The sequence below is a fragment of the Gossypium arboreum genome, chromosome 11 (assembly GCF_025698485.1).
Source record: "Gossypium arboreum isolate Shixiya-1 chromosome 11, ASM2569848v2, whole genome shotgun sequence".
Taxonomy (NCBI): Eukaryota; Viridiplantae; Streptophyta; class Magnoliopsida; order Malvales; family Malvaceae; genus Gossypium; species Gossypium arboreum.
Genome location: NC_069080.1, coordinates 18,854,665 through 18,926,753, shown reverse-complemented (window position 1 = coordinate 18,926,753; position 72,089 = coordinate 18,854,665). Strand labels below are relative to the sequence as shown.

Sequence of the window (72,089 nt, the reverse complement as noted above, 5' to 3'; positions counted from 1 at the left end):
ATATAAAAAAATAAAATAATACAAATAAATAAGTATAGAAAGGAAATGCAACTTTAATGGTAATAATAAGAAAAATAATAACAATAGTGCAGTAATAATAAAGTGATAACGAGAGTAAAAAGAAAAATAACTATAATAGTAGAGTATAATAATAAAATAAATTAATAAAATAAATTAATTTAATAATAAAGGAGTTAAATATTCAAACTAGAGACTAAATTGAACTTAAAAAAGGAATTCGGGGCCAATTTAAAAATAGACAAAGAGGAAAGGGACCGATTTGAAAGCACGAACAAAAAGGAGGGACCAAATCGGGCAATGATCCCTCTCTCTAAAACGCGCAGCACTGCCTAGGACCAAAATGAAAACCATGCACAAATTCGAGGCGAATTTAAAAAGAATCAAAACTTAATTGCAAAGTCACAAAAAAGGAAGGACTACGCGCGTAAATATCCCATTTGTAACGAAAACACGCGAATCCTCAGGTGTCGGGTCGGGTCTCGCACGGGTCACGTAAAACGGCATCGTTTTGGCCTTAATGAGGCCGACCAAAACGACATCGTTTTGATCGGCTATTTAAGGCAGATTTCTTTTAAAAAAATTCATTTTTTCTTTGCTTCAGAAAAAAAAGGAGGGGGATGGCTTCTCTATTCTCTCTGGCCAGAGCCAAAATCCGGCAAGGAGACCGCCGTGGGATCGCCACCGGCCATTGTCGCCGGCCACAAAGGGTGCCTTTTTTCTTTTTTAGTAATTTCTTTATTATTATTTTTTATATATAATATATATAATGTATAAGTGGACTTAAAAGTAAAAGAATATATAGACAAGAAGGAGCCTTAGCAACGAATCGATCCCCTCTTCAACTGCTGGCTGCTTTTTTTTAATTGTTTGGTATGCTTGAATGCTATGGCTATATTTCTATTTTGTTTTTTTGTGTTTGAAAAACCTATCGTTTGTATTGATGATTCTTTTTTCACTCAAAAACCAAAACTAAAAAAACCAACCCTCATTCGGTTTTGACATGGCTTCTTATAGTCATATTCCTTTACAACTTGCTTATTAATTAATTGCTTTGTCATCCTTGCAGAGAAATGGGCGGTGGACGTGATGTGTGGCGGTGGCACACTGCACGGGCTGACGATGAGTGATTAGGCTAGGGTTTTTAGTTCCTTTTTTTGTTTTGTGTTTGAGTTGGGCTGCTGTTGGGTTTTGGGGGTTATTTGAACCTGTTTTAGGTTGGGTTTTAGTTGGGTTAGTTGGGCTCGCAAATTGGGCTTATACAATTGATATTTAATCTTTATTTTTTAATACGTTTGGTACGAATATTATTATTTTACTCATGTTTTAGTATAAGAGTGAGCAATAAACTAATTCAATTGGTAATATGTAGCCATTCCATAACTTATTTTTATTAAAGAGAAGGAAAATTTCCACTTATTTTGAAGAGTTTTTACTCATCTATCTAATTTTAAGTTTAAAATTTTACAACTATTTTTTTTTGTTTAACAATTGTAATACATATGTAATGAATAAGTATTTTCCTCTTGTAGTAACCAAACGAGGCATAAATGTATAATTATATAATATACAAAAGGTGGAAATTTTAACTCCGTGAGAGGGTTAAAATTTTGCCACATGTCCTATTTATTTATTTTTCATTGCCAATATACTAGATAATTATCATTTTAAATATTAATTAAGGACAAGTGATGTTTTCTTAATCTTGTTTGTTGAGTTGAAAAACTCAATCACCTTTTATCAAATAATTACTCTTAATTTATTAACTGATTTTAATTTTAGTATAATATATAAAAATTATTAGTGAGTTTGGATATAAGTATTTTAAAAATTATATAAATATAAATTATATATATCAAAATCAAGTAATTAACTCGATTTTGGTTTTCAAAATTGAAACCAATTCGACTTAATTATTTTATCCTACCTTTTCACTTTAACCTACAACCGAGATTAAATAATTCAACCTATTAAAATCAAAATTAACTCATTCAACTGGTTTGCTCAGATTAACTTGATAATTCATAAGTTTTCATTTAAATTACTGAATTATTTAAAAGTTTTTAGTTAAGTCACTATTTGTTAAGGTTTTTTTTTTTTTTAAATCTGACTAGCGAGCTTCAAGCGACGGCTCGACAATCTGTACAGTGAATCAATACCTATTGGTGAGTAGGAGAATATACCTTAGATCTAATATAATTAATGGTCACTATCGAAAATCAAAGGAAAAAGTGATTTGGATTTTGATTCACAGATTCTTAACATTTAAATAAGTTCGATAAATAAAAATTGAACTACGGAAGAGAAGGGGAATGAGAGCTTTCTATTGGTATAGGCGGTGCAAAGAAAAAAAGCCATACAACATCAATTTTAATAGCTCGATGACTTAAATAAAATGTTGTAGTTAATAATCTAATCTTGGTCTGCATTTAAAAAAACATAAATCTTTCCTTTATCGTTGAATTAAGCTGAATACTACAGTTGAGGCATGAAAATTTGAGATTTTAAGTTAAAATATTATCTAAATATTGTAGTTTGAAGGCAATTAATTGAAAAATCCTTATGAATTGTGTGTTAGTGATTTTTAGTATATTATTTCAGTAAAATGATCTTCACTATCACCAATTCATTGGATTTATTTTATATAAATATATATATATATATATATATATATATATATTGGTCTGAGATTAAAAAATAATTTAAAATTTGAACTTAAATATTACACATTTTAATGATGATAAAATTAAGAAAAAGCACAGGTTGGGAATCCCATTGTATTTGCATATTAGTGCTATAAAAAGGTGAAGGTGCCTTTAAATTATGTATTACAAAACCACGGAGGACTTGTTCAAAGATTGCGTAGAAAGCAATTAGATTTTACTTGTAATAATTCCTCAAAAATTATTTGCTCTAACGCTCAATATTTATGCTTTTTTTTTTTTTTTAACTTCTCTCTCTAAATTTTCTTGTCGTACCTATGAGTTGTTTGTACTTTCACATTGCCATTATAAATATAAAAAAAAAAAAAAGGGAGTTAAGTGAGGGCAGCTCCAATATGGTAGTGTGGGCATGGCAACCCTCTAAAGGTAGTAAGAGGTTGAAGGAGTGAAGCAAACCCTTTTTATAGCACAAGTGACAGAAAGAAAGGGCTGATGCTGATGAAGTGATATAGGGTTAGAATTAGTCATAACTTTGAAACTAAAGTTGAGATTGGTTGAAATGGAAAATGGAGTGAGTTGCTAAGCCGGATTGAAGATGTTTTTAATGCTTAATGAGAAAGTAAAATTAAAAATGATATTAGAGTACAAGCATGTGTGGGGCCCAAATGCTGCCCGTTACTGTAGAATCTTCTATTTATGTTTTGAGGTGCCATGTTTAAGCTATTGGGCTTTTCTTATATTTTGATATGGCTCCGCTTTAGATGAGTTATTGAATGAATATTTTATTTGGGTACATGATTTGTATTTCACTTTTGAGGAGTGAAGGGACTAACTTTTTCTTTACGAGGGAGTTATACTATTTATTATATATATAATAGCGGTTTGATATTACTTTCTAATAAATATTTTTATTTTGGTATTCTTTATGTTTATTTTAAGATTTATGTTCGAGTTAATGATTATTCCTTCCAACAATGTCATCTCTAAAATTTGAATCTATATCTCCCTTTAAGAAAATATAATGTGCAACAGTTAATAATATAAACAATCTCTATTTAAAGAGACATGTATATAACAAAGAAAAATGGACTTTTACCAAATCATAAAGGAGAAAAAGTTTGACTCTCCTCAACTCTGAAAGTCTAATAAATCCTAGTTGTTTACTAAGTCATATATATGAATGGTAGTGCTAGGCAACTATTGAATTGAATCAGAGCTTACATAATTGATTGAATACTTGTCTCAGTATAAGCACACACCAAAGCTCAGAAACTACAACACTTGGAATAAAATAAAATCCCAACATCAGTTGATTTAGTATTAGTTTAATTGGCATTGGTTTTATTGTCAGTACAATAAGACATAGGTTCAAATGCACTGAAATACATTATACTCTTATTTAAGGGTTGATAAAGGATTATGGATAGTTCTACACTATATGATTTGAAATAAATCAAAAAATAAATCTCAACATCGGATATATATAGTTGTCCAAAAGAAAAAATTATTTTTATAATAAGTACAATAATAAAATGTAACACCACGAATATTTCTACAGTAATATATTATCTTTAATATAGTAAAATAAGGAAATAAAGTGACAAGAAGAGGAAAATTGAGTTAAAATAAGGAAATAAAGTGACAAGAAGAGGAAAATTGAGTTATGTCACTGGGAAGTATATTATGACATATTGATTCAAGAAAGGACTAAATTGTAAAAGTGAGAAAATTTTTATGGCCCAAGAGTAAATATTTTAAGGGTGGAATGATCTAGAAACCAAGAAAAATTGATGAATTAGGACCAAATTGAATAAGTAAAGAATTATAAGGGACTAAATTACAATTTTACCAAATTAAGTGATGACTCAAAAATGAAATTTTAAAAGATCTTAAAGGGCAAAATAGTCAATTAGAAGAGAGAGAAATTTAGAAAGTAATGATGATGTTGGTGATATTTTATAATTATTTAATTATATAATTATTATTTATTTAATATTTTAATAAGATATTTTATTATTTTATTATTTTATTTAGTCTATATATATGTGTATGTGTGTGTGTGGAAAAAAAGAAACAAAAAAAACACAACACACACCATCCATCATTGTCCATGCATCCTACGTTAGAAAGAAGAGAAGAGAAGAAAGAAACTTTTCATTCTTTACAATTTAGTCCTTCCACCAAAAATTCACTATTTTCACCTAGAAATCAAAAGAATTTTCATGATTACCAAGAGAGAAAACTAATAAGGAGACTATGGGAAGCTAGAATATCAAGTTAGATTCAAGTAATAGAAGCTGGAGGAGAGAGAAAATCAACTTAAAGATTGGAAACAATAAGACAAGGTAAGAACATCAAGATTTCCATGTATTTTTAAGTTTGATATTATTGAAAAAGCATGGAAATGAAGCTAAAGTAGAATTTTCTTATATATGATTCTATGTTCTTGATATATTAGTGAAGAGAAATAAGAGAAAGTGGTGGGAAATATTGTAGAGAAAGGAAATAAAAGTGTTATAAACTTAATAATTAACATTTTGTACTAAAACTGTTTTGGGCAGCAGCAGTAGTCTAACTTTCAAAAATCACCAAAAATTGTAGAAATTGAATTAGAGAATGAAATATGAAATTAAATCTTATTAAGTCTAGTTTCTTATAGAAGAAACCGTGTAAGCAATGGAATTGTGAATCATGAGATATAATAAATTTTGTGAGACAAGGTCAGAATGATTAGGGTTCCCCTATTCTGACTTTGGAAAATCATAAAAAATTGGAGAAATATAATTAGGTTCTTAAAGTTATATGTTTAAAATCCTAAATGAGTTTATTTTCAACAAAAACAAACGAGAACATCATCCGAATCCTGTACAATGAGATAATTAATTTTTAGTAAAGAATGGTCGGAACTATCAAACAGCAGAATAAGGGTGACTTTAAAGAATAAACTGTACTTATTGGTTAAACCAAAAATTCTAAAACTTTTATGGTAAGAAGATACATAAGTCTAGTTTCATTGAAAATTAGCAGATCTTAATTTCGAGTTCTATAGCTCAAGATATAAATAATTTAGTGACTATGACGCAAATAGACAATTTTGAATATACATATAAGTAAATAGTGAAATTATTGATAATGTTACTTGTAGCATGTTATATAAATTAAGGATGTGAAATGGAGAGGATTAGGAGGAAAACATGTATGAATATTCAGCTAGCATGGCTAATTTGCATGATTTTGGCTCAGGAACTAAATTGAATAAAACTACAACTTTATGGGCAATTTTGTAAAAATGTTAGAAATGACCAATTTGCATGAAATGGATTATTTTATTATTTAAAATTTCAAAATCGAATGAAATTATTAATTTAGTTCAAGATCGGGGAAAAACATGTTTTAAGGATCAAATTGAAAAGTGTTGAAATTATGGAAAATTCTGATATTTTATAGAATTCATGGGTTGTTAGCAATTTGTATAAGAATAACGGCTGGAAATAAGGATTAAATTGCAAGAATTTTATTTTTTGAGCCTAAGGATGAAATCGTCATTAATTAAAAGTTTAGGGGTAAAATGGTAATTTTATTTAGAGCATTAATTGAATGTATTAGACCATGAAATAAATGAAAACGACAATCAAATTTATTTATAAATATCCGGATAACTCGAATACGAGACTTGAACGTGGAAAAGAAAAGATATTGGATTAATGAAATTATAAACATGAACAAGTAACGAGGTAAGTTAATGTAATTTGAATTGTATTTTTAAATGCATGAAACATCAATATAATGAATTATTTGATTTATGTTTATGAACTGGCAAGAGAATGATATTTATCATGACATGTAAATATGTGATTATCTTTGATACGTTGATATAATGAAATTAAGTATATTGAGACAAGTAATAAATTCAAGTAAAACATGTCGAGAAAAATAAGTACGTTTAAGGGACAATATGTTTGATTTTAATTAGTTCCAAATATGAACGTTAGATGAAATAAAATATCTTATAAATAAATTGGTAACTTCGGTAATGCTCCGTAACTCTATTCCGGTGACGGATTCGAGTTAGGGGAGTTACAATAAACTTAAGGGTAACTTACACCAACAGTTACTCAATGTTGGGGTAGCTAACAGAACAATCACATTGGTTTTATTTCAGTCACTCAACTTTAAAAAAATTAAAAAACAATCATTTTTGTCGTTTTTCATTACAGACGTAACAACAAAGTGACGTGGTAGATGATGGCTTGCTTGGTGCCATTAACCTAACAACTGGCAAGTTAGCACCAATTTAAACAACCATATCAATAGCCATTTAGGGTTTATCAAAAGAGAAAAAAAAAGAAGAAAAAACAGAAGAAGAAGAAGAAAAGGGGATTTGGGATGGTTTTTGTCTAAGGCAAATGGGCTACCAAAAGGAAAGAAGGGATTATCAATGGCCAAAATCAGAAGAAACCAAAGTCGCCCAATTAGCTTGAACCACTTCCCCACTTGATTCCAAATTCTGAAGCGAATTATTAGTGGCCTAGTATTGAGATGAATTGAAAACTAGCCTTTTACTGTTCTGGAAGATGAATTTATCGTTATTTGAACGAATAGTCGTCCCATTTGTTTTCATTGTCTAGCTGGGTGAAATGGTATCGGTTGGAAAATCGAAACTCTACAAATTCCCATAAATGAGATTCCCCATCTTCCAATACCAGCCTCATCGAATTCTAATTACCAATCATTGATGGTTGTCCCGGTAACAAGTTTTGGCCCGAAGAGTTTATTAAACGAAGCTCACCATTGCCGCCGATGACAAGAGACAAATTTCGGGTCAGCGGAGAATCATCATTAGCCAACCAAACAAGGGTGTTATTTCTAGATAAGTTGTAATACCAAACAGAAAAAGTGTAAAGTTTTGTAGAAGAACCCATTGACTTAAACCCAACAATGAAGACTTTGTTTAGAGAGATAAGAAACTTGTTTTAAGATGGACTCTATCGGAAATCCGAGAAATTGAAGGATCAGTCTTGCTGGGAAAACAATGGCGGAATGTTACAGAAGAAAAGAGCTAAGGAGAAGAAGAAGAAGGAGAGCAAAGCATGGTGTTTCAATGGCAAAGAATTAGGCCCCGCCGAATTAGGCAAAGAAGACTTATTTTTTTTACAATCTCTTTTTCTCCTTTTTCTCTATTAGTAAGGGGTTTTTTTTTTCAATTTCTTCTTAAATTGGATGGGTTTACTGGCCCACGTCAACTAGTTAATTGGCCACGTCACATGCCACATTAGGTTTGTAACGGAAAATGTTAGTTGGTGACTGATTTGTCACTTTTTGAAAACGTTAATGACTATTTTGTTATTTTTCTAAAGTTGAGTGACTGAAAAAAGACCAATGTGATTGTTTTGTCAGCTACCCCAAAGTTGAGTAACTGTTGGTGTAATTTACCCTAAACTTAATCTCTAATGTTCATATATTTTTTCATTTTGATTTTAATTAATGTTGTTATTACTTGATTTTCAATCTTTCAAATTAATGAAATTGTCAATTATTTAATGAAAAATTTGACGGAATTGTGAAAATTTTAACAATATGAATGATTAAAAGGAAAGATGAATTGAATCATCTTTCTCAAATTTGACTTTTCATTCTTCTTCTAATTAATTTATATAAACATATATTTGAAACCAATCTTCTCAAAATTGACTAAACATATTAACCAACATCTCTCACAAATTAATTGACTTAAATGTCTCTTATCATTTTTTAACTCATGATTTCTCTGATATTATATATATTTGAAAGAAAACAGGTTGGGCTATTTTATTAAATAAGACAAAATAAAATAAGTCCACAATCAAAAGCAAACAGACTAAATAAATGGGCCAAACTAGAGGCCCAAAACAAAAAAGGAACAATCTAGAAATCCATTGATATGTTACCCAATCAGTTTGCGCCAGGCATCCATTCCAACATTTCAATCATTTTAGTCTTAAATGCTTCAATACACAGAGAGAAAACAACTTACATTTAATCCAAAAAATAATTTCTATCATTTTCTTCCTTTCCCTTCTCCGATCTACTTCATTTTGGCTCAAGCAACCTTTCCGCTACCATCAACCTTTCAACAAATATTGGAACTCCTCCCTCCAGGTAATATTCCTCATTTCTTTTCAATGATTCTGTCCTTAAGAGGTTCACTTGGCTATTTGCCGGTCTAGGTGTGTGAAGAATGTCAATATGCTGAAATCTAACTCTTAAGCTTTGAATATAATGAATGTAAGCACTTAATTGAGATTTATCTAAGGTTGATGACTGACATTATTTTATGATAACTAACCCATCCCCTTCTACTATTACTTCCAGCCAACCTCTCTCTAAACCCACTTGCACTATACGAAAACAAACAATCGCTTCGATGGTGAAGCTCGATGAAGTGTTTTCATGGAGCATTGAACAGGAAAATAACACCTACCCATCTATATTCCATGCTACTAACCCCATTCTTGATCTGAACATGCTGTTTTTAAAAGCACCATCAAAATTTATCTTTATAATTGATCCTGAAGATCTCCTCCAATTTGCTGCTATAAACTCTTGTGTGAGTTTCCTCTTTTCCATTACCTCTAACTCAATGCTATAACTATTGATGAAACGAGCAATATCATGACCAGTATTGACCTTACGTTCATGAACTATGACATTCCTGTCTCCCCAGATGGCCTAAAGAGCTATGCTATCTAGATGCCTCTACTAAGATGAACAAACATCGAAAACCCAAGTAAGCCAATGATCAAAATCCAACTTAGGTTTACTCAATATATGAAAAAAACCTAAGACTAACCATGTCTCAATTGATACAGGACAAACTCGAAAAATGTGATCCATTGACTCTACCTCTTGTGCATGTCGTGGACAGACTACATTACTCACCAATCTTTGTCGCTGCAAGGTAACAAGATTAAGAATAAAATGTCGTGATAACCTGCATAATGTAACTAGAAGTTTAAAGGATAGTTTAAGGCTCCACAATTGTTTATAGAAGTTTCGGAAATGGTTCTGTAAATCATAAGCGTTAAGGCTCATTGAAAGGTTTTGTAATAGTTTGCAGGTGCTGCGGACTGAAAATTCACTCAATGGGGGATGCCACACCAACATATCATCAAGGTTGAACAATGCTAGAGGTATTCAGAGAATCCAATTCGCATCCTCCTCCGAAAAGGTATTGAAAATTAACTCTCTTTTCCAATTTCTAGTAGCGACATCGATTAAATCGACAACTCTATGATTATACATGTGTTTATTGACATTATATAGACAATAATCAACTGTCCCAGGGATACATACATCCTTATTAATTGAAATATTTTCCCCGACCTCACTCTTCAACAAAATACCACACGCAATACCTCATTCGTTGCCCAAATGCTTTTCCACTTAGACGATGGCACATAACCCAAATTTGCATTAAGGAAATCAAAATTAGGGAAGTATTTAGCTTTAAGAATTCAAGCAACTAATAAATATGGGTAATTGATAAGTTTCCACCTTACTTTGCTAACAAAGCAACATTGAAAGTACTTATATTATGAAAGCCCAAACCCCATTCTTCTTTTATTAAACACATTTATTGCTAACTGCACCAATGTATACCTCTCTTACCTTGCCCTTTCTTCCACCAAAACCTACTTATCAAACTTTTCAATTCACCAAAAAAATATTTAGGTAATAAAAAGTATATCATGGCATAAGTAGGAATAGCCTTTAAGACGGACTTAATAAATACATTTTTATCGCCCTGTGATAAAAATCTTGTGCTCCAACCTTCAATCCATAATTTGATCTGAGCTTTAAGGTTTTGGAATGAAACTTTCTTCCCCTTTCCCACCATATTAGGAAGCCTTAAATATTTTTTCCAAATTTGACAAATACCTCATTCCTAACATTCCCGATACACGCATCCTATCTTCTAGAGATGTGTTTGTACTAAAAAAGATTGTAGCCTTATGATAATTTACACAATGACCTGAGAAGCTTTCGTACTCATTGAGGATATCTTTTAACAAAGTTGCCCTTATCAGTTGGATTCCCAAAAATAATACTATCATCTGTAAAGAGAATATGTGATATCTCCGGACCCCGCCTACTCACTTTAACACCTTTCATCAATCCTCCACTAATTGCCAATTGCTTTAAAGATGGTAGTCCTTCATTGCATACTAGAAAAAGAAAGGGACTAAGAGAGTCACCTTAACGAAGCCCTCGAGTTGGGTGGAAAATCCTCTGTCGCTTTCCATTGATGATTACCAAATAAGACATCGAAATAATGCATTGCATAATAAGACTCACCCATTTCTTTCTAAATCCCATACGTAGTATCACTTCTTTCAAAAAACCCCACTCAACCAGATTATAGGCATTGCTTGTAACACCCTAAATTTTGGGCCTAAAAGTAATGGGCCTTAAGTTTGGAATCAGTTAGAAGGCAGCTTAAATAACTTGAATGTGTTTAAATTGCATGTTTAGTTTAATTGTTAAGTGATTTAGGAAGGGTTGATAGTGTGGAAAAAGTTTTGGGTTCGATCTAGGGCTTTAGCAAAATTTTGCATATTTTTTTCTAAAGGACTCGAAGCATTAGGTGTAGGGCTTATTAATAAGGCCTGGTAAAATTTGACATAAGGAAACACTTGGCCTAATGGTAAAAGGTGTTGGTAGCAAGTAGGAAGTCCAGGGTTCAAGTCCTGGCCTTGGCGAGAATTTTTATTGCGCATATGATTAGTAGGGAAGCTAGCGTTTAGGCCTTATAAATCTGCTTGGTGGAAATTCGACACAAAGGATACGCTTGACCCAGTGGTATGGTGGCGTTAGGAGTAAGGAGAGGCATTGGGTTTAAGTTGCAGCATGAGCAAAAGTTGTGGTAGGTTTTTTTAAAACAACCTAGAGGTCGGCAGAAAGATTTTATAATTAATTGGGGAGGAGAAACGACACAAATAAGGTAGGTGCCGTGGTGGCAAGGGACGTATAGCGCAGCCAAGAGATTGGGGGTTCGAATCTAAATGGTAGCAAATATTTTTAGGATAACCTGGTTGCGGTTAATAGGCTTTAAAAATAGTTAGGGATGGAATATGGCACAAGAGCACCTGGGGGGTAGTGGCAAGAAGCGTGCTATAGATTTGAGAGGTTGCAGGTTTGAATCTCAGGCTTGGCAAAGTTTTAAAATTTTATTCTTTAAGGAAACTGAGGCTTAGGCATATAAGCCTTAAATTTAATTGTGATCGAATGGTAGCACAAGATGGGTGGCGGTGCAGTGGCCAGCAATATGTTAGGGAAGTTGGAGGGCTAGAGTTTGAGTGGTTTCATGCGCAAAAGGGAATTTAATTTTGCTGCTCAACACAAGGGAGGATTGTCATTCGGTGGAAGCAATTGAATGCAATTCAAATTGGAATTATTGGCTAAAATCAAGGTTATGGTGGAGATAAAGATCAGGATTAAGTGTAGATATGATGGTGATAAAATTTGAAAAATTGAAGGGAATTTAGCTTGATGAGTTTAAGTCGATTGGGGAGTGTAGGTTTGTATTTTATTTTTTTATTTTTTTAGTATATATATGTGTGTCGTATAGGCAAGTAAAGGCATTTGTTGTTTTGTGTGCTTCAGTTGCACATTCTTTGGGGAAATTTCTTCCAACCTCTTGACTCTTTTGTTTTATTTTTATTTTTTTTTTGCAAATACCTGAGTAATCTCAAACCCTTCACCTCTTCTTTTCTTTAAGCCAAACTCTTGATCTTTTCTTCCCTATTTTAATCGAATCAACCTCTTCTCCCTTTAACTTAGCCGATTGCTTCTTTTTCATTTAAAAGTCGATTCATACACTTTGTTGGCAAGCGATCCCGCGATCGGTAAGTGAATTAGATCTACTTCGGCTTTTGTTAAATATTTCTAAGTTCTTTCGTTTCTACACTCTTAAAAGTTGATGTTTCTTTATCCTTTCCAATACCATTACTTTTGTTAACCTATGGTTTCTCCATTTATTTCTTTTTCTCCCTCCATTTAAGAGTGTGATCGCTGGCTGAGTATTAGTTGATGGAAAAAGGGGATTCTAGCAGAGAGGTTGAGATAGAGGCTCATAAGTTTAAATGACGTAAGGTGTCAGCCGTTAGGGACTTTTCGTTTGGATGCAGAAGGGGGACTACATCAGATTTCGAGTTACGTAGGCAGATCGCAGCCAATCAATCTAGTCAAGGTAAGTATAGGTTATTATTCGGTAAGTAGTGGATTTATTTTGAATTAATGGGATGTGACTAATGGAGTATAGTGTTGAATATAGGTTCGGGCGATTATGAATACTTAGTACTCCAGGTGATAAGGTGTGTACTTCTACCCTATGATAGCTTGATATAAAGCCGAAGGTGTGTACATACACTGCACACACGTTAGATCGACAAATCTCGAAATGTCGAAAAGTCGAAATGTCGAAAAGCCGAAAGTCTGGCTACGATAGTCTTGTAAGTGCACGAACACTCGTAAGGGGAAAATCGATACGTTGACAGAGGCTCTATAAGCGATCTCATGGATCTGGGCCGTACTTAGGCCATCTGGGCCAGAATGGGCTAAATGGGCCCGACGCGCCGTGGGCTCAAAATAAGATATTTATTATAATAATTATTATTAAATTAATTTATTATAAATATCATATTATGAATTGAATTAAATTAAAGCCAAGTGTATGGTGATAAAAATATACAAATGTAATAATAGAATTTATATATTTGTAATATATTTATTTAATTAATTTTTAAGTAAATAAATACTTATTATATTATTATTATTATTATTATTATTATTATTATTATTATTATTATTGTTAACTAATATATATATAATAAAGTAAAAAAAAGAAACAAAACAAAACAAAGAAGAAAAGAAACAAAGAGCAATTCGAAACAGGGGGAAAGGAAAAAAAGAAAAGAAAATGAAAATGAAAAACTAGGGTTTTGAAGCTTAAAGCTTTAATTGGTAAGTCAATTAAGTCCTTTTTACTTAATTTTGATATTTTAGAAGCTTTAGAACAAAGTTTTGTTGAAATCAAGTTGAAGTTTTGGAAATTCTTAGGTTTTTGAATATAGTTCATGTTGAACAAATTGATGAATTAGGGGTCTAATTGATAGAAATTCTAGTTAGAATTGATTAAAGGATTAAATTTATAAAGTAAGCTATAAGTTTTGCATAGTAGAGGCTAAATTGCAAGAATTTTGAAATTAGGTATTATGAGGAAATTTAGATAGTTATGTCTAAGTTTGGTTGAAATTTGAGTAGAAATAAAGTATGAATTAAGATAGGAAATTAAGTGAATTTAATTAGGACAAAATTGAATTTAAGGTAGAAATTGAATAGAAATTGAATAGGAAAATTTAAATATTAAACATAAATTAATATTGTATTAATGATTATGAAAATTATCTTAATTTTTCGTAGCTAATATCGCACCCGAGGCATCCACGAAGAAAGGAAAAGAAAAAGTGGACGAGGAGTAGACACGAGGATCACGATTTGTATTTCTATAATTCAAATCTATTTAATATTAATTTTATATTTTAATTAAAATGCATGGTAAGTAAAATTAGCTAAGCAATTGAAATGATAATATTGATTTGAATGAAATTGATTCCAAAATGTTTATGGCTATTGAAATTGAATGTGAACAAATTGGAAATTAAAAGTGATTTGAATTAAGTAATTGAATTATGAATTATGTGAATATTTGAAAGTATTTTGATTAGAAACTAAAAGTGATTTGAATTGAATCAAATTGAATTGAATGAAGAAAATATGTGAGTATTTGAAATGTATATTGATTGAAAAGTAATTAGTGATTTGAATTTGATTCGAAAATGAATTAAAAATATGAATTGAATAAAATGAATTAAATTATGAATATGTGTGAATATGTGAATTGTGTATTGATTGAAAAGTGGTTTGAATTGAATCAAAGTATGATTATATGTGAATATCTGAAATATGTATTGGTATTGAATTGTATATTGATTAGAAAGTGGAAAGTGGAAAGTGAATTTGAATTGAATTGTGATTGAATTGAAAATGAATTTGAAATAGAAAAATGATTTGAATACCCTATTAACTAGTCGGGTTGAGTCGGATATAGTTGGCATACCATAGGATTGGAAGAGTACGGGAATTTATCGGCTTTGCCGATCAAGCACTATATGTGTCATATTACGCACCATGTGTTTCATTTCAGGCACTTTATGTGTCGTATACTGTTTTTGACATAATGATCAGGTATTGAGTACCGTTTTAGGCACAATGTGTCATGCTGGTGTGTTTGGTTGGAATTCGTGTATCCGCCAAGGTCTGAGTTTCTTAATAAGGTGAATAACTGAAATGAAAAAATTAAATAAATTTGATTGATAGTACTATTAAAATATGAGAAAAAAATTATGAGTTGAATGTGAATTGAATTGAGACATGAGATTTGAAGCATGAACTTAAGGTTAATGAATTTGTTAAAATATCGAAATAAGAAGTGAAAATAGAATGAATTGGAAATAATGAAATAGTGTATGAGTTAATTGAATATAATCATATGAATTAATTATAATTATTTTATTGAAAAATGTTGGTTTAAATAATTATTGAAAGACTAATGTTGTATGGTTTTAGATATGAAATAAAATAAGTTATTAATTGAGATATAGAAATGAAATATGTGAAATAATGATTTTATGAAATGGTTATTGATGAAATGCATGAAATGAATATTAATATAGTAGGAAGATATATAAATTAAAATGAAGAAAAGCTATTTAAGATACATATTACTAAGAAAATTTAAAGTTTTAAATGCATGAATGATTTATTGAAAGTAAAATAGTGGTAAGATTAATTGTGCATATTTATTGTTTTTACCTTAAGTATTTGAATTATAGTAATACCACTGGGTGTATACTTAGTGTACGGTTTGTTTTCGTGCACAAATTAGGTATATAAATTTTTGAAAGGTTGAATTTTGAGATTGCAAGCTTTCATCTCATCACATCTTCAAGCAACAACAGGGTATGTTTTAAAATTTTGAATAGAATGGCATGTACTTAGGAAAAATATTAAGTATGTTCCAAGTGTCCCTTTTTATGCTCAAATGTATTAGTAATTAGCTAGGAATTACTTTGGCACCAAATGTAATATTCCTATATCAGGTTCCTGTAACACCCTCTAACCCCAAACCGTCACCAAAATAGGGTTACGAGGCATTACCGGACTTATACACTAGAAATTATACAAAACCGAGTCATAAATCTGTAATTCAATTAAAAATTTCTCAAATTCCATCTTTAAGTCCCTAATATTAACCTACGAGGCCCAAAATATGTTTAGGGAGTGATTTGGGGCTAGACCGGGAACACCGGGAACTTTGGAAACTTTTCCTTGAAAATAGGGGCACACGCCCGTGTGGCTTGGGACATGCCCGTGTGGCCTGCCCGTGGGGCTCAACATGGCCGTGGTGCTAGCCCGTGGGCAGATCTGTTTTTCTCACACGGCCGTGAGACTAATCTGTGGGCAAATCTGACTTTGCCACACGGCCTGGGCACACGCCCATGTGACTTGGCCATGTGAAAACATGATTTTTGACCATTTTTAAGCTATTTTCACATACTAAACACACCTAATTCATGCCCAATACATTTACTTATAAATCTTGATCAAGTAACATTCATCTAACCTTTCAAACTTAGCAAATATTTATTCATTCATTTCATTACCTCTTAAAGATTATGCACCACATTTACATTCAAAATATAAAACATTTGCAAGTGACAAACACCAAACCTAGTAGATGCCACATTTCTAAAAGATAGATACATCACCAAAATTGAGCTGAGGTCGGGATTGACTCGGATGCTTGACTGAACTTCAACTTTACTTAACCTGCGCACGAGAAACAACCGTATGCTGAGTATTGGAAATACTCAGTGGTATTATTATAATTCAAATTATAACAACAATAAAATATCATAACATACATAGATAATTAGCAAATCATGCATACAAATCATATATATAAATTCATACCAAACTATCATATTTCCATTATATCATTTCCAATGATAGATCCAATAAATCATCAGTGATATTTCAAATAACTCATGAACCTTTAATTCATCTTTCAACCACATATAATAATTCAATTCACATTTCAAATATGAACGCTTCATGAACCTTTGGTTCATACCTTCAATCTCTTTACAAGTTTTATCTGGACATCCTATCTTACAATATCACTTTCTCATTTCATTCAACCACTCAATTAATCAAATTCATTTGATTTTATTATTTTACTTATTTCCCCTATTAACATGACTCGGACTTTGGTGGATACACGGATCCAACCAAACACACCAGAATGGCGACCAACGCCTCATCGGGAAGTAAATAAGTGACGACCAACGTCTCATCGGCTAAGCCGAAGCAAAGTGGCGACCAACACCTCATCGAATCTATCCGAAGCAATAATGATACATCAAGTGTCTCATCGACTCAAAGTCGAAGTATCCCTGAACCTTTCCAATCCTATGGCATGCCAACTATACCCACTAAGCTCGACTAGTTAATAGGGTATCGGATTACTTCCTCTATTTCAAGAAATTCACATCAATTGCACTTTGACCACATTTTCTCACATATTTCTCAATTCACATTCATATGCATACCAACATTACTCAATTCAATCATACAATTCAATTTCACATACATATATTTGTTCATCAAATAAATCTAATTCACATTCAACTTAAGTATCAATATTTACCTCACATTCAAATTCCATACACATATATTAAAATTAAACATTTAATAAGAAATAACTTGAATTATAATAATACAAACCGATATTTTTCTCGAGCTATTCCTCAATCACCTTTTCTTTTCCCTTTGTATTCAACGTCTCGGTTTCCTTGTTTGCTACGAAAATTAGCATAAGTACAATTAATTAATAACACACATATTTTATATAAAATAATAACTTTTCATTCAACTTTTACCTAAATCCCAAATTTATCCTAATCATTTTCATCTTCTTCCTTTTTACAATTCACATCATTTTCTTATTCAATTTCCATCAAAACTTCAATATAACCATTAAATTTTTATTATTTTACCATAATTTCAAAATTCTTTCAATTTAGCCCATAAACTCAAAATTTATAGCCTAGTTTACAATTTAGTCCTCTAATCAATTCTAATCAACACTTTTATCAATTTGATCCCTAATTTCATCATTTATTCAACATATACTCAAAAGTCTATAAACTTTCAGTATTTCCACACAAATTCAAGAGTACTTTACTCTAAGACTCCAAAAACATCAAAATCACAAAGAAAGGGACTTAATTGACTTACCAATTTAACTTCCAAGCTTTCAAACCCTAATTTCTCCTTTTTCTTTTCTTTTCTTCTTTCTTTCTTTCTATTTCGTTTGTTTCCCTGTAACTTTTTCTTGTTTTTCTTTCTTTTATTCATTCTTTATTTTATTACCTTATTTACTTAATTAATATTTAATAAAATATCTAATTAATATCAATAAAAATATTACATGTGTATTCATACACATATGTACACATGTATTAATCCTACACCATACATTTGTCATTTTCTCAATTAATAGATAAAATATAATAATAATAATAAGTAAATATCTTTTACTTAATATATAAGTAAATATATATATATATATATAACATACATTTGTACTAGTAATTTAAATACACATGTATTTATTTTCTATCTTACACATGTCACTAATTTGGTTTAATTACTAATTTAATCATTTATCCTTTCTCTATTCTATGATTAAGTTTTATACTCTATTCAATTTAGTCATTTCTTACTAATTGCTTCTAATTAGAAATAAATTCACCTAATTAAAATCTAATTCAACCCATAACTAACTTCGGAAATATTTTTAATAAATATTTAAGGACTCGTTTTCCTAAGACGGAGGCCCTAAATTCACTTTTTCGGTGCCCGTGAAATATGGGTTGTTACATTCCTTGAGTCAAACATGGTATAGGGGTGTTACAAATTCCATGTAGCACTTGCCACTTCTTGTCAATCAAGAACGACTTATGAATTTGAGTACATCATGAACAAAAGCCCGAAGGCTGCACGAAAACACATAAGTGCTAAATTGAAACCCATAAAGGTTGAACGGAAGCTCATAAGAGCTGAACGGAAACCCAAAAGGGATAAAACTGAAACTCAAAAGAGCTAAATGGAAACCCATTAGGGTTAAACAAAAACTCATATGAGTTAACTGAAGCTCATGAGAGCTAAACGGAAAGAAAACATGAAAGTTCGCAAAAAATGCTGATCATCGATTTACTTGGGTAATTTGCGATCAATTCCTCTTTTGCACTAAACGATCGTACTCAATCCTACGTTCCGTTCATTTCGAATATTTGATTTAATTTCATAATTCTTACAATAGTTTTATTTTGAAAAAATAATATGAATAAATACATATTGCCATTCATTAATTTATCAAATGACATTAAATTTAGCCATATGAACTTACTTGGACTAAATTGTAAAATTCGTAGTAATTCGGGAACTATTCTTCTAATTTCTCTTTTTCTCGTTAATCTACAGATTCTTGATCTAAAATATAAAATTATTCATCCATTAGCACATATTTTAAGCCTCACTCCACTTTACAATTTATACCCTTAAATTTTCAAAATTACACATTTACCCCAACTTTTATAGTTATTACAATTTAGTCCCTCATCAATTATCCTTTCAATTGAGCTAATTTTTATCAATTGACAATTTATCTAATTATTTTAGGCTACCATATAGACTTTGTAATTCAGATTTTCAACACCAAACCCTAATTCTCAACCTTTTCACAATTTAGTCCTAAAATCAATATCTATCAAAATTACTTAATAAAATCATCATATAAAAAAATTAAAACTTCAAATCCATGATAATTTATCATAAACATTCAACACTCATTAATGGTAACTTTCAAAATTACCTATGAAATCAAAAACTAATGAATGAGATAATTGGACCTAGTTGTAAAAGTATCAAAAACACAAAAATTTCAAGAAAAGAGAAAGAATTGAACTCACATGTAGCAAAAATATAAAAAACCAGCATAGAGGGACTCTTCTATGGATTTTTTGGCTGAAGATTGATGATGAAATGTCTAGAAAATCTTTTAATTATTGTTTTATTTGTTTATTTTAAAAAATTTCCAATTTTGCCTTTATTTCATCAAATTTTCTTGATTTTTCTACACCCATGCAGTCCAAGCCTTCTATTTTGGGCTAATTTGCCCTTTTAGTCCTCCCTTATTAAACACTTAAGTTATTTAATCACTTTAGTAAATTTTACACCTTATTCAATTTAGTTCTTTTTAATTAATTAAATATCAAAACGTTAAAATTTTCTAACGAAACTTTAATACCAGCTTATTGACACTCCATAAATATTTATAAAAATATTTACAGCTTTGTTTATGAAATTGAGGTATCGATACCTCGTTTTCAAAACCATTTTTCTTAATAATTTTTTCTAAAACACAAACCACTAATTCAAAAATCTTTCTAAAATCACACTTGACTCATAAATAATAAAATTTTTGAAATCACTCGTCAGATTTAGTGATCTCGAATCACTGTTTTCGACACCACTGAAAATTAGATTGTTACAACTATGCCCCATTTGGGAAATTTCATCCTCGAAATTTGTTACCTGAGAATAAGTTCGGGTATGTAACCTCATTGATTCCTCAGTTTCCTACGCTGCCTCTTCCGAACCGTGACGACGCCATAATATTTTTACTAACGGTACCGTTTATTTCGCAATTCTTTAACTTTTCGAGCTAAAATCTTTACCGATTGTTCGGAATACGTCATGTATGGTTGTATTTCTATTTCGGTATGAGGAATTACATGTAAAGGATCAAATCTGTACCGTCTTAGCATAGACACATGGAATACATTATGAATCTTCTCAAGTTTTGGAGGCAAAGCTAACCAGTAAGCCACAGGGCCAATTCTTTCAATAACTTCATACGGTCCAATAAATCTTGGACTCAGTTTCCCTTTTTTGCCAAACCGTAATACTTTCTTCCGCGGTGAAACTTTTAAGAATACTCGATCGCCAACCGCAAATTTTATATCTCTTCTTTTCAAATCTGCATATGATTTCTGACAGCTTGAAACAGCTTTCAAACTATCACGGATGATTCGAACTTTTTCTTCGGTTTCCTGGATCAAATCGACTCCCATTAACTTGGATTCACTCAATTCAAACCAATACAATAGAGTCTTACATTTTCTACCATAAAGAGCTTCAAATGGTGCCATTTTTATGTTGGATTGATAACTATTATTGTAGGCAAATTGAGCCAAAGGTAAGTACCTTTCCCAGCTATCTCTAAACTTGAGTATACAACATCTCAACATGTCTTCTAGAATCTGAATCACTCGTTCAGAGTGCCCATCAGTCTGAGGATGAAATACTGTACTGAAATTTAACTTTGTACCCAGGGCTTCTTGTAGTTTACTCCAAAATCTCGATGTAAACCTCGAATCTTGATCCGACATAATAGATGTTTGAACTTCGTGTAGTCTTACAATCTCAAACATATATAATTCTGATAACTTCTCAAGTGAAAAGTTTGTTCTAACTGGGATAAAATGTACTGACTTAGTCAATCTATCAACAATCAATCGAATAGAATCTTTCTTTTTCAGAGTCACAGGTAATCCAGATACAAAATCCATCGTGACATGCTCCCATTTCCACTCAAAAATCATGACAGGTTGTAATAAACCCGTTTGTACTTGATGTTCCATTTTGACTTGCTGACAAATCAGTCACTTTGCCACAAATTCAAAGATTTCCTATTTCATACTCGACCACCAATACATCTTTTTCAAATCACAATACATCTTTTTCAAATCACAATACATTTTTGTATTACTCGGATGAATAGAATACATGCTACTATGAGCTTCAGAAAGAATATCATTTTTCAAGTCTGAATTATTCAGAACACAAATTCTATTGCGATAATGTAACATACCGCTATCATCAATGGTATACTCTGAACTCATATTGTCTTGTACCATTTGTCTTTTCAACACCAATTTTAGATCATCATCTTGCAACTCCCGAATCCGTTGAAGGAACAAAGTTTTCTTTCTCAATTTTGTTATTACAAAACCATCTTCATTAAGAGATAAATGAACGTTCATCGCCCGAAGTGCAAATAAAGATGACTTTCGACTAAGTGCATCTGCAATTACGTTAGCCTTTCCTGGGTGATAGTCAATAATCAGATCATAATTTTTTAGCAACTATAACCATCGTCTATGTCTCAAATTTAGCTCTTTTTGAGTAATCAAATACTTCAAGCTTTTATGATCTATGTACACATAACATTTTTCAGCATATAAATAATGTCTCTAGATTTTCAAAGCAAATACAATTGCAGCTAACTCCAGATCATGTGTAGGATAATTCCTCTCATGCGGTTTTAACTGCAGAGAAGCATAAGCTACTACTTTTCCTGACTGCATAAAGACACAACCCAATCCATTTAGAGATACATCACTATACACAACATACATAACTCCTGATTCTGGTTGGGTTAATACTGGAGCTTCAGTCAACACTTTCTTTAACTGATCAAATTAGACCAAACAAACTTAACATTCTTCTGTAGTAAACGGGTCAGAGGTGAAACAATCATCGAAAAATTCTTAAAAAATCGTCGGTAATAATCTGCTAAACCTAGATAACTTTGCACTTCTGAAATATTCTTTGGAATTTTCCAATTCACCACAGTAGAAACTTTACTCGGATCAACCCGAATCTCATCGGTAGATACAATGTGACCCAGAAATCCAACCATATGTAGTCAAAATTCACATTTTCTAAACTTTGCATACAACAACTTTTCTCTCAAAGTCTGTAACACAAGTCTCAGTTGTTATGCATGCTCGGATTCTGTCTTTGAATAGATCAATATATTATCTATAAACAAAACCACAAATCTATCCAAATAAAGCTGAAAAATTTGATTCATTAAATCCATGAAAGCAACAGGTGCATTAATCAAGCCGAATGACATTACTAAAAACTCATAATGACCATACTGAGTTCTGAAAGCAGTCTTTGACACATCACACTCTTTTACTTTCAACTGATAATACCCAGATCTGAGATCTATCTTTGAAAATACTGCAGCATCTTTCAGTTGGTCAAACAAGTCGTCAATACGAGGCAATGGATATTTATTTTTAATTGTGACCTTATTTAACTATCTGTAGTCTATACACATCTCAAAGAACTGTCTTTCTTTTTCACAAATAATAGAGGTGCACCGAATGAGATATGCCCGGTTTCATGAATCCTTTGTCTAACAACTCTTGCAACTATGTCTTTAATTCTTTTAACTCAACTGGTGCCATACGGTATGGTGTTATCGATATTGGAGCTGTTCCCGAAACCACATCAATTACAAACTCAACTTCACGATCAGGTGGTAAACCAAGTAATTTCTCAGGAAATACATAAGTAAACTCATTAAAAATTGGTAATTGTTTTAACTTTGATTCAGAACCTCGAGTATCAAGAATGTAGGCTAAAAATGCCTCATTACTTTTCTGCATTAATCTCTAGGCTGAAAAAGCTGAAATAATTCTGACAATTTCTTTTGGATTTACAGACTCAACAGTAATCACTTCCCCTATTTGACCTTTTAGATCAATCCGTTTCTCTCGACAATTTATTACAGCATCATGCTTTGTTAACCAATCCATCCTTAAAATAACATCAAATTCTAGAAAGGGTAGCAACATCAAATCAGTAGGGAATTCATAGCCTTTTACTTCCAGTGGACAATTTCGACACATTAAATTAACTATCACACTTTGGCCTAATGGATTAGTGACTTGAACATCACAATCAGTGGGTTCAATAGGCAATTTCTTTTCTGATGCTAATATAGTACAAACATAAGAATGTGTAGACCCAGGGTCGATCAATGCATATACAATAACATTAAAAGATAAAATGAACCAGCAATTACATCTGGAGTTGTATCTTCTTCTCTTGCTTGAATAGCATAAGTACGTGCTGGCACTTTAGTCTCTAACCGAGCAGCTTTATCTCTCATATTTGAATGGGTAGCCCTAGTAGTACTGTTTGGCCTTAATGTTTACTTCTTTGGGAAGTGGCTAATTGATTTTCTTTTTGTTCATCTTCTTCTTTTTACAATTGAAGACAGTCTCAAATGAAATGGTTAATGGCTCCGCATTTATAACAAGCTTCCACTTTGCCTCTGCATTCACCCAGATGATGCTTTCCACAATATTTGCATTTCGGCCTCGGGACATTCTGTACACTACCCACACTAGCTATAGGTTTAATAGTTACCCTGAATTCTTATTGAGTTGCTCTATTCTTATTTGATCACTCAGACATTGAAGTGGCTCGATTAGACTCCTCTCTAGGCTTTTTAACTGGAAATGTTAAAAATGATTTGGAGGAGCTTCTCTTGTAGGATTCTTTATTTCGTCTACCTCTTCCATTTTTTGAGCACGATCTGACAAAACAAAAAATTCTTGTATTTCTATACCCCCAATCATCATTCTAATTTCATCATTTAACCCTTTCTCAAATCGAATACACATTTCTTCTTCAGTTGGAGCAATTTCTCAGGTATATTTGCTGAGATATACAAATTTCCTCTTATATTCAGCTACTAACTGATTTTCTTGTCGCAGATCGAGGATTTCCCTATTCTTTTTATCCAGATACCTTTTGCCAACATATTTCTTTTTAAATTCATTCTGAAAAAATTCCCAAGTAATTTTCTCTTCTGGCATGACAGCCTCTATAATCATATACCAATTATATGCTTCATCTTTCAATAAGAAAATAGCACATCTCAAATAATTATCTAAGGAACAAACCATTTCTCTAAAAACTCTTACTATATTCTGAAGATAATATTCAGCTTTAACTGGATCATTATCTGATCTTCCCCGAAATCCTTCTGCCCCAAACTTTTTTTCTATAGGTGCACGTTTACTAGATTCAGTTACTAGGGGAGGTGGAGGTGCAACTAGGGTGCTACAAATGGTGCAGTAGGGGGAGGAGGTTGTTGAGCCTGATTTCTTTCTTGCATAAAGTCGTAAAACCATTTGTTCATAAACTCATAGAACATATATTTTAAGTTCTTGCTCCTGCATTGGAGAAATTAAAACACTACTACTTTCCCCATGTTCAAATGTTTGTATTCTGTTATTAGCTTCATCACATTCAGCATGTTCAGATTTATCTGACATCTTCACATTCTATAAGAAAAACAAGGATTAGATCGGATCATACATATCACACTATCACAGATTTATATGACATGTATTTCTAGACACTTTACACATCACATTCATTCCAAGAATTGGCTAAACCGTAGCTCTGATACCAATAAATGTAACACTCTTAACCTTATTTCGACGACGGATAAGGGTTAAGGGTGTTACAAAGTGACCCAAAACAAATACACGTTGCGTACAATCACTACATTTTTCAATAACGCCTTGAAGTGTAACAACCCATCTTTAAGTGAAATCGGAATAGTGGTTTCTGGACCACAAATCCGATCCGAAAATAAATTTATTTTAATTTTATTACGTGGTCCGTAATATGTTATAAATTTCATGTGAAAATTCTGATAATAAAATTTTATCGATTAAGTGCTTAAATACGGGATGGACTAAATCGCATAAAATGTAAAAATTGAATTCTAGTATCTAGAAAGATTAAATAGCTATGGAATTTAAAACTAGAGGTCCTTATATGGTAATTAGACCATTAAAGAAAAGTATGTATATATTTTAGTGACTCATCCATGAAAATTTAGAAAAAAAGGGTAAGGACTAAATTAGAAATTGAAATATATTTAATTAATTAAAAAGATGATAAAGATATCATTTTATTTTTCTCTTTTTCTTCCCCAAAATTCTATGGAAACCCTAAAAGAGAGAGAAGAAAGTTTCATGGCTTAATTGGATCTGGACAACACAAATTCGAGTTTAGATCGAGGAAAAGAAAATGTTTCGGATTAGTAAGATTTTATACACGAACCATTGTGGAGGTAAGTTCGTGTAACTTAATCGAGCATGTAAATATGTTAACTTGAATGTTATGATTGTATGTAATATGATTTATATTTATGTGAATATTTTAAATGTGTGAAATGATTACATGTTCGGAAATGTTGGAAAAAAAAAGGGTAAAGTCTTGTTTGAATATTAAATTTCGATGGATAAATGTGATTGCCTTATAAAATAAGGTCCTGCATTTGTTACTGACAAGATTTAGCTTAGACGAGTAATCCTATTGATCTCATTGTGAAAAGGATTTAGCCCAGATGAGTAATTCTAATATAATCCCTCTCGAGCATATGTTACAAGTAGGATTTAGCCTAAACTGGTAATCCTGTAATACGATAGGTGGCTTAAGAGTGTGTTTTTTGATTAAATGCCCTAATTGGTACTCTTGAATAAAAATTGACGGGTTATTGAATTGTACACCTTGAGTGTACTACTTGAATATCCATCGAAATTTCAATGTTTCAACGGAAAAAACTCTTGGCATGATAAGTGAATTATGAGATGAAAATGATAATGTCTTCAAAGAATATTGCATGATGAGCTCATCTATGTTTACTTGATGTATATGAAAATTTTGTAACTAACAAGTTTGATTGAATGCATGTGTTTAGGCAATTTTGCCAAGTTGATGAAAACCATGATATTGTATGCTTCGATTTAATAAACGAGATTGGTAAGTTTAGTTTTTGTTATACGAACTTACTAAGCATGTAATGCTTACTCCATTTTATTTTCCCCTATTTTATAGTGCTTGGAAGCTCGCGAAGGTTGGAGATCATTAGAGCATCATCACACTATCCGCTAGCTTATTTTGGGTATATATAGAGTAAAATCATTTTGATATAATGACATGTATAGGCTAACTTGGCCATAGATGGCTTAAATATGTGGTTTGTAATCTAGCCATTGGAATGGCTAGAAATGGTTGTTTTTTATATACTTGTAATGTCATACTATGGTAGCTACATACATGTTAAATGGTTGTTCAAATTATGCCTAACATATGGAATATACCAAGGTAAAATTATAAACATGTATGCATGTAATTATATGCCATGTTGAATGATAGGATTTGCTTAATTTGAATGTTTGAAATGGTTGGTATTTGGATGTGAGTTTAAGTGCAGGTTATTGGTGTGATTTTGGGTGAGAAATGAAGCTAGAAATGGCTCTATTTTGTCCACACGGGTAGACATATGGGCGTGTGTTTAGACCATGTGTAACACACAGCCTAGTACATAGGCGTGTTGTTAGACCGTATGTCCCTTGCACCTTCGAGAAAATAGAATGCTCAGAATTGAGCACACGGGCAGATACACAGGTGTGTGTCTCAGGTGTGTGTGCTACATGGCCTAGAACACGGGCATGTGTCTTCGCCATGTGAAACCTGTACCTAATTTCGAAAGAATTTAATTAACCACACGGCCTAGCACATGGACGTGTGGCATGACCGTGTGCACAAGTCAGAGAGTTACACGGGGTCGAACATGGCCTATAGCACGGACGTATCCCAGTTTCACACGTTCGTGTCTATTGGACCACACGGGCGTGTGAGCCCTGTAACTTAGAATTTTTTTTGAAAATTCATGAAAAATTTTTAGAGTTCCCGATTTAGTCCCGACTCGATCTCAATGCTCATATTGGGCCACGAGGGTCCATTTAAAGGACATTTTGAATAATATCAGAAAATGAACAGTGATTGACATGATTTATCTTAAATGTTTTGAAGTTTCAGTAATGCCCCGTAACCCTGTTTCAGCGATGGATACGGATTAAGGGTGTTACATGAAACCTGTTTGCCACTACGTTAGCCACAAGCTTGTAAATGACGGTGCAAAGGTGGGTTTCAAGCTCATCAAATTTGTTGGGTTTGAAATTTTGGGAAGTAATATTATATCAGTAACAATAACAAACTCCAACAATTTACTTTCATTCAGTATGCCCAAACAAAACCCGATAACATCACTTCCAACTAGAGGTGATCATGGGCTGGGCCGGGACGGGTTCGGGTCTGGCCCAGACAAAATTTTAGGCCCGTCTACTAGGCCGGGCCCTACCCACCTGAAATATGGGCCTAAAATTTGTCCAAGCCCGCCTGAAATAAAATTGCTAAGCTGAGCTCGGCTACCGATCCATATTAATTTTTTTGCTTATTTCATTAAATAAAAAATTTAAAAATATAATAAATCAAATATAATTAAAAACATAAAAACAAATATTAAAACAAATAAAAATGATACTAAAACAATTATTAAAATAATACACAAATTGACAATATAATAAAAATAGTTATATTAAAATTTTAAAATAATTAAAATAAAATAAAAATATATTAATATATTATTCGGTAGGGCCAGCAAAAAAAACTCTTACCGAGGCGGCTCATTTTCTAAACGGCCTCGTTTTTTGCCTAAACCCATTTTTCTAGGCGGCTCTTGGTAGGCCAGTCGCCAAACCATGATCAGCTCTACTTCCAACTATATACCAATATAGTTGGAAAAATATAGCCAAAAAACCATCAATCTCAGGCATTTTTGTTGGACCCATTTCCTTCAAAGCTGTAAAAACCTCATCTATCATATATATAGACAAAAGGATCACAGTAATATCAGATTTAATACTAACTTCAATTCCAGATAAAATATTAGAAATATCCCCCATCCTGCTCGATGTGAACAGACTTTGAAAATAATCAACTGTTGCTTCCCCAATCCCCTCATCGTCAAACACTTCATGTCCACCCTCCCACTCTAATCAAGAAATTGTGTTCATACATCTACGAGCAATAGCAAATTTATGGAAAAAAGGTATTTTTATCCCCTAAGTGAAGCTAGTTTGCCCTAGCTCGATGCTCTCAAAATACTTCATCTTTATCAATCTCCCAATTTAACTGAATTTTATGATCAATAAATTCAAATAATGTCTCATCATTACATTCTATTTTCACCAAACCTTCAAGTTTCCTTATAAGAGCCCTCTTCAACCCTGCCCTTCTATCTTTGATTAACTTAGACCAAACTGTCAAAGCATGTTGTAAGTTGTCCAACTTAGTTATTATTGACCTCAAAGAAGCCTCCTATAACCTTTCAATTTCCCGTTCTAATGACTCGTCTTTTGTCCAACAAGCCTCGAACCTAAACCTTTCTACCCCTATCGTTTCTCTCATTTGATCCAAATTTATCAAAAATGGACAATGACCTGAGAAAAAGTGTGGTAAGTGCCAAATATGTGCATGAGGAAAATTTGTCAGTCGTTGATCATTCGCAACCCCTTTATCAAGTCTCTCTCTTATGTTTATTTCCACCAGATTGCCTCTCTCCTAAGTGAACCATGCCCCAGAGAAATTGACATTCATTAACCGATATTCTTCCAAAACTTCCCTAAAAACCTCCATCTACCTTTCCTCCCACAGGATGCCACCTACCTTTCCAAAAGAAAACAATATTTTGTTGAAATAACCACTAACGAGCCAAGGATAATTATGGTCTTGTCTAAGCCGTCGTAATAAATTCCAAGTATCATTCCTATCTATAATACTAGATGCTCCGTAAAAATCAGTGAATCTCCATTCCTTGTTGTTATGATCATCCTTGACCAATACATCGATATGATTCTTAAAAAAACTCCTTAAGTTAATCGAAACATCATCTTTCCAAACTAAATAAAGACCTTCTCTAGAACCTTCTGCATTTACTTTGATCCCACACAAAAATCTACGCCGCTCATTATTTTTTCCATTCTTTTATTATCCAATTTTGTCTCCATAAAGAAGACTATACGGGGATTATATAACCTCAACGTAAGCCGAAGTCTCCACATTGTCCGTGGGTTCACCAGCCCACTAACATTTCAACATATTGTTTTCATTGTGCTTGGTCAGTTGACTTCTTGTCAGCTGTTGATCAAAATTGAGAAAATGCAAGAATTTGCATCATGGTCTTCATCATCACGTCATCTAACATTGAACATTCTAAGGCATTAAATTCGTCCTAGCCTTCTTTTTTTCGGTTTTCTCATGATCAAAATTTTGAAATTCCTCATTCATTTTTGAATCTAATTTCCTCTTCCCAACCAAGAAATTTAATTTTTTTTAGCAATCAAACTTCCTGTTACCTTCCTTTTCCAACTTCCTTTTTTGGACTTTGGAAACTTTCCTTTAATAGGGTTATTTAATCTGCATATTGATTTCTTATCCACGGGATTAAGTTCTGACCCTTCCCTTACCTGGAGAGGCATAATAAGTGCTAGGGGATTATTGGAAATGGGCTTAGGCTGCTACATTGATGATGGGGAGTTTGTGAATATATGTAATGATCCTTGGATTCTGGGACCTGGAGATGGTCGAATTAGATGTCAAAAAATTGATATAAGGTATACAAAGGTGTTTCATCTAATTAATTAGGAAAGTGGTACCTGGAATGAAGCGACCTTCCGTGATATTACAGACGAGGATCAAGTGCAAGCCATTCTGTCTATTCCTTTAGCCAGGATCGACTATCCGATTCTAATATTTGGAGGCTGGACGAATCGAGGGTGTATATAGTGAAGATTGGTTACAAGCTACTTGTACATGGAAACTCTAAACTACAAAAAAATTTGCCTACTCATATGACTACCTTTGCAAATAATTTCTTCTCGAATTTATGGGCATTACAACTTCCAGATAAGATTAAAATTACAACGTGGAAAATATACAATGATTTTATACCTATGTATGCTAATCTAAACAAACGTCATATTACTATTCATGTTCTTTGTCTATTATGTCAAATAGATTTGGAATCTATTGATCACCTGCTAGGTTTCTGCTCAGTAACAAGCCAGATTTTGACATTTTTGCAAATTATAGTGCCCCCTATGTCGAATCATCTAGATTACAAATCTTGGTTAGTAGAGGTTTTCCAAACAACAGATGACAGAAATAGAAAATTGGTGACTCTAATTGTTTGGTCTATTTGGTTGGCACGAAATAAAATAATCCATGGGGTATAAGACAAACAATGAATGATTTAGTAGTGTTCATTTTAGGCTACCTTACTAAATCGAAGCCCTAGAAATAGCTCGATACCGTAGTTACCCCACTACACAAATTTATTAAAGACCACCTAGTCCGGACTTTATTAAATTTAACTTTAATTCATCTTTTAATCTTCAAGAGAAAACATCTATCTCAGGAATTATTGCAAGAAATGGAAAATGGCTGATTTTGGGGGCTTGTACTTACCCTTATACTAATATTGCAGATGCCTTTTTGTGGAAGCCTGGGCATGCGAGTAGGCAATTCGGTTTGCGCAGGAGATTGGTTTCCACTACGTCTAGATTGAGGGGGATCCATTGATGATTATAAAGAAATTACATACAAACACGAATGATAGATCAGTTCTCAGTCCAATTATAGTTGATATCAAACACATGTTGGGTTTTCTTGAGCAGATTACTTTCCATCATGTTAAGAGAGAAGCAAATACTGCGACTCACACCTTGGCTAAGGAGGGGTGTCGCTATCCTAAGGAACGATTCTGGATTGAGGAAGCAGTAGAGATGGTGGAGTGAGTCGCGGAGATAGATACGTCAAACTGTTCCTTTTTGCCCTAGGTTGTTTTGGCTTTGGTTCATGGGAAATTTTATACTTCACTCCGATGATGACACTGAAGCTCCACTCTCTATTGGGTTTTGTTGATGGCTTCATGCATTCTTGGTTTCTAGAGATTGGAGAGTTTTAGTTGGTTCTTTATGTTGAGTTTTTTGGGAGAAAGTGGTTCTAATGGTTGGCATTTTTTTTTTGTTCTTTCTTTACTTTTCTTCTCTGCTTTGCATTTACTTTGAATTCGATTTGCACTTTTCTTTATGACTTTTTGAGTCCCGATGTATATGCGTATGGGACACATTTTGTGTTTTTCCCTTATTTTTTTTTAATGCTAGCTAGTTTCCATTTTAAAAGAAAAAAGGAAAAGAGAAATGATAAGAGCAAAAATCATTCAAATATTTTAATAGAAAATATTATTTTCAAATTTTAGAAAACATAAAAATAAAATATTATTCTTTAATATGAAATTGATGTGAAAAATACATTTATTAGTATTGTTTTGTTAATTATGTATTCAAAATACTATTTTATTATATTTATAGATATTATTTCTTAATTATATTTATCGATATTAAAATTTTATTATTTTGTTTTGAATTTTAATACATATAATTGATTATTTTTGTAATGTATACAAAAATAAAATATTATTAACTTTGGTTAAGGGTAAATATTTTATATTACATAATTTAATTTATTAAAAGGTGTAATAGGTAAATTTTTGCGTGGGCCCCCAAAAAATAATAACCGAAGTCAAATGATGCAATCAGTCGGAAACAAGTTAAAAAAGGGCCAAATTGAAAGACAATCATTAAATTGTGGCCAAATAAAAAAGATTGAGAAAGCCAAGGAGTTATCAAAATTTGTTGACTTGGTAAAAGGCTAAAAATAGGAAGATATGATTTTTATTTTATTTTATTTTATTATTAAATTATTTAGGCTATTTTTAGTAAACCTCATGTATATAAATAGGGGTATTTTGTTCTTTGGAAAAAACCAATTACTTTTGGAAGACTTTTGGTATTCCTACTTCAATTTGGAATTGGATTATTCTCTCTTTTCCTATTTCTATTGGAATTGAATTATTTTCTTTTCTCTTTCAATTACGTAGGAATTTTGCCCGTTTCATTTCAATTTCTTTGTTTTTTTCTAAATTCGTCTGATTGCTTTCAACCCTTTTGTTTTTTTATTTGTTTTGCAATTAAGTTTTCATGATTCTTAATTTTGGCCCTAAAATTTGTTTTGACTACATTTTGGTCTTTCTTGAAGCTGTGTGTTTTGGAGGGTAGGGATTATTTTTCTTTTGGTCCCTCCTTGTTATTCGCATGTTCAAATTGGTCCATTTTCTTTTATTTATTTCTGATTTGCCCCAGAATTTTGCTTTAAAGTTCGATTTAATCCTTTTTTATTTTTGTTATTTTATTATCAAATTAACTAATTTAATATATTATTGCTATTATTTTTATGTTTCTATTTATATTTATTTTGTTATTCTAATACTATTATTATTTATCTAATTTTTATTTATCTATTTATATTTCTACTATTATTATATTTCTATTTCTATTTATATACTAATATTATTTTCATTATTGTTTTTCTCATATATGTTTTTCACTCTTGTTATTAACATTCTATTTATTTATCTATTTTTTACTTTTTTTGTTATTATCTATTTTAACTTCTTATATAACGCTCATTTCAAATTTTTATACATTATTTACTTTAATATTTTCATATATTATATATTTCAAACTTTTTTTACACATTATATATTTTGAATTGTTTATATATTATTTTTAAAGAGTTTTATATATTATTTTATCTTGAATGGATACTATTTTTTAAAATTATTTTATATACTTTAGATCGCTTTTATAATCATCCTCATTTTAAAAAACCTCTCAAAATAAGGAAATATTTCATGTTTGGAAATTCGAGAAATCGTGCCCTACCGTGCTGGGTTTCGATTTTTCGTTCAACCGAATAACTGAATATCCTTTTGAAATTTCATCTATGTTTTCTTAGATTAAAATGAGGCAATATTTTGTGTTTAGAAATTCAAGAAATCTTCTCCAATCGTGTTGGGTTTCGACTTACCGTTTGACCAGATAGCCAAATATCCTTTTGAAATTTCAAATGCATGAGTTTTGGAAATTATAAGATGATCTTGTATCGAGGGTTTGAAATGTTGTGTCCTATCGTGCTGGATATGATATTCTATTCCTTCTAAGCGAGAGAATCTCAATATCCAATTCTAGTTATCCAAACATTTTAAAGGAACTGTATTTTAAAATCTTTTTCAAATTTTTTACAGTTGTTAATTGATCAATACGGTACCAATTTTGGGTGTTGTGAGGGTGCTAATCCTTCCTCACGCGTAACTGACTCCTGAATCCGTTTTCTAGTTTTTCATAGACCAAAAACATTGTTTTAATAAACCGAAATGCTTTATTAAAATGATCGATCACAAGGTGACCCGATCACACCTAAACAAAAAGGATTGGTGGCGACTCTATTTTTATTTTAAAGTCGACCTCCATTTTTCAAAATAAAAATAGTTTCGACAAAAGTCATGTTCTTCATTCGAAATTTTTTTTATTATATATTTATTATAACATTCATTCTATTTTATTTAATCAAACTACTGTTATGTCTGTTTAATTTCATTACAACCTTATTTTATTCCCACAGAATGACTATTCTATTTTAATTAATCAAACGTGCCATTAATATTTGAAAGGTGAGTTGAGGGATTTTAGTAAGGTTTAGGGTTTTGGGGATAAAGAAATGAAGGATATTTATAGGTGGGTGGTTGGACTAATAGAGTTAGCTTAATTTTTAACACCCGGACGAAGTTAAATCAAATATGAAATTAAGGGCATATAACACTCTAATCATGTTGTAGAAGAAAAAAGACATTGCTTAAGATATTAGGATCACTTTTATCTCCATTTTGGGAACTTAAAATAATAAATTAAATAAGGGTATTTTTATCATTGTAAAATTTGATCGATTTAAACCTAAAATAAAATTATTTTAATATTCTAACTTTATCATTTCAATCAAAACTTTATTTATTTCATCATTTTATGAGTGCCCCATAATTTAATATATATTCCTAATGTGTTTATCAACTTAATCATATAATTATTATTGGAATCGATTTTAATTTCTTCACAAGTCTAAGAATTAAAGACAAAATATGAATATAGAAAATATTAATCTACCCTAAATATATTTTTTATTTTGGAAGAATTTATGTAAAACGTAAACAATTTCATGTATGAGTTGAAGTCTAAAAAGTAATTGGTATGAATTTTGGTGAGGATGGACCAAAATCATTCTAACATACCATTCAATTTTTGTGATTGATAAGATATTCACTTATAAAAATCATTTTTTGGAAACAAAAATAAACTTTTATTTAAAAAGCTCTTTTCATATAGATATGTGTAAATGGTAATTTTCTAATTATATGATATAACACATAATAATCCAATTTAGTGATACTCAAATGCTTCCAAGTATCAAATTTTATCTTATAATTTGAGTTTTTATCACACCACATTACTTTGCATTCATTACACAATCTAAATAATGGACTGTGGAATTTCATGATACCAACATCGGCATAATTATTTATTTGGTCCTCCAACTTTATAAAAATAGTTATTTTAACTCTTCATTTATTTTATTTTTAGTTTTTAATCCTTAAACTTGCATTTTTTTATCAAATCACCTCAAAATGAATAAGAAAATTAACATTTTTAACTTCATTGACATCGCATACACGTGGATGACACATCAGCATTTAATTGATTCTTTAAAATTATAAACTTATTTTTAAAAATTAAAATCATTAAAATTATTTTAAAAATATAAGAAAATATTTTTAAATTTTAAAACTTAATTAAATGTGAACATATTATTCATATAACAATTTAAATAAATAGCTAAAATAATTTATTTATTTTTTAAAAGTTTGAAAAGCTAAAAAGTTATTTGAAAGCATTAAATATAGAATGTGAAAATCAACATGTAGAGTGTTGAAGTTAAGTGGGGATGGTTGGGTTAAATTGGAATTGGAATGAATGTCTTAGGGTTGACTTAGGTAGGTCAAACTGTAGTTGCAATTTCAGGACAAAGCTCCAGGAGTTCAAGTTTCATGTGTTAAGGGAAAAACACATATTTTGAGAACAAATTCCAAACAACAATTTTTTTGAAAAATAATCCAAAAATTAATTATGAAAAGATAAAATTAAACATTTAAATGAAGTTTTTAATGATAGAGAAATGAGATAAAAGTGGATAATTACAGTTTGTTTTCCAATATTTAAACAAATTTACAATCTCAATCTCAATGTCTCAAAAAAATCTAAAATGTAGAAAAAAAGTGAAAAACAAATCCAACCCTAAAATTCTCGCTCTTTCTTTTTTTTTTCTCACACGGTACCGCTTTTCTTTTTTTCCCTGTTTTCCATTTCTCACTCTTTTTTGCTCTCGTGTTTGTTTCCCGAGAAAAAAAAGTGAAAATAAAAATAAACCAAGAAAGAGAAAGAGGAAAAAGTGGAGAAGGATTGGGATCTCAACAACTGTCACTCTAACCTCAAAACTGTTGTCCTCCATTTTTCTTTTTAATTTCCCGGGAATCAAAGGGACAGTTATTCTTTCGGTCCGTTTTAATTTGATTATCGTTTCAAGCAGCGTTAATTTTGATGGGAAATTGGTGATCAATATAAAAGCTGAATTTCTGTTGAAATAATAGAGGAGATGACCAAAGAACACCCGCCTGAGCCACTCGATTTCTTCATTTGGACTGTTGAGGTATTTCTTTCTCTCTTTTGTTTGTTTTTACTTTTGATTTTAATTGGATCTTGTTCCTGTGAAGTTTAGATCTTTAGTTTTTCTTTTCGTGAGATTTAGTGTTGCTACTTAATTGTGGAATTCTGCTAATTATGTTGTATTTTTTTTTTCCACTTGGAAATTGTTCGTCAAAACTTATTATCGATTGTAAGATATTGGGTTTTTGATCTTATGATTTTTGGAAACTATTAAAGTGAATTGACTTGACCAAAAAGGTGATCACTTTTTATTGCCTATCTTAACTAGTGAAAGATTTATTTTGCTTCCTTTGCTATCAATTTGGTATATATTCCCATCTCTCTTTATTTATCTATTTCCAGGTATAGATAAAAATCATTTGTTTGATGAACACATTTTGTGTTGGCTCTAATTTAGGTGATTTAGAGTCTGCTCTCTTGCTTATATATGGCTTAGTAGCATTCCATTTAAAATGTTTGTTTAAGGTTGTCATTTTCACCCTCCTTCTGTTGGGGTGTTTGGAATGAATAGTTCAGTTATGGGGTTAGACATATTGGTATTTTTTTCTGGTGATTCCACTTGTTTTTTCTTGTTACTGGATCGTGGTTTCACGAATTTAAGATAGCTTGAACTTCTCTGCAATATTTTTGTCTCTGTTAGAACTTTCATTTACGTTGTTGAGCATTCCTATTGAAAGTTGGTGAGGTTGTTTGTGTAGATAAATAAAATGTCTAGATTTATGGCTGCCCGACTGTAACTACAATGTGAGTAGCTTGGTCTAGGTGACTGCAGATATTGTATGGTAAATATGCAAACAATCTCTCTCTTCATTATCAGTATCATTCATTTCTGATAACAGAAACTGATAGTGATGACTCTGATAACGGAAATTGAGCAACAAGGTAATTTGTGCATAACTTGAGCCATTACTAGTGAAAAAGTTGCTGCAAAAGGTGGTTTACTTTATGATGTTAAGTAAAGCAACAGGTTTTGAATTTGAAGCAGTAGGTGAAGCTTTTGGAACATGTTTTTGTTTTTTGTTCTTCAACATGAAAGCTTTTGGCATGGACATTTGATTTGGTAACATACTTTTCCACTTTTATCTTTTTGTTCTGGTAGGATGTTGGAATGTGGTTGGAAGAGATAAATCTTGGTAGCTACCGTCAGATTTTCAAAGAAAATGGTGTCAATGGAGAATACTTGGAAGGCATGTCTATGTTCACAACTGAGCAGATTCTTCGATTTATAAGGCGGTGTCATATGAAATGGGGGGACTTTATCACGCTATGTAAGGAACTCAGACGAATAAAAGGTCTCTCTCTCGGTGCTCTCTCTCTCTCTCTCTCTCTCTCTCTATACGTAAACATGCACACCCACACACAAAGCTTTTGCCTCTAGATTTGGAAGTGACTTCAATCTTTAGATTTGCTTGATTATTCCTTATTCTTGTGCTAAGAGACATATTTCTATTAGTAGTATTTCTCTGATTGAACCGTATTTTAGAACATGGGCACTTCTCTCAGCTGCATGCATTATCACCAATGAAGCATAAACATTTTGCCCGTTTTCTTCAAACAACTTCCTTTGGTATCCAAGTTTTGTGGGAGCAATGCCTTCTATGCATGAATTGGTAAATAGGAATATTGATTGGTTGAGATTTGTCGATGCTTTTTTGCATGATAGGTAGGCTATCCTCTATTGTTTGCAGTATATTTATAACGGTTTAATGGTATTTGGATGCTATTCTAGAAAACAATATCTTTCATGCACAACAGCATGGATTTATTCTCTCTTTGTTGTCTGGTGAAACAAGAGTAAGTCATTCTTAGAAGTAGATATGCTTCTTTGTGATTGATATATTGAAAATGTATCCTTCAGTGGCTTGCCTGAAAGGAGAGCAAAAAGTTCGCAGGCCATGGTGGGCTCCTTCGTGCCTTTCAATATTCTTTGTTAAGGTAGCAAAGCGCAACAGACAGTCACGTGTTGTTTCCTTGAAGCTGGAACCTTGATGCAAAATATGCTTTTTTATCTACGTATATGTTGTTTTTTCTTCTCGTTGAGGGAGCAAAAAGTAGGGGAAAAACTGAACTTTTTGTCCTAAAATCTGTTAAAGGTGTTGTTGATAGTTCTTCCTTCAAGAACTCTTTTACGTATACGAGCCTTTCTTTTGATATACATATATGGTATATGTTAATTATTATAGTTGTATCATGCATCTTGTTCTTTGAAACAGAGTGCCATTTATGTTTATATCAAGGAAATGGTGATAATTCGGTTTGTTTTTCTTGAAGAAATTCAGTCTCGGGCATTTCCCTTTTCTGAAAGTGTTGCACGGGTGTAAATATATATTTGTGTTTGTTAATGACAGCAGTAATGCATAATGTAGGAAAAATATATGGTAGTTGGGGAGGTATATTTATTTGTATGGTTGGACATGGAAAGTTGATGGGTCGGTAAGGTATAGCCGCTGACTTGAGTATACCCTTTTGTGTTCCGTTTGTGGAGTAAAAATCTTGGCTGATGAACCCGTAGATTCTCCTTGATTTAAGATGAAGAAAACAATCAGTTTTAAAGGATTATCAAAAAATAAAAAAAGAAATCTTCAGTTTAAAGAAAGGATGAATCTGATATTCTACGAAGTGAATATAAATAAGTCGAGCTTTATTGTAGGATTATGATTGTCCTAAACAACAGAAAACCTGCTATGGTGCAAGTAATGGGATTTTATGCCTCGAATCTTTTCTTTTACTTCAGGCTCTCTTTATGATCTTTTTGGTAAATTGTATTGATGATGGTCCCACAAATTGCCATTATTGATTGATTAAAACTAGCCTAACCTTCTAACTATTCATGCTTCCACAATCAAAACCCGCATGATTTGATATGTTATCGGCTTACCCTCTTAACGACAAACTTCATTATTTTCTTATAATTCCCGGTTGTTATCAACATCTGTTTTTTTCCTTTCTTCCACGGGTCATGTTCCCAGACAACAGTTCAATCCAAGAAAGACGCCCTATTGGCTGTTGAAAAATAGGATCCCAGATATTGATTAAATAACAAAGTTGATGCACTAAGAAACTTGGTGGTTCAGATTCTAATCCCACCTTCAATACAATTTTAACGTTTAGTTAGAGCTATAACTTTTTAACAATTGATAAACAAACAAGCGAAAGCAATGTCTAAAGAGCCAACCCTCACAAGACGCAAAACAAAAATACAAGCGCTTTTGGACTGGACAGTGTTGCGCAACACAAGATTCTGAAAAATCAAAAGGACGAATGACACAGAAACAAAGTAGATGGTTTTGTTGGCTTCGGAACCTTGCCTTTCTGTAGGTCCCCCCAAAAAAAAAAAAACCCAATCCTATGACAAGTATTTGCCCAAAGTGAGACTTGGTTTATTCAAGAAAAGCACCACCACCTCATATATTTTGGTAGCAAAAAAAAGCTTGATTTAAGAGCCCGAGTTGACGATGTTCTTACGTCGTTTAGTTATTGATTCCCCAGCAATTAGCTGGCAAAGAACTTTTGTACTGGCCTTTACCACTATTCACAGTAGCATATCATCTAATAGGAACTTAACACAAAAAACGTAATGACCTTCAATTTATGTAATAATCCACATCCAAGCCGGATCCATGGCTTAAGCATACCACTGAACGAACAGCAAAGCTCATTCAGAAAACAAATTCAAATGGCAATTTAACTGTAAATACAGCATCTAAAGCTCACATACATTAGGTTTCCTCGAGTACCAAATAACCCAATAACAATACATTAGACTTGCATAAATCAAATAGGTAGGTTACAACTTGCAACTTTTATGATCATAACTACAATTCCTTCACCTCTAAAAGCTAGATCCTGCCTTAGTGAAACTGTTCAATGCCTAAACTTTTGTTGCCAGGTAATCAAGAAAACTTCTAGCATGCAACCTCAGAGTTAAAAAAAAAAAAAACAAACAAACAAACAAACAAACAAGGAATAGATGCTGCAATAACTCACCAGTCTGCTACAATCGTGAAATGCGTATAGATGTGATGTTGTACCTTCTGAGTGGAAACAACAAATGAGTATTCCATTTTGAAATATCACGAAGGTTGTATCCTTCTTATAATTTACTTTCTACAGGACCAACAATGCAGTCTCATCATCTGAACCAGTCCAATTTGGAAAAGGAGCAACCAGTCACATGGGCGAGTGCCCCAAACAAAGCCATGATCCCACATAGATTAATTTACCTCTAGTCTTTGTGATTCTGCACAATATTGACCTTGCAATTCAATGGAAAAGAAGAGACATGCTTAAGGAAGAACACTTACAAATTACAACAATCAAGAAAATCAGAAGCCACTGCTGGAAGAGACGCTGTCTGATCTAGCAGTTCCTGTGGAACCATTACTCGTTTTACTAATGACCCCCTTTCCAAAATATTCAGCAATCACGGAAAATCCATCCTTTGAGCTCTTGACTTGTTGGAAGAATTGATCTTGATCTTTTGAATTCTGTTCCAAGCTTCTTTTCATTTCCATTACAGATCTGTACTCTGGAGCACACTCAGGGCATTCCTTTTCATTATCACCAAGGCAACGCTGATGAAATGAGTGCATACACATGAAATGCACAGCAGGTAGGTCAAGGGTAAAAGTGCAAGCAGTGCACTTGCTCAGCTGAAATATCCTGGCATTTGTCCTAAGGTCCTGAATTTCTTTTCTCATTGCCATTGTGTCTTCCTGTGCAATCCAAAGACTCACTGAATTAAAAAAAAATGCTCAAAAAACATGATTTTGTATGACTATCATGGCAAATTTTATGGGGAAAAAATCCATATTTCATCAAAGCTGAAACAATTGAGAAAACAAATGGATTTTATCAAAAAGGGCAGTAAACGTTACCTTTTGCATTATTGCAGCTTTGAATTATAATTAATTAATCTTCTTGTCTCACATGCTCAGAAATTGTCATTTTAATCTCTTAACAATACTATAACATTTTTTCTACACTCTGGCGCTGGTTATATTATGGAATGTTTTTTGGTGAAACTCTCCAGTTACATAATTGGGAAACTATATGCACAGCCATTGCAACCTGGTTAGGTGACCAAAAGACCAGTAACACAATTGCAATATATAAAAAAAATCATTAGAATAACTTAGTACCGACCTGATACTTCTCTATAGCTCGTCTGTCCTCTTCAATCAGCTTTGACTCTTGTTCAAGTTTTCGGGCAATGAAATCCTTAATAACAGATAATGTGAGACATGGGTTCCTGGAAAGTGTCTGAAGAACAATAATGGGAGGCAAGATGTCATCTCTCTCAATATATGTCAATACTTCTTTCACTTCTTTAGAACAATCTTCCCCAAGTTCACCAAAATACTTCAGAAGATCTGCCCATAGAGTAGGGTCCCCTCCTTTACCAGAATCCCCTAGCCTTTTGCAACATGCAATCAATCCCTCATGGTCATGGACTTGCATGTAGCAAGCAATCACTTCTTTAAAAAGTTTCATTTTCTCATAGAGATACAATAAGCCTTCTTTAAATGCATTCATCTCGCATAGGATGATAGCAAGATCAACATCATAAAGTGGATGTTCCAGATCAGCTGGCCATGCACTCTTAAGCAAACGTAGCCCCTTTTCACGTCTTTCCAGCGTGTCCTTTTCTATGGATGAATTCTTACCATCAACTGCTAACTTCCCGTTGGACACTGTTCTTGCTTTAATATTAAAATCCGTTCCATTGTTAACTTGGGAGATTGATGGGAAGTTCAAATCAATGGACAGGTACAACTCCAAGAGTGTGTTATGAATCTCTACTTGAGCAGGAGAATCTTTTACCTTGTCAGCATATTTTTCAAGGAAATCCATAAGAGATTGTGGATGATGGATGAAAATGTTGAGGAAATCAACAGGAGATGGTAACATAGATAAGTAACCACCATTTGAAGTTACACGTTTAGCCAACTCTATATCCTCAGTGCACAGCCTCATAAGTATATTAATTGTCTCTGCCGGTTTGTGTTCTACGAGAATCTTCCCATATTCCTTCACTGTCACCCCAGCTTGACTTGGTTCAAGGCTAGAGATATATTGCAAAGCTTCATCATATCTGCCAAGGTCTTCAAGCAAAATCTTTAAGTACCATTCATGGCGACCAGCCTTCTTAGCAACATACATGGCATGTTCATGGTAATTTGCTGCTCGGCAAACCCTTATAGCAGTCTCCACATCGAATTTATGTTCCCCAACACCATCCTCACTCTTAATGAACACATTCAACTTTTCAACATCTTTCAATTTAGTATAGCAGTTTAACAGAAGGGTGGTGTGATCTTTAGAGGCAAGCCCCTTCTCATGTAAATTTTCCAAGTAATTTGTAAGGTTGTAGATTCTTTGTGCATCCAGAAACTTTTGTATTACATAAGAAGGTTCAAGGTGACCAATGGTGTTGATGTACTGTGCCATAGCCTCATCATAGTCTTGCTTGCTATAAAGATGATCACCGTACTTCCTAAGTACTTCAGCAGTTGCAGAAGCATCAGCTTGCTGTGTTTGAACCAGGTTGATAGCTACAGTGTAAAGGTTCTTCTTAAAGAGCATATCTAACTTGCTTTCCATATCCTTCTCACCAATACATAAAGCTGATTTGTCAGTCATTATAAGTATTATGTTGCCCCATTCACAAAGCATGTGAGAAACTTCTTTAACAACTAGACTGTGTGCTATTAACCGGTTCTTCAGGTCATAAATATTGAAGGTATTCTTTCCATTTCTTTGATCAGCAATAACACATAATAAATATCCACGATACCACCCTAAGAACTTCTTCTCTCCTTCAAAAGCCCAACAGGGACCACGCCCATCTACTTCATAAAAATACACGGCCTCAGGTCGACCAATTATCAACTCCTAATGACAAAACAACAGAGAAACACTTATCTTCTTAGATAAATATATATGGTTATTAAGGCACGTTAAAGAAAAGTAAAGGGCACAAAAATGCATACCGAGCGGTCACTCATTGCGACACTATTGACATTGCATCCGATCTGATCTAATAATTGCCGCCTAGGAGGTTGGTTCTGCATGCTGAACAAACTCACAGAATTTGGAGTTACAGCAAATAATAGAAGGGCTTGACCATCCAGTCTAAAACCTAGTCCAGTAACTGATGAATTCCCTTCACCAGATGAGCTATCGACCTGGAGCTTGAATCGGGTTATTCTCTCACGTGCAATATCTCCCTTGATACAGTAAATGCAACCATTGTCTAACCCAATAGCTATAAGTAATATCGGCGGAGCTTCCTCTAAGACTAGAAATGATGTGATCTGCAATGTGTAAGGACTCCATTAAGAGTTTAGAAATACACTAAACTCTAGTCTCAGGTATTCCACAAGTTGGTTTAGCCTTTTATTACTAGAGGTTATTTGCATATAAAAGAAATAAAATAATAAAAATGAAACAACTAATCAAGACATGATTGTTAGACAAAAAGGTTTTTTTTTTTTTGACATTCATGCAAAAAAAATCGTTGGCTTTTCTCTGCAAACCGTTTATGCATATAATTGCTTCTGAAAGTAGAAAGAATAGCAGAAGTTACAGCTTTGATTTTTTTTACAACGAGATTGAATTTAAAGAGAGCAAATTTGCAATAATATGAAATAAACAGCTAACTCTAAACACGTTTTAGGAAAAAATAAAAAGAGAGAAAGGAAGAAGAAGACCTTAGCTTGAGGGAATTGATTGGTGAAAATACGCAAAATTCCAATACAATCAGGACTAGTGGTACTCGATCCTTCCGGCTGCATTTTATCAAGATCGAATACCTTCAAGCACATCCCTGATTGCTGAGGTGATATTTGTTCATCTTCTCCAATACTCACCAAAAAATTCCGTTGCTAATTAAAGTCATCAATCAATCAAAAAAAAAAAACACTCGATCAATTAAAGTTATTGTTAATTATTATTAAAACATAAAGTTGAATCGCAAAGATTTGAGAGTCATATTTTACCTTGAGCATTTGGAGGAAGAAAGCGGAGGAAGAATGAGCTTGGAAGCCGAAATTGAAGTTAAGGCCGCGATCCAGGAGGCTTACAGTGCCGTCATCGCAGCCGATCACGAGCTTTCCTCTTCCGCTGGAAGCACACTCGATTTTTCCACTGATTTCCTCCGGGATTTTGCATTTGCCTCCTCCCAATTTCTCCTCGAAGAACTCGAATTTCCTCCACTGATACATTTCCCCTTCTCGACGATGGATCGGATTCGGAATCACAGTCCCACGACAAAACCCCTAACTAGTTAGTTTCCTTCCTTCTAGCCTTTTCCTTCCGTGGGAATTTAGTTTTTATCGGCTTATATTGCTTTTTCCAATACCCGTAGTTTTAGAAGAGAAAGGAATAATGTCTGGGTCATAGTCTCCCTTTGGGTTTCTTTCATGTGTTTTTGAGCCGAACTTGGGATCTTCACGTTTTCAACCCTAGCCTAACTGGATCATCCAGATTTTGGGCCTTCAAATTTCTAGAAGAAAATGTAAAAGGCTTAATCCTTTGTTTGGAACTACAATCGTTTTACTATTTTAGTTGTATGAATAGTAGATATAAAGAATCTACACTAAAATATGCATAATCCTAATTCTCTTAAAACAGATATTGCATTGATTGAATACATATACACTGCACCATCTTTTTTATACTCACATTATATGATATCCATCATATATGATGGATGCACTTACTTCAAAATATATATGATGAATGTCATAATTTGCACAAGAAATAGGGTTCATGTCGTAACATCATGTAGAGCTCGTCGCGATGAGTTTGAGACTTCAGGTCACAGTATGATGAGAAACTCCGTTATCCCAACAAAGCCAATTCAGTTTATCATGTCTTGAGAGGAATTCCCTCACATCACAACGTCGTTCTGAACTTTTGAAATCTTTGCAGTTTGGTCATTGTTTGATTTCGGGTCAACTTTACATCTTACACAAACTCGAATAAGACTTCGTAAAGGTTTTAAATTGTACTAAATGATTGAAATGATGGAATTTAATGATTTTCATTTTGAATTGTTTGTTAAATGTCTGTAATTTTCTGCTTTTTAGGTAGGGCGAGGGGTGCTATAGAACATTTATGAGTTCATGGAGAATTTTTTTTTTGAGAGTGCAATAGAGATAGTTAAATAGTTTGTTGTGTGGTTTTACAACTTAAGTTCTCAAGGGGAAAAATTAGATGTGAAAAATCTAGTCATTGGATACAAGGGTGAGTTTGTTATATCAGTATGTGACAAGGCTAAGGTCTCTTGTTATATTGAGTTCAAATATAGTGGATTCATCTACCTGAGCTAAGTTTAACTTTAAAATAGTGGATTTATCTCACTGAGCTAGACTTTATAGGTGTAGAGAAATCGAACTGCATAAATAATATCTCGTCCCTTGTTTTTATTGTGTTTTAGGTAATGATATCAAAAGTGCCCACTTCTGCCTTCATTTCCTTACATAATTTGTTTTCTTAGCATATTAATAACCAGTTCGAGTCAACAAAATAAATAGTTACAAAAATCTAAGGGTGTGTTTGTTTCACGGAAAATAACTCATGTGTTTTTTTTTTTCATGGAAAACATATTGGTCAATGGAAAATGACTTACAGATCAATAGAAAATAACATATTTTTCTTGTAAGCTAACTTACCAGTTTGAAAAGTGTAAATCATTTTTCAGAAAATGGGTCATTTATGAGTAATTTTATTTTTATATAAAATTTAACTTGAATCAAACCTAATATCATTATATTAATAATTTTAATTTTAATTTTAAAAATATATAAAAACATTATAATGTTCAACATTATTAACATTAATATTTAATTAATTATATTTAATAATGCAATAAATATAATTTATTATATTAATTAATTATTTTATATTGTAAATTTATTTTAATAATAAATTTCAATTGGCGAAAGTAAATTCTATTACAATATTTTGTAAGAAATATATTTATACTAGGTTTATTTCATTAAAATAACTTTTAAAAATAGTTAAAATTAATTTTATGTATTATTATTCAAACACAAAAATATTAAATTTTCTAAAACGCCTAAAATGAATGTTTGATATAGATGTGGTTGTTGCCACTTGTGTCGGTTGATGTTGTTGCATTGAATTACTTGATATTGTACAAGTGTATGAGAATGTTGTACCAATGGTTGATATTAGCAGTTAAGGTTAACACTTAACAATGTGCTCATCGTTACAATTCTTCTCATATACAAACCTAACCTAATGTCATGTCTGCTTGCATACCAGAGGGCTTCTTTCTATAAAACCTGGTTAAAGTCGCCACCAATCTTCTGACCTTCATCCCACGCCCACTGCCATAAATTGCAAGGAAGAACAATGTTATTAATTGAATGTAATTGAGAACTGTGGTCCAACAAAAAAAGGAAAATTTATTTTAAAACTGTTTTAGAATCTATTTATTACATTTTAATGTACCTGCTGATTTTATGTTTGTACTCTATTTAATTTTATTAAATTTGAATTAAGTTTTAAGAGAATTACGATTCAAAGTAAAGTTAAATTACATGTATAATTATGTGATTCAAAATCCCTTTAGATGATTATAACTATAAGTATTATAAAAAATAATTAATTAATAATCAAAATATATTTAAACTTAAATTTAAATAAAATTTAAACGAATTAATTTAAAATAAAATTTTAATATAAAACTTAAATAAAAACTATCAAAATTTCAATAAATTGTTATAATTATAACAATTGAATGCGAAATATGAAATATTGAATCTTTTAAAAGTGATGCGAAGATCATGTGAAAGCAAGGGAAGCCACAAATTTGAGATATATATATATATAACACAGAGACGGGGGATTGATGGTTCCATGTTTTCTGGGTTTCTCACTCTAGAACATGTGAACATGGTTAAGAAGTGGAAATGGAAAGAGACATGACATTCCCTGATTTGTATTTTGGTGGCAATGAGACAATCACTATATCCCCGCCATTCGCACCATTACTTTTGGAAATCCATATGTAATTACTCAATTTTTATTTAATATTAATTTTTATTATTAGTGCGGTTGAAAAGTTATTTTTAAAAGTGTGATAGAAAATTACTTTAAAAAGTTGATTCGTTAAATTTTCGATTTTCCTATTGCTGTCAAAAATTATTATTAAATGTTAAAATGTTAGATATGATAGTATATAATAGTACATAATGTATAAATTTTAAAACTTTTAAATAATTAATATAAATTATTTGTAAAATTGATGTTACATAATATTTTGAAAATTTATATATAATAAATTATATTTAAATAATTTAATATAATAATACATAAACTATAAATTAATTTATTTTATATACTTTTAAATAATTAATATAAATAAATATATTTTAATAATTTTCACTGCTAAAAATTAAAAGCAGCTAAATCTTAGCTTTTGTATTGGCATTTGAGCGAAAAAGCACTTGACTACAGCCATTTTGATTCCAAAATCAGATTTTTTTCATTGCTTTTGCGATAAAAAATACTTTTGAAACACCAAATGCAAAAAAAAAAAATAGACCTAAATCTTAATAAATATCACTTTTGATTTATATATATATGAACGTGTGTATTATTATGTTATAAAAGTGCTTTTTAAGTTAAATTAATTTTTCAAATTGGATTAATTTTTCAAGTCAAATAAAAGAAGCTAAAAATATAGCTTTTATTTTTCAAAACTATTTTGAGCTCTTAATTATAAATTCTCCTTATATATATTAATTATAAATTCTAAATATGATTTATATATTTTACTTAAATTTTAGAAACAATTTATATAATTACTTAGTATTTAAAATTTATATTTCATATATATTTATTAATACCATAAATTAATTTATTATATATGTTAAACTATAATATAAGTTGTATATTTGTTAATATCAAAACAGTAATATGGCATCGTGATAATAATAAACACCTAAAAATAAGCATATATTTGAGTCAAAGTACTAACGAATTCAATTATTGTTTAAATATATATATACAAGATCAAATTTAAAAAAAAAATATTTTTTCAGGCGTGTTTAGAAAGTCACCTAATAATTAGATTTAAGGGTAATTGCTTGCAATTACACAACGGTGATATATTTTGATAACCATTATAATTGTTTGTAACTGTGAATTTACAATTTGTACTATCAAACATGACATAAGAAATTACGATATAATTACACTTTGTTAGTCAAACACGTTTAGAGAATTACAATTCTTTATAATTACAAGAGAGTGAAATTACTACCGTAATAATTATACTTTCATTTAATTACTTAGTGTTGTCCAAACAAACCATTTAAAAACACTTTTAACAATAACTAGAAATCCTAACACACGCGTATGCATGTGAAAACCACAGATTTATAACACATGTGTGTATTTAAAAATAACATACATTAAATGATAAAATGTAATGTTTGAAACTAATTAATCATAATAACACATGAAATATGTACGATTTTAAAATTTAAAAAAGATTAAATTGTGAATAAAACAAAATTTAAATATGTAAATACATCATATTAAGAATACTTAATGAATACCATTATTTATCATGGTATTGTTATCAATCCTAAGTTAGTGTCAAGTTAACTTATAACACCAACTCAATTAACAAAAGCATTAACACTAGAAATTCTATCACATACGTATGTATTTGGAGATAACGATTTAGAATACATAGGTGTGTTTGAAAATAGCATACAATAAATAATAAAATACAGTGTGAGCTAATTAATAAAAAAAACAAAATATGTACATTATTAAATCAAAAATTTAGATTAAATTATGAGTAAAAAAATCTAAACACATAAATATAGTGGATTCAGAGTACTAAATGAGTATTAATAGTATAAATATACAATTGATGATGGTAATAAATTGTGCATTTTAAAATAAAAATGTATAAAAAACAATAAAATAAATTGTGCATATTAAAATAAAAATAATGGTAATAAATTGTGCATATTAAAATAAAATGTATAAAAACAATAAAATGAAGCTTCAATTGATTGGTAAATTTAAGGTTCTATTAATCCATTTAGCATGGGTTCAAATACCACCATATTTATATTTATAATTTTATTTTGTTAACACAAAAGGTTAAAGTACCCTAAAATAATATAGCTTATTTTAATTACAGAAATTTAATTGCGAAAGATATTTCCGTAATTTTTTAACCGAGTTAGTGTCCGGTTGACTCATGACACCAACTCAATTAAAGATTTTATTAATAACTAGAAATCCTATCACATGAGTATGCACATTGAAACCAAGTATTTATAACACAAGTGTGTTTAAAAATAACATACAATAAATAATGAAATGTAAAGTTTGAAACTAATAATAATAATACACATGCAATATATACGAAATTAAAAAATAAAAATAAAAACAGTTTAAGATGTTAGTAAAAGAAAATTAAAATAAATAAACACATGATATTAAGAATATTAAATATACAATGAAAATAATAATAGTAGTCAGTGGTAGAGTCAAGATGTCACTTTTAGAGGGTCAAGGTGAAATTAGAAGTGCTATGTAACAATCGATTGTTAGGAGGGGTCTCCTTATATTTTTATATTATTTTTAATACTATAAAAATATTGAAGGAGGCTTACTTATATTTTTAAGAAGGTTATAATATATATACAAAAGGGAAATTGCAAAAATATTAAAATTTGGGTGCTGTTTATATTTTTGAGAGGGCATAGTATATTTTTCAAAGAACTAAATTGAAAAAAAAAATTGGAGGGGGGCATGAGGCCTCTACATGTCTCCGCCTCTGATAATAGTCGTTTAATAAAAAAATATATTAATAATTTTTTAACTAAATTGATATTTAATTAATCTGTAGCACAAACTCAATTAAAAAAAATTATTATGAAACATTATAACCTACCTTGATTTTTGATCTCATACAAATAGATTAATCCGACAAGCTGATGCAATGGCAGTGTTAGTGTGTTACAGAGTTAATCCGTGGGTGAAATAGATTCAAAAGGAAAGGGATTAAGAAGTAGAAAAAGAAATGTAGAGATCCAAAATAGATAAAAGGTTGGAGAAAAATAAATAACTGCATTCGGTCTACCCATTACATATTTTATCAGTAAATTTGGTAACCTACAAGAAGTTGAAAATTGATGATTAACACACGCATTATTGTAAAAAAGGGACATCAGAAGGTGAACAGTAGTGTGTCCTAAGAGTAGTCAGAAAGCAGGAGAAAGATATGAGTGTGTGTAGGTGTAGAGACACCCGAACCTACCATGCATTTGTTTTAGATACGATGTTACACTTGGTACCAACATTTGACCGTCTTGCTATCACATCCAAATTAATGCAACTCCTCCTTTAATTATTTTCTTCATTCATCATTTTCCCAATGTTTCATGTCTTTGTTTATGTTTATGTTTAATTCAGTGTATGAATATTGCTTACGAAGTTTAATTATTTAATGAGGTGAGTTTGAGGGATGGACTGTTTTAGGGTAAATTTATACATTCACCCACTATTAAATCTTCTTGTAACACCCTCTAATCCCAAATCGTCGCCGGGATAGGATTGCGGAATATTACTGGATCTATCGGACAATTTAAAATTAATTCAAAATAAATTACATACATATTTTGATTTAATTATAAAGTCCCTATAATGGACCCTCGAGGTCCAAATCACACGTTAGAATCGAATCGAGACTTGTTCGGATACTCCGATTTTTTTGTACGAACTCAATATAACCCCTTTTATAAATATCTAATATTCCCTTCAAATTCAAATCGAGACCAATCCAAACAATTCAATTCATGAATTTATACATCTCTAATTATAACAAACTAATAATATAAAGTTCTAACATTTTTATGTTTATAACAATCTAACATAAGATGTCTAATTGATTCATTTAAATTATCATTCAACAAAATTGCCCAAAGCTATGATATAGACTATGTTTAAACATATGTAATTGTATGGAACAACCATTATCATCATTTATCATTAATATTTATGTATCAAAATAATAACAAATTACAACCTAGGTACATGCCATTTTCAAAAGAGAAAAGTACATCACCACGTATTTGAGTTCAGGATTGACTTGGATGCTGAGTCGTTAGTCACTTTTGTACCTAACCTGCACACGGAAACAAACCATACGCTGAGTATGCACTCAGTGGTATTTCTATAAACCAACACTTAAATAATTATAAAATACATATTTAACACTACTCAAATTCAATAACTATTTAAATATTCACCTTTTAATCCAGTACTCTATTTTATTTCAAACTCAGTATCAATCATTATTTTTCAATAACAGTTATTTGTTTATTGTTATTCAACAATAATCAGTTATTCAGTATCAAACAATCAATAACAATCAGTTATTCAGTATAGTAATTTAGTCATTCAGTAACTATCAAATATTCAGTGCAGTAGTTTAGTTATTCAGTAACTATTAATTATTCAATACAGTAATTTAGTTATTCAGTAACTATCAATTATTCAATACAGTAGTTTACCCCTATTAACATAACTCGGACCTAGACGGATACACAGATCCAACCAACACACCAGTATGGCACATTGTGCCTCATCAGCTTTGCCGAAGTAAACAGTAGTAGTGCGATACTTAGTACCTCATCAGATTAAACCGAAGTAACAGTAACAGTACGATACTTATAGTGCCTCATCGACTCGAAGTCGAAGTATCCCTGAACACTTCTAATCTTATAGCGTGCCAACTATATCCTACTTAGTCCGATACAGTTAATAGGGTATTCAATTCATTTCTCAATTCACAATAATTAATCATTAATTTCAATATTCATTTCACAATAATCACAATTTCACATACATTCAATTCAATATCAAAACACTAATACTTACCTTAATATCTTTCCATACACATATAATAAAAAAAACAACAATTTAAATGTTAAGTTCGACTTATAGAAATACAAACCGTAATTCTCGAATTACTCTTCGTCAACTTTCTCCTTTCCTTTCTTTGTCGAGGTCTCCGGTATTATGTTAGCTACGGAAATTAAAATAATTATACCATTAATTACAGCATTAATTTATAATAATAATTGAATTTCTATCCAATTTATATTTTAGTTCCAATTTAGTCCTAACTAGATTTATCTACTTTTCTAATTTAATTCACACTCTATTTGTAATAGCCTAATTTTCAGTGGTATCGGGAATAGAGATTTGAGATCACTAAATCCAACGGGTGAGTTGAAAATTTAATAAATTAATACCTATGAGTCAAATGTGAATATAAAAGCATTTTTGAATTAGTGAATTTGGTGATTTAAAAGAATTAATTAGGTAAATTGGGTCGAGAATGAGGTATCGAGACCTCAACTTCATAAATCGAGCCATAAATATTTTTAGAAATATTTATGGAGTGTTGGTGAGGTAGTAATAAAATTTAGTCAGAAAATTTTGACGTTTGGGTGGTTAATTAAATAAAAAGGACTAAATTGAAAAGGGTGTAAAAGTTGCTAAAAGGATTAAACAGCTCAATTGTCAAATGAGGAAGGACCTAAAGTGAAAATAAGCCCAAAGGAGATATTTTGGGTGGCAATAGCTGAGAAAAATCAGGAAATGGGTGAAATAAGGGTAAAATTGGAAAATTGACAAAATTGGCTAAATAAAAATGGGACTAAATTGGAATATCTAGAATTCTCTTCATTTCTCTTCATATTCATCAGCTGAAAAATAGTCATGGAGGAGGGTTCAAGCTGGTTTTCATATTCTAGCTTCATGTAAGTTTAATTCTTGCTTTCTCCTTGACATTTTTATGTTTTTGGACTTTTACAATTGGGTCCAACTTACTATTTCATTAGTTTTTGATTCCATGTCTAATTTTTGAAGTTGTTATGGATGAGTGCTGGAAGTATATTATGATTTGCATGGAATTAGAGCTTTAAATTGTTTATATTCTGATTTTATTGAAAGAATTGAATAAAAAGTGAATGTTTGGGACCTAATTGTAAAAGAGTTTGAAGTTAGAGTTTTATGTGGAAATTATGAATTTCAATAGTTATGAAATAACTTATAATGTCTAGAAAAAGTATTAATTGAGAAAATTATCTTAATTGAGGGGTTAATTGAGCAAGGACTGAATTGTATGAATTGTGAAATTTGGGGTAAAATGGAAATGAACATTTTGCACTAAAACTATTTTGGACAGCAGCAGTAGTTTAACTTTGAAAAATCACCAAAAATTGTAGAAATCGAATTAGAGGATGAATATAATATGAAATTAAATATTATTGAGTCTAGTTTCTTATATAAGAAATTATGTAAGTAATGGAATTGTAAATCATGAGATACAATAACTTTTGTGAGACAAGGTCAGAATGATTTCGTGTTCCCCTGTTCTGAATTTAGAAAATCATAAAAAATTGGATAAAAATAATTAGAGGCTTAAATTTATATGTTTAGAATCCTGAATAAGTCTATTTTCAAGAGAAATAAACGAAGACATCACTCGAATCTTGTACGAGAAGATAATTAATTTTTAGTGAAGAAGGGTCGAAACTGTCAGACAGCAGAACAGGGGAGACTTTAATGAATAAACTGTATTAATTGGCCCAACCAAAAATTATGAAATTTTTATGGTAAGAATACATATGAGTCTAATTTCTGGGAAAATTTATGGATCTTAATTTGGAGTTCTGTAGCTCAAGATAAAAATAATTTAGCGACTATGACACAGATGGACAACTTGAATATTCACATAAATAGATAGTGAAAATTATGGATAATGTTACCTACAAGTGTGTTGTTTATACTAAGGATGTGGATGGAGAGGAGGAGGAGGAAAGTATACAAAAATATATGAATGACTCATGTATAAATTGATCACATGCCCAATTATAATCGATAAGTGTTGGATTAGAAATGATATAATGTTTTATTTGGTATATTTATTATGAAATTATAATTATTGTTATAATACAAAAATTGAACTTATGAGTTTATATGGCTAAATTTTAGTGATTATTTGTTAATTTTATGAATTTCATGATGTGTTATTTCATATGTATTGATGATAAAATCGTGAATAATGTAAAAGCATGAAAATTGAATAAATGATCAAATTGAGCATTTCAGTTCAGTGATAAGATGAATTGAAGGAAAAGACCATGGTTGGACCATGGCAACAAGTGATAAGTGATAGCTTCGGCTACACTTATTTGATCAAGGAAAAGTGAAAGTGATAAGTGATAGCTCGGCTACACTTATCTGATCAATGACAAATGACAAGTGAAAAGTGGTAGCTTTAGCTACCTGATCAGTGAAAAGTGGTAGTTCCAGCTACTTGATCAGTGAAAAGTGGTAGCTTCTGCTACCTGATCAGTGAAAAGTGGTAGTTCCGGCTACCTAATCAGTGAAAAGTGGTAGCTCCGGCTACCTGATCAGTGAAAAATTGTAATACCCTGAAAATCTTTACAGTAATATATTATTCTTGATATAATAAAATAAGGAAATAAAGTGATAAAAAGGGAAGTTTTGAGTTATGGCAACATTGGGAAGTAAATTATGATATCTTGATTCAGGAAAGGACTAAATTGTAAAAGTTAGAAAAATTTTGTTGCCTAAGAGTAAATACTCAAGACTTAAAGGGTTAAAGTGTAAATATGAAAAATTTGAAGGACCAATAGTGTAAATATTTTAAGGGTAGAATGATCTAGAAACTAAGGAAAATGGATGAATTAGGACCAAATTGAATAAGTGAAGAACTATGAGGGACTAAATTGCAATTTTACCAAATTAAATGATGACTCAAGGATGGAATTCTAAAAGATCATGAAGGGCAAAATGGTCAATTAAGTAAGAGAGAGAATTCTAGAATGTAATGATTATGTTAATGATATTTTAAATTAATTAATTAGATAAATATTATTTTATTAATATTTTATGAGATATTTAATATTATTTTATTATTATTTATTTAGTATATAAGGAAAGAAAGATGAAGAATTTTCATCATCTTTCCTTTCCATGCAAACTAACGTGAGAGAAAGAGAGGAAGAAAGAAAGTTTTACTTTCTTTACAATTTGGTCGTTTTACCAAAAATTCACCATTTTCACCCAAAAATCAAATGAATTTCCATAGCTACCAAGAGAGAAAATGTTAAGGAGAACATGGGGAGTTAGAATATCAAGTTGGATTCAAGAAATAGAAGCTGGAGGAGAGAAAATCAAGTTAAAGATTGGTATCAAGAGAATAAGGTAAGTACATCAAGATTTCAATATGTTTTTAAGTTTGTTATTGTTGATAAATCATGGAAATAATGTTATAGTAGAGTTTTATTACATAAGGTCCTATGTTCTTGATATGTTAGTGAAGAGAAAATAAGAGAAAGTGATGAGAAATGGTGTAGAAAAAGAAAATAAGGGTGTTATAACATGGTAATTAATATCTTGCACTAAAACAGTTATGGACAGCAGCAGTAGTCTAACTTTGAAAAATCAATATACATTTTATAAATTGAATTAGAAGATGAAAAAAATATGGAATTAAATCTTAATGAGTCTAGTTTCTCATAGAAGAAACAGTGTAAGCAATGAATTTGTAAATTTTGATATATAATGAATTTTGTGAGACAAGGTCAGAATGAATTCGGGTTCCCCTGTTCAGACTTTGAAAAATAATAAAAAAATGAAGAAAAATAATTAGAGGCTTAAATTTATATTTATAGAATCCTGAACGAGTCTAGTTTTATTAGAAACAAACTAGAACATCATTTGAATTCTGTAAAAGGAGATAACTAATTTTTAGTGAAGAAGGGTCAGAACTATCAGACAGCAGAACAGGGGTGACTTTAATGAATAAACTGTACTAATTGGCTAAACCAAAATTCTGAAAATTTTATGATAAGAATACATGTGAGTCTAGTTTCAGGAAAAATTAACGGATCTTAATTTTGAGTTCTGTAGCTTAATATATAAATAATTTAGTGACTATGACGCAAATGGACAGTTTTGAATGTACATATAAGTAAATAGTGAAATTATTGATAATATGACTTGTTGTATGTTATATAAATTAAGGATGTGGAATGGAGAGGAGGAGGAGGAAAATATGTATGAATATTCATCTAGCATGGCTAATTTGCATGTTTTAGGCTCAGGGACTAAATTGAATAAAAGTAAAATTTTATGGGCAATTTTGTAAAAATGTCAGAAATGACTAAATTGCATGAAATAGATTATTTTATTATTTAAATTACAAAAATTTAACGAAATTATCAATTTAGTTCAAGATCGGGGGAAAACATGTTTTAGGGATTAAATTGAAAAGTGTTGAAATTATGGAAAATTTTGATATTTTATAGAATTCATGGACTGTTATCATTATATATGAGAATAATAGTTGGAAATAAGGATTAAATTGCAAGAATTTTACTTTCCGTCCCTAAGGATGAAATCGTCATTAATTAAAGTTTAGGGGCAAAATGGTAATTTTGCCTAGAGCATTAATTAAATGTATTAGAATATGAAATGAATGAAAATGATGATCAAATTTATTTATAAAGATCCGGACGACACAAATACGAGACTTGATCATGGAAAGAAAATATATCGAATAATGAAATAATAAACACGAGCAATCAATGAGGTAAGTTCGTAACTTGAATTATATTCAAATGCTTGAGATTGTATGTTATTGATGTGAATATGATTTGAATGTTCATTGTATCAAAATTTATAAAACATTGATATATTTGATAAAATGGGAAGAAATCCGGTTGAATGAAAGAAAAATTCGATGGATCTCGAAAAGAAATTGACGGTAAAAGGATCTAGCTTGGACGGGTGATCCTATCTGATATAGCCCTCCGAAGAATATGTGTAAAATGGATTTAGCCGGACGGGTAATCCGAATTAGGTCTGAATTTAGCCTCGACTGGTAATTCAGATCCAAGCTCATTAGAGTAATTGTCGTTGCGATTTAGCTTTGGACCGGTAATCCCGACAATACTCTATGAGTTTATATTGCGGGATTTAGCTCGACCGGTAATCCCGCTGCAAGGATGAGGTTCAGGAGTGTGCTCTCGATGACCATGGTTGAAAGATACCATGGCAACTTTGAGTGTAAGACCATGGTTGAAAGATACCATGGCAACTGATATAAAATGTGTAAGACCATGGTTGAAAGATACCGTGGCAACTCGATATGAATGTGTAAGACCATGGTTGAAAGATACCATGGCAACGTGATATGAAATGAACAAGACCATGGTTGAAAGATACCATGGCAACATGACGAAAATGAGTAAGACCATAGTTGAAAGACACTATGGCATCATGTCAAAGATAAATAAGATCGTGGATGGGAGACGCCTAGCATCTGTTGAACAATTGATATTCGTGTAATATGTATCGGATGACGAATGGTTATATGAAATAATTATGAATATAGATAAACGAAATAAGTACAAGTACATGAAATATAATTTATGTTAAGTTTGATATAAGCTATTACCTAATAAATATACATAAAATATATGGAAATGATGGAGCATGAAATATTGATATAATGAAATGAATGATATATGCTTATGAAGAAACGGTAAGAGCATGATATGTTTCATGACATGTACATATATGATTATCTTTGATATGTTGATACAAGGAAATTATGTAATTGAGACTATTATTAAACTCAAGTGCGATATGTCGAGAAAATAGATATATCAGTGTTGAATTTATATGAGATATGTGCAAGTATACTAACAATGTTGCTGTTTGATGCTTATATAACATCAAACTGTTGATTGAATGGTAATATATTTATTTATATGATGCATTGAATCGGTAAGTATTTAAATTTTTTTTAGTGATCTGTAAATGGTAGTAATGCTCCGAAACCCTGTTCTGGCAGCGGATACGGGTTAGGGGTGTTACATTTAGTGGTATCAGAGCTATGGTTTAGTCGATTCTCGGACCAAACGTAGTACATGTGAAGTCTAAAAACACATGTCATTATAATATGTGATAGTGTGATATCTTTCGACTCTGATGAGATTTGTTTTATTTATAGAAAGAGATGTTTTTCAACCAAGCTAATTCCGATAATGTTAAAAGCGATACTCAAGTATATGAGTAGAAAGTTGATTATGATGAATCGGTATAAAAAAAATGGTATGAATAAATGTTTTATAATACATGTCGATGATGAATATGATGCTATATGTATTATTAAAAGCAAATTATATTACTACATGAAATATTGTCTTGATGACTAAATTACAAAATATATAAAAGTAATATATGAAGTACATGATAAGGATTATTAGAGAATTATGAATAAATAGTGAATTTTGAAATATATTACATGTATGGAAGATACGAGAAGATATAAGTATATGAATTATTGGTACAAGGATTAAATTGTAAAGCATGTAAAAGTATCATGCGAAAGGTGTAAAAGTGATATGCGTGCATGAAATAATTTGCCCAAGTAGACAAGATTGGAACTACTAGTATATTAAGGGACCTCAAGATGCTTTCGATTATTAGCACATTCAAAGACATTTGTACTTTCAGATAGCACTTCAGTGTTCTTCGTTTAATAGTGCATAATAATGCACCTCTATATAAGTCCCATATATCCGAAGTGTTCTATCTAGTCTCTTGGGCCTCTGCTAAGTAAAAAGTAAACAATTTTAGATTCTGAAGTAAAGGATTATCTCGAGTAAAAATGTTAGTTATGATGAAGTAGAACTCGTAAAAGTACGAATAAATGTTTTATAGTACTTGAGAAAGATAAATGTTATATGAGTAAATATATGACAATTAAATTATGAGACTTTACGATCTATACCCTTTACTAGTACAATTATATGCAATGAAATTCATGAGATTTATATTGATTAAGTTCGAAGCGGAAAGTGAAAAACTCAATGGTTGAACAATTGATAATGCAATGAATCGAGAATGAGTTAATAAGTAAATATGGTTTTTGAATAAAGATATCAGATTTTTCTTAAACTAGTTGAGATATACAGTATCACTGTTAAAGAAAGAAGTTATTTATGGCAAAATCGATTTATTTAAATATGGTATTTACAGAATAGTTAACTGAAAATTTCTTCTGAATTAGTTTTTTTGAGTGGAGTAAATGATGTGAAATTATTGATGACTATACTAGTCAATAGATTGGTGAATAGATTGCAAAAATATTTGAATATAGCCGTTATAACTGGGTATATTATAGTAAATTTTTGAGATTTTATATGGGTATCTTATATATATTGATATTTTCAGAGGCATATAGAACTGTTCATGTTTGGATGCTATAATCAATATATGAAAAGGTTGGATAAATATGCTAATAGACAGAAATTATCGCAAGTCCGATTGATTCACAAGTGGTACTACTCTATCTTTCTTTGGTTTTCAAGCCAATATATGTGATAGAACACTTGATAATAAGATTCATATGATATTATTTTCTATTTCTATTGGTAGAAGCTCGAAAGGTAAATGTGAAATATTGTATTGAAAATAAATTATGAAATGAAAAGATAGAGAATGGATATAAATGATAAACGGGTAAATATGTACAGAAAGAAATTATAGAACTATAGAAATAATGAAATTCATGATCAAAGAAAACAAGAAAATTTCGAGGACGAAATTTATTTTAAGGGAGAGAAATGTAATACCCTGAAAATTTTTACAGTAATATATTACCCTTGATATAATAAAATAAGGAAATAAAGTGATAAAAGGGAAGTTTTGAGTTATGGCAACATTGGGAAGTAAATTATGATATCTTGATTCAGGAAAGGACTAAATTGTAAAAGTTAGAAAAGTTTTGTTGCCTAAGAGTAAATACTCAAGACTTAAAGGGTTAAAGTGTAAATATAAAAAAGTTGAAGGACCAATAGTGTAAATATTTTAAGGGTAGAATGATCTAGAAACTAAGGAAAATGGATGAATTAGGACCAAATTGAATAAGTGAAGAACTATGAGGGACTAAATTACAATTTTACCAAATTAAATGATGACTCAAGGATGGAATTCTAAAAGATCATGAAGGGCAAAATGGTCAATTAAGTAAGAGAGAATTCTAGAATGTAATGATTATGTTAATGATATTTTAAATTAATTAATTAGATAAATATTATTTTATTAATATTTTATGAGATATTTAATATTATTTTATTATTATTTATTTAGTATATAAGGAAAGAAAGATGAAGAATTTTCATCATCTTTCCTTTCCATACAAACTAACGTGAGAGAAAGAGAGGAAGAAAGAAAGTTTTACTTTCTTTACAATTTGGTCGTTTTACCAAAAATTCACCATTTTCACCCAAAAATCAAATGAATTTCCATAGCTACCAAGAGAGAAAATGTTAAGGAGAACATGGGGAGTTAGAATATCAAGTTGGATTCAAGAAATAGAAGCTGGAGGAGAGAAAATCAAGTTAAAGATTGGTATCAAGAGAATAAGGTAAGTACATCAAGATTTCAATATGTTTTTAAGTTTGTTATTGTTGATAAATCATGGAAATAATGTTATAGTAGAGTTTTATTACATAAGGTCCTATGTTCTTGATATGTTAGTGAAGAGAAAATAAGAGAAAGTGATGAGAAATGGTGTAGAAAAAGAAAATAAGGGTGTTATAACATGGTAATTAATATCTTGCACTAAAACAGTTATGGACAGCAGCAGTAGTCTAACTTTGAAAAATCAATATACATTTTATAAATTGAATTAGAAGATGAAAAAATATGGAATTAAATCTTAATGAGTCTAGTTTCTCATAGAAGAAACAGTGTAAGCAATGAATTTGTAAATTTTGATATATAATGAATTTTGTGAGACAAGGTCAGAATGAATTCAGGTTCCCTGTTCAGACTTTGAAAATAATAAAAAATGAAGAAAAATAATTAGAGGCTTAAATTTATATTTATAGAATCCTGAACGAGTCTAGTTTTATTAGAAACAAACTAGAACATCATTTGAATTCTGTAAAAGGAGATAACTAATTTTTAGTGAAGAAGGGTCAGAACTGTCAGACAGCAGAACAGGGGTGACTTTAATGAATAAACTGTACTAATTGGCTAAACCAAAAATTCTGAAAATTTTATGATAAAAATACATGTGAGTCTAGTTTCAGGAAAAATTAACGGATCTTAATTTTGAGTTCTGTAGCTTAATATATAAATAATTTAGTGACTATGACGCAAATGGACAATTTTGAATGTACATATAAGTAAATAGTGAAATTATTGATAATGTTACTTGTTGTATGTTATATAAATTAAGGATGTGGAATGGAGAGGAGGAGGAGGAAAATATGTATGAATATTCATCTAGCATGGCTAATTTGCATGTTTTAGGCTCGTGGACTAAATTGAATAAAAGTAAAATTTTATGGGCAATTTTGTAAAAATGTCGAAATGACTAAATTGCATGAAATAGATTATTTTATTATTTAAATTACAAAAATTTAACGAAATTATCAATTTAGTTCAAGATCGGGGGAAAACATGTTTTAGGGATTAAATTGAAAAGTGTTGAAATTATGGAAAATTTTGATATTTTATAGAATTCATGGACTGTTATCATTATATATGAGAATAATAGTTGGAAATAAGGATTAAATTGCAAGAATTTTACTTTCCTGTCCCTAAGGATGAAATCGTCATTAATTAAAGTTTAGGGCAAAATGGTAATTTTGCCTAAAGCATTAATTAAATGTATTAGAATATTAAATGAATGAAAATTATGATCAAATTTATTTATAAAGATCCGGACGACACAAATACGAGACTTGATCATGGAAAGAAAATATATCGAATAATGAAATAATAAACACGAGCAATCAATGAGGTAAGTTCGTAACTTGAATTATATTCGAAATGCTTGAGATTGTATGTTATTGATGTGAATATGATTTGAATGTTCATTGTATCAAAATTTATAAAACATTGATATATTTGATAAAATGGGAAGAAATCCGGTTGAATGAAAGGAAAATTCGATGGATCTCTAAAAAGAAATTGACGGTAAAAGGATCTAGCCGGATGGGTGATCCTATCTGATATAGCCCTCCAAGAATATGTGTAAAATGGATTTAGCCGGACGGATAATCCGAATTAGGGTCTGAATTTAGCTCGGACTGGTAATTCGGATCCAAGCTCATTAGAGTAATTGTCGTTGCGAGGATTTAGCTTTGACCGGTAATCCCGACAATACTCTATGAGTTTATATTGCGAGGATTTAGCTCGGACCGGTAATCCCGCTGCAAGGATGAGGTTCATGGAGTGTGCTCTCGATATGAAATGTAAGACCATGGTTGAAAGATACCATGGCAACTTTGAGTGTAAGACCATGGTTGAAAGATACCATGGCAACTCGATATAAAATGTGTAAGACCATGGTTGAAAGATACCATGGCAACTGATATGAATGTGTAAGACCATGGTTGAAAGATACCATGGCAACGTGATATGAAATGAACAAGACCATGGTTGAAAGATACCATGGCAACATGACAGAAAATGAGTAAGACCATAGTTGAAAGACACTATGGCATCATGTCAAAGATAAATAAGACCGTGGATGGGAGACGCCTAGCATCTGTTGAACAATTGATATTCGTGTAATATGTATCGATGACGAATGGTTATATGAAATAATTATGAAGATAGATAAACGAAATAAGTACAAGTACATGAAATATAATTTATGTTAAGTTTGATATAAGCTATTACCTAATAAATATACATAAAATATATAGAAATGATGGAGCATGAAAATTGATATAATGAAATGAATGATATATGCTTATGAAGAAACGGTAAGAGCATGATATGTTTCATGACATGTACATATATGATTATCTTTGATATGTTGATACAAGGAAATTATGTAATTGAGACTATTATTAAACTCAAGTGCGATATGTCGAGAAAATAGATATATCAGTGTTGAATTTATATGAGATATGTGCAAGTATACTAACAATGTTGCTGTTTGATGCTTATACAACTGTCAAACTGTTGATTGAATGGTAATATATTTATTTATATGATGCATTGAATCGGTAAGTATTTAAATTTTTTTTTAGTGATCTGTAAATGGTAGTAATGCTCCGAAACCCTGTTCTGGCAGCGGATACGAGTTAGGGGTGTTACAAAAATGGTAGCTCCGACTACCTGATCAGTGAATAGTGGTAGCTTCGGCTACAAGTGACAAGTGACAAGTGATTTCCGTATAAGACCATATCTAGGATATGGCATCGGTGTGATATATGCTACTGTATAAGATCATATCTGGGATATGACATCAGTGAGATATGTGATTCGTGTAAGACCATAGCTGGGCTATGGCATCGATATATGAATATGTGTAAGACCATAGCTGGGCTATGGCATCATTATGTGAAGATGTGTAAGACCATAGTTGAACTATGGCATCGAGAAAACGAAGTACTCAATTTCGTAAGACGTTCACTAATTTGACAAAGTTTGGTAAGTGTTACATGGAATTATGTGATACAAGGAAGTACGAGTTGATAAGATACGAGTATAGAACTTGGTTGATAAATGAATTCATTTGTGATTATATAATTGTTCATCTTGAATGTACTGTCCATGTGTATTGATAATTCAAATGTTTTAATGAATAAAATTTCGATATGAAATAAATTGAACACGAGACAAATAATTATGAAATTGAACTCGAAATTCATGAAAATGACGGTTATTGATATATAGAGACATGAGACATTGATATATGAATATGGAAAATGTTTGATAAATGTGTTTATTCATAATTATAGAATTATATACCTCATGTGTACTATTTGCATAAAGATGATATTTCAAATACTTTGGTTATTTAAGCTTAAATATGAAATAGTCTGAAATCAAGATAAGTTGTTATGAAAATATATTTAGATTACAGAGATATGGCTGATATATGTTGTATGATTACACAACGTGAAATTGTGTATATATATGAGAAATTGAATGAGAATTAAGCCCATACACGTTTGTTGTTATTTATATGAAGTGTACGGCTGACAATGGTGATGAAATTATAAACAGAGAGTTACACGGGTTGAAAACACGAGCGTGTGACTCTCCAAAGTGTGAAAATTTTGTAAGTGTTGCAATAGTTTCATATGTTTACGGTTTGGTCCCGAACCACCCTGAATGTATGTTTTGGGCCCGTAGGCTCATATAAGGGACGTTAAACATATGTATGAAAGTTTTTAATTTAGAAAAAATTTTATGGCTGATTTTTTTACATGATTGATCATATTAAGTTTGGTAATGCCTCGTACCCTATTCTAGGCTCGGAATACGGGTAGGGGGTGTTACACTATTTCTATTCAAATTTCATTCAAACTCAAATTTAACTACTGAATTTTCAGCATATTTCACTAATTTTAAATTTTCCTCAAATTAGTCCCTACAATATAAAACTTATAACTTACTTCACAATTGAATCCATTTATTAATTCTAACTTGAAATTCTTTCAATTAAATCCCTAATTCATCTTTTTGTCCAACATAAATTATACTTGAAAACCTATAAACTTCTAAACAATCAACTTAATTTCATCAAAACCTTGTTTTAAGACTTCTAAAACATCAAAATTAAGAGAAAATGACTTAATTAAGCTTACCAATTAAACTCCAAGCTTCAAATTCCCTATTTTCTCTTACCAATTAAACTCCAAGCTTCAAATTCCCTATTTCCTCTTTTTCTTTCTTTTTCTTCTTTCTTTCTTCTTTCCCCGCTTTATTTCGAAAGCTTCTCTGTTCTTTTACCCTTTTGTTTCTTTTGTCTTTCTTTTTATTCTTTTATTATTTCATTTATTATTTATTTTATTAACCTAATGTATTATAATTTAATTATTATAAATATTTATCATATAATTAAAATATAATACAAATGTAGAGATTTACTTTTCTACATTTGTACATGATCAATGCCATACATTTGTCATGATTTTATCTAATTATTTCATAAAAATCTTATAAATAATTATTTAATTAATAACTATCTTTTAATTTAATAAAATAATAAATATCTATTTACTTTGATATTAAGTAAATACATATATAAATTACAAATGTATATATTTTATTTAGTACACTTGGATTCATCATCACCTTACACTTGTCACCATTTAATTTATTTGTCATATAAAAAATCTTATAATCTTATAATACTATAATAAATATCTATTTAAATAATTATAAATAATGATAAATATCTATTTACTTTAATAAAAGGTAATTAAATAAATTGTTACATTTGTATATTTTATCACCATCCATTTGTCAAAATCATATTTTGTTTCATAATAATATCAATAATAATATAATTCAATTTAATAACAATAACATAATAAGATATGCTAATACATAAAACCTTGGATTTTATTACTTATATGTTGCCTCATTCCTCTTTAATGGCTTAATTGTCATTTTGGTCCTAATTATTTTCTTTTAATCTATTATTAAACTTTTGCCCTTTATTCAATTTAGTCCTTTTCCTAATTATTCTAAATTAAGCTAAATTCACTTAATTAAAACCTAATTAAACACACCACTAGACTCATAAATATTTCTAATAATTATTTAAGAACCCATTTTATTAAAACAGAGGCCCGATAATATACTTTTTCGATGCCCGTAAATTTTAGGTAAATACATTTCTTTTATTTTTAAATTCATTTTCTTCAAATATAAGGGATTAAGTTATAAGCTCAAATTTTAATTTTATAATATATCTTGCACCATGTTGAGAAAATTTGGATGGAATCCTAATCACTTATTGCCTGGAAATAAATGTATATATTTGATGCAGTGTGCGAGGTAAAAGCATAAATAAAACAGAGATTATTTTAGAGTAAAAATGAGTATAGTTTACCCTACTCTAAGATTCATACCTTCATTGTGTTGAATGCAACCAATTTGTTCTATTAAAAAGAGAGGGTATGTAGAGTAAAAGAAATGAAATCAATATCAAAACGTACCTTCTTGTGCTTTATTAAAGTTATATATGCTCAGTTTTAACTTACTAAACTTCATTTCCAAACAACTTATTACTGTATTTGGAGAGGACCATTGCTTCATTGTCTCCAATTTTTTATGATTTCTCAAATTCCAATTATCTTCAACTTTAATTTCAAACCAAAATCATTTCTAACATATTTTTACTCAATCCTAATTAGTTTTGGACCCATACACAAAGAGGGAGAATAATAAAATTTACAAAAGGAGAAGTTATAATTATATTTAAATACAACTTTAAGTGTTTATTCAAAAGTTCTTCCAATTTTATTTATTTATGGCGAATTGTACTAACAATGTATCAAAATGTAATCTCTAATTTTAATTATAATTAAATAAAGTTAGTCATTTATTAAAAATCTTTCAACTTTTAATTTATTCATTAACGATGTAGCAATGTGTGATATCTTGATGGTGCATAGGAATTACATACAGATAGTACATTACATATTATCTTTTAAAATTATAATTTATTAAAATATTTTCTCTCAAATATATATTTGATTTTCTACTCATAATTAATTTAATTTTTCATTTTATATATATATATTTTTATTATTGTTAGTTTCAAATTTTACGTTTCATTTTTATTATATATTATTTTAAATACGTGGCTACATACACATATATTTAGTTGTGTTTAGTGTCATAACTCACGATTAAAGAGACGTTGGCTTAATTTAAAGAAATTACAATAAAGTCAATAAATTATAAGTTAAATAGCAAAATAGTAAGGGCATTAATGCAGTCTAATATTTTTTGTTTGTAAAAGAAAATTGAATTCAGTTGATACCTATTCTAATAATATATAATATGCTTCACCAATGGCTTATTTGGTAAACATGTAAAATTAATATTTTTAATGATTTAACTTTTATACATATTTAATAGTTCAAAATAAAAATAATTTGATAGATTGTTTTCATATAAAATGTAGAAAATGATAAATAGATAAGAGCTACTTATCACTTAATAGAGAATTTTTCAATTAAGTCAATTTTATTTTATTTATTTTAATAGTATACTATCTTATACAAAATTTACATTTAAAATTTGACTTTTTAAAAAAAATAAAATGAAATATTTAAAATTAAGAATAAATATATAATATAAATTTTATAATTTAAATATATATTTAACAGATATTTTAAGTATATTCTGTAATTAATTTTATGCAAGTCACTAGTTAAAGTGACAATAACTTGATATAAAATCCTTTGAAACACTATTTGCTTCTCTCAATAACTTCTCACTCATAATTACCCATGCATAGTTTGTTCAATATATATATATTATCTCTATAGGCATATAAACTTTTAAAATTTAATGAATAATTAGGGTTTTTACCCCAATATTATAAAAAAATTTATACACCAAAATAGGTTGTCAGTCAAATTAATTACGAAAATGGTATACTTTTTGGGGTTGTGCCTACTTGACAGGCACAACCTATTATTTTATTATTATTTTTTTGTTTTAAAAATTATTATTATATTATTTTAATATTTATATTAATATATAGATAAAAATACGGGTTTTACGGATAAAAAATACCGAAGCAATTGAGCACATCGGGTAGGCACGACTAGTCGTGCACTGACAGGTAAACACAACACCTTACACATTTCCTTTTCTTTCTTTGCATTTTACAAAAATTGGTCTTATATCACTTTTGGTCCTCTACTAGGCCTAAAATTAAAATTCAATCTTTATACTTGAAGTTCTACAATAATATTTGGTTCTATTTTTATAATTTTTTCCAAATAATTAATATTGTTAATTACTCGATAAAATTTTTGACGTGTTTTTTAAACAAAAAATTAGTTTAACAAAATAATGATATGTTAAGTTAGAATAAGTTTTAAATAATAAAATTTCTAACAAACTTGTATTAAAATTTTTGTTAATTACTCTATAAAATTTTGATTAGTTTAACAAAACAATGATATGTTAAGTTGGAATAAGTTTTAAATAATAAAATTTCTAACAAAATTGTATTAAAATTTTTGTTAATTACTCGATAAAATTTTGACGTGTTTTTTAAACAAAATATTAGTTTAACAAAACAATGATATGTTAAGTTGGAATACATTTTGTTAGAAATTTTATTATTTAAAACTTATTACGACTTAACATATCATTATTTTGTTAAACTAATATTTTGTTTAAAAAACACGTTAAAAACTTTAACAGAGTAATTAACAATATTAATTATTTGGAAAAAATTATAAAAATAGGACCAAATATTATTGTAAAAATTCAAGTATAAAGATTAAATTTTAATTTTAGGCCTAGTAGAGGATCAAAAGTGATATAAGACCAATTTTTGTAAAATGCAAAGAAAAAAAGGAAATGTGTAGAAATTAGTTTATTTTCAGTGCACTACTAGTCGTATTAACCGACAGTTTCAATTCTGCTTTATTTTTTATCCGTAAAAACCCGATTTTATCTATATATTAATATAAATATTAAAATAATATAATAATAATTTTTAAAACAAAAAATAATAATAATAAATAATAGGTTGTGCCTCATGAGGTAGGCACAACCTCAAAAAGATACCATTTTCGTAATTAATCTGACTGACAACCTATTTTGTGTATAAATTTTTTTTTATAATATTGGGGTAAAAAACCCGAATAATTATCCTTAAAATAAAATATTAATTGAAAAATAGTTACTTTATTAAAAATATAAAAAAAGAATTCACCCTATCTCGCAAGGCGACAAAAATAATTCCATCACGCATCAAAATGTGGTAAAATACATAGGTTGACAATGATAAAGGTGTATAAATCACTCAAGCCTTAATTAAATCATAAAAAATGCCTTTTAGTTAATTGTATTGTCTAGATTTGGCCCACGTGAGTTGAGGACTCCTTTTAACCTCAACTTGTTCTCTAATTTAAATGTTTTATCGAAGTTGATGTATTAAGTAACGTTTTACACACGGAATAAATCAAAACTTGTTGTTTATAAATGCTCTCGGATTTCTCAACCCCATCCCTATTTACGACGCCATTTCAACCATTTTAAATATTCCATAACTGCTCCTCCCTATTTTCAATTAACTATGAGAAAATTACTTACCAAAAATCAAGAATTTCGGTTTTTAATTTTTTAGAATAAAAATATTATTGTTTGGATGATGAGATAATCATACATGATTCAAGGCCTTCTGGAGAATTCTCACGGACAGAAAAAGATTACGATCTGTTTGATAATGATCGAGTGATAATGAGACCTTCCAATAAGTCATTTGAAATTGACTCTGAATCAATAGAATCTCATCATCTATACATAACGAATTGGTGTGATATATTCATAATATAACATACAAACATGTTTCAATAATTAAACACTTCAAATGTACATACAAGATTAAAGCATAAGAAAATTACTTATTTGGAGGATGGAGAATTCGCTTCATTGTACTGATTTTTATTACATTTAAAGCTTTTTTTTTTTTTTTTGAGGGGCAACAAAAATGTCATTGTTTCAATAGTGGGGTAGATTAGGACATTTTTAGTATTGTCCATACAAAATATTAAACCCTCTTTTCATTTTTTGGATTAAATTAAGGTGGAAAAAAGACAGACATAAATCGGAACTAGAAAGTACAAGTTTGAAACCAATAATTAAATGACCAGAAGTTTAACGAGAAGTCCCGGTTCTAACGGAGAGCCATAACGACCCGACATTTTTCCCCGCCGATCTGAAACGCCAAATCAGATTGGATTCCTGAAAATCTAGGTTACTTTCCGTCAGCGGTTCACGGTAACTAGCAATCCGATTTTCCTGCCGTTTGAACCGCTCTCCACAGCATCCATTTTTCCCGCTTTTTACCCTAACTACCCTTGTCTTCCTTTTTCCTCCTTTGACTCCCACCTTTTTTTTTTCCCTCTATTTTTATTTAACTTCATAATTCAGTAGCCGAATTTTAAACGAATACATATATAAATAAATTAAAAAGAATCCATTTTGTCGTTTTTTTTTTCAGTCAAAAAATAAAAAAAGTTACTGAGGCGGGACTGAGCTCGAGCACCAATCACGGAGAAGCGAACTTAGGTAGGAAAGTGGGATCCACACGTGCCAGGTAAGATATGGACTTAACCGGATGATGTGGGCCCCACCTTATCCTCTGATTGTCCCGTATTTCCCGCGAATCAGATTGTATATCAGCCACGTGGCTAACATGCTCTCGATTAGCTTTCATAATCTTCCATCACAGCCGTTTGTTTTAACTTACTTGACCCCACTACAGTGTTCAACATCTGATCTTTTTCTCCTCTCAATTAGTAATAATTAAAAAAAAAAAAAAAAAAAGAAGACAAAAACGAAGTTCGAGTTTTTTTGTATGAAGAGCTCAGCCGCATAGATATTTCCGAACAAGTTCTTTTTAATTATTATTATATTTTCTTGTTAAAATTAAAATAATTAAGCAGCAAATGGGGGAATTTCATGAAATGAAAAGGGTAATTACGACATTACAAAAAATCACTAAACTGTTTCGGAAATCCAGGCGCATTTTCAATAAAATTCCCGCAACTTTCTGTAACGACAACTACAACCTGGAATTTTATAATAATTAATTGACTAATTAATTTCTTTTTGTACATTAAAAAATATGTGGCAACAAGAAAACATTTGAATTTTTTTATAAATATTATAAAGAGAAAAGATAAGAGCAACAGCAACAACAACATAAACTGGAAAAGTAGTGACTTTTTTTTAATTAAATAAATAAAGTCAAATCAAAATTATTTTTTTCTCTTTACTGTAATTAGAAATATGTATAAATATTTTATGTGTATTTTCTTTTTCAGAGAGAGAGAAAGACATGGGAAAATGAGTATATATTGATTTATTTAAGTGAGTGTTGATTTGAACTAAAGACAAGGCGCCCTTTAAAGGCTATCCTTTCTGTCATTTTGGCAATATTTTTAAAGCAGTGTCGTTTCTGGGGAGAAATAAGAATTGTAGAAAACCAGAAAGAAGATAGAATTATAGAAGTAGCTAAAAAAGAACTCCATAGAAAGGAAGGGAGAGAAAAGGAACAATAATGATGGGCATGGAAGAATTTGAGGCCTTGGATTGTTTCTTTTGATTTTTTTTTTCTTCAGTTTTCTTCATCTTCTGGAGCCTGTTAGATTTGGTGGGTATCTTAGATCTTTGCTCAACAAAGTTGTGTGTGTGTTTTCTTTATTGTTTTTATTTGATGGGGTTTCTTTGTAATGGTTAGTTCTGGTAAAAACGATGTTTTTTCCGACATTGGTTTTCACGGAAATGTGGTTATGAGTTTTTAAAATGACAGGATACTAAGTTTCGGTTCATGTTTTTGTCTTACAACTGTGTTTAACTTTGTTTTTCTGCTTTTTGAAACACATCTTCAGTTTCATTGGGTATTTTCAAATAGAAAAAACAAGCAGAAACTCTTGACTTTTGTGGCCCCCCTTTTCCTTACTGGTTAATGCTCATGAATTTTGAAACTGTTCTTGCTTCAGGAAAAAAAAAAAACAGCTTGTAAATTAATAAAGCAAAGTGTTCAATTTGCTGAACTATATGTTTCCATGAATGATAATAAACAAACAAACAAACAAACAGAAGATAAACAGAAAGGTTAAGAAAAAAACAAGAAGAGGAAAGGGTT

The 72,089-nt window shown here is 30.6% G+C and overlaps 3 protein-coding genes across 4 annotated transcripts in view; 2 read left to right on the top strand and 1 right to left on the bottom strand.

The window, feature by feature from the left end:
• The first annotated feature begins 35,812 nt into the window (after nucleotides 1–35,812).
• Nucleotides 35,813–38,584, top strand: LOC108470866 (uncharacterized). Its single transcript, XM_017772365.2, has 3 exons — nucleotides 35,813–36,293; nucleotides 37,410–37,602; nucleotides 38,169–38,584. Exons 1-3 carry the CDS (start codon nucleotides 36,240–36,242, stop codon nucleotides 38,297–38,299), a joined length of 378 nt encoding a protein of 125 aa, XP_017627854.1. The 5' UTR covers nucleotides 35,813–36,239; the 3' UTR covers nucleotides 38,300–38,584.
• A 1,286-nt stretch (nucleotides 38,585–39,870) lies between these two features.
• LOC108473645 (vacuolar protein-sorting-associated protein 11 homolog) lies at nucleotides 39,871–44,761 on the bottom strand. The gene is made up of 5 exons (XM_017775323.2): nucleotides 44,311–44,761; nucleotides 44,023–44,196; nucleotides 43,303–43,626; nucleotides 41,456–43,204; nucleotides 39,871–41,025 (listed from the first exon to the last, which is right to left on the bottom strand). Exons 1-5 carry the CDS (start codon nucleotides 44,533–44,535, stop codon nucleotides 40,636–40,638), a joined length of 2,862 nt encoding a protein of 953 aa, XP_017630812.1. The 5' UTR covers nucleotides 44,536–44,761; the 3' UTR covers nucleotides 39,871–40,635.
• Nucleotides 44,762–71,134: 26,373 nt separating this feature from the next.
• LOC108470656 (zinc finger CCCH domain-containing protein 18) overlaps nucleotides 71,135–72,089 on the top strand; it is a 4,797-nt gene continuing 3,842 nt past the window's right edge. For both annotated transcript variants that reach the window (XM_017772046.2, XM_017772045.2), the window contains exon 1: nucleotides 71,135–71,594. The gene's annotated coding sequence lies outside the window, so the exon portion shown is untranslated. The remainder of the gene's footprint in view (nucleotides 71,595–72,089) is intronic.

Bases quoted from the DNA above. Each gene is read 5' to 3' on its own strand.
- LOC108470866 (XM_017772365.2), top strand. From the start codon at position 36,240: ATGACCAAAGAACACCCGCCTGAGCCACTCGATTTCTTCATTTGGACT. The intron at 36,294-37,409 runs GTATTTCTTTCT...TTGTTCTGGTAG, and splicing joins TCTTCATTTGGACTGTTGAG to GATGTTGGAATGTGGTTGGA. The intron at 37,603-38,168 runs GTCTCTCTCTCG...TGTATCCTTCAG, and splicing joins GGAACTCAGACGAATAAAAG to TGGCTTGCCTGAAAGGAGAG.
- LOC108473645 (XM_017775323.2), bottom strand. From the start codon at position 44,535: ATGTATCAGTGGAGGAAATTCGAGTTCTTCGAGGAGAAATTGGGAGGA. The intron at 43,627-44,022 runs GTCTTCTTCTTC...TACACATTGCAG, and splicing joins ATCAATTCCCTCAAGCTAAG to ATCACATCATTTCTAGTCTT. The intron at 41,026-41,455 runs GTCGGTACTAAG...TGGATTGCACAG, and splicing joins GAGCTATAGAGAAGTATCAG to GAAGACACAATGGCAATGAG.